This window comes from Psittacula echo (genome assembly GCF_963264785.1).
Source record: "Psittacula echo genome assembly, chromosome: 2".
In the NCBI taxonomy this organism is placed as follows: domain Eukaryota; kingdom Metazoa; phylum Chordata; class Aves; order Psittaciformes; family Psittacidae; genus Psittacula; species Psittacula echo.
Window position 1 is genome coordinate 28,995,036 of NC_137737.1, and position 68,969 is coordinate 29,064,004.

At 39.4% G+C, this 68,969-nt stretch overlaps 1 protein-coding gene across 1 annotated transcript; it reads right to left on the reverse strand.

Moving 5' to 3' along the window:
- Positions 1-15,165: 15,165 nt before the first annotated feature.
- Positions 15,166-53,314, reverse strand: BZW2 (basic leucine zipper and W2 domains 2). Its single transcript, XM_080610284.1, has 11 exons — positions 53,008-53,314; positions 46,384-46,560; positions 45,173-45,276; positions 41,799-41,864; positions 35,437-35,572; positions 31,718-31,827; positions 29,738-29,908; positions 29,107-29,253; positions 24,242-24,380; positions 17,138-17,260; positions 15,166-15,474 (listed from the first exon to the last, which is right to left on the reverse strand). Exons 1-11 carry the CDS (start codon positions 53,063-53,065, stop codon positions 15,446-15,448), a joined length of 1,260 nt encoding a protein of 419 aa, XP_080466410.1. The 5' UTR covers positions 53,066-53,314; the 3' UTR covers positions 15,166-15,445.
- Between the last annotated feature and the right edge of the window lie 15,655 nt (positions 53,315-68,969).

Here is a 68,969-nt window from a genome sequence, read left to right on the forward strand (position 1 = left end):
AATGTTTTTGTTGGATTTTGTTGCAAATGCTCACATCTAAAGTTACTGTGCCATTGTTCCTTTGGTTATAGTGCTGAATTATTCAATATTATTGTCTGCTGCCCTTCTTAGATCTCCTTCACTATTAATTATTAAAATATGTACCTCCGCTTTCTTAATTAATGCTGGTGTTACATATTAAGGGACACAGCTCCTACAGCCCTTTGTGGGTGGGAAGTACCTATTACAAGTTTACTTCTTCAGGCAGGCATCTAACCGTGTCTAATGCAACTTGGATTGTACCCATGACCCTAAACTCTGGGGCACAGTGTTCAGCTGGTATAAATAATCAGAGGCTCCAATTAAGTAAATAGAACTATGACAAATTCATCCAGTTGTTCTCTCCTGGCCTTTCCAACTTGTAACTGTTCACAAGTTATAGTACAAACTTAGAATAATGTAGTTTAGATTTAGGATAATACTTCTGCTGTTACAGCATTTGGCTGTGCTGACTGCCACAGTTTCAGATAGTGTTCAGGACTATGTCTGTGCTCCTATTCCACATCAGGCTGCAGAACTCAGCTTGTATTCTGTCTAGAACTAAATAGGCTTAATTCTTTTCAATGGATAATAACAAATTGTTAGTTATAAAAAGGCTCTCAACTGCAAGTTGGAGGGGGATCTTTCCTTCTCTGTAGGAAAAGCATAGATAGTGTTTATTTGTTTATTTTTTATTGAAGGTTATTGAAATAACTGGTCCAAGTGAGGATCCTCAGTATTAGTCTCCTCAGTCTTTGTTTCTGTAGGGGACAGGTTCTGCACTATCATCTGTTACATGAATCCAGAGCTGCCAGACATAACCAAGAGCAGAATATGCCTTTTCATTTTCTTCCATCACTTTTTTCTGATGTTCATTCTCTGCTTTCTTGCACAGTCTTTGTTCTCTTGCCCTTCTTTGGTGTCTTTCAATGGAATTGCTGGCAACAGGGGGAGCTATGAACAGCATGAATTAGTTGTTCTTTCATGGGAAATGGCAATGGAGGGAGTACACTGGGCACTTGTGATGCTGCTTGACGGCACAGAAGTGTGCAAGGAAATGCTCCTGTGAGGAGAGAGGGGAGTGAAAACACAGTTATTGGGGCTTGATGCTATCACAGTTCTTACTAGTCAAAAGAGCATCAAATGGAGCTGTTTGGGTGATTTACTCTTTATTTCTCTGTAAAGCTCTCATCAGCTGGGTTGTTCTCAGGAGTTTTTCTGTATGGGGCTTTCTGCTGAAACACTGAATGCAAACTCTTCTGCTTTTGTAGGCTGTGATCTCACATCATTACTGCTGGTTTATGTTATTTATGTGCCTGAAATCCAAAGGTCTGTGTCATTCCTGAGGCACAAATTTGAAATGTGGAGACTCAAGTATATGAAGTTCTCTTAAACTGTATACTGTTGTCTTAACATTAAGACAGTGTGACCTTTTTTCTTACAGAGTATCTAAAGCATTGCTAGTGAAATGTTGTATGCGGAAATTGATTTTTATCACTTAATTTTTCCCAGGTTTACAATGAGCTGCTGACAGCACTTTGCGTATATCATTTCACTCTTTGTCTTGTAAAGTAATTTTTCTTTCCCTGTTTGTGTGAAGTTGCTCATGCACATCAAAACTGGGGAGAGGAAGAAACAGGGTTAAAAAAGCACCAGGTGTTTCCAGGAGCAGGAATGTCTCATGCAATCTCTATACTTGTAATTACTAAATTTAGACTTTAATTTGACTTTCTCTTTTTAAATGTATAAGCAAAATACTTGTGATAGTAGGAAAAATAAAAAATACTAGTCTAAATTTTATGCATTCTGTTGTAAGACAATCAGTTAAAATCAGTGCTAATTCCGTTACAATTTTAAAGAAGCTCGTAGTGCACCTTGCACAGTTTCTTTTGTGGCTAATTTGTCTTGGTATTTGTTTGTTTTGGTTATTTAAAGGCTGGCATCTGTCTTTTTGCTTCTTTTAAGACACTACAGGAAAACAGCAAACAATTGTTAAAATCAGTATTTTTGTGCTTGTTGCTATGAAGATGCAGCATCTAGGGAAATTCTCATTTTCCTTTTATATCTGAAAAAAGGTCCTGTAGCATTGTTTATAAAGCTTACTGCATCAGCCCTAAAAAACAAGCCAAGCATTTGCTGTTTGTCAAAATTGTTTTCAAGGCATTTATTGTGTACAGTTGACATTTTTAGTTGTTAGTGTTGAGGTGAACAGTGTATATAATAAAGAAGGGAACAGAGTTTCAGCTGGCTTAACTTGGAGTAAATAAAGGGCTTATCCTACCTTGGCAGTTGACCATAAAAGTATGTTACTGTGCTTGGACCAGTAAGCATGTCTGAAGTTTGATAATGGCTGTAGGATCTGTGTTAAGGTCAGTGAAGTCTGTGAAGTAAAATGCTGTTTATGACGAACCATGTCTCTCCACAGAAAGGGGGAGTTCCAACGTCCAGTCATTTCTTGTGTCACTGGGAAGGGAAATCTGAATCATCTTGGTCACCTGAACTGCCTCAGTTATTCAGTCATGTCAGTTAGTCAACTTTGTTATCAGTAATGCAGCAGGTAGAATATATGGAGTCAAGAAAACATGTACTTACAATGTTATCTGCAGTAACAATCAAGATTGTATTTTTTTTAAGCTTAATTCAGTGCAAATGAACTGTGGACATAACCCAGTTATTTACTGACTTTAGTAACAGTTTGGCTGTAACACGGTGTTTGCATGCAGATTAATTTCTCTTCACTTCCTGGAACAAAATCAGTTCCCTGGCAATGCTATTGCACCCCTGCCATTCTATCCCCAACCTTAAAGAAGCATTTGTTGTCACCAGGCAGTGGGGAGTAGCACAGGTAAGCGTAGCTGCTGCATGGATCTTTGATGGCTTATGGGTAGACATACAAGGTGATGTGCTGGTGTTTCATTTGATGATCACTATGAGCCAGACATGAGGGAGAGATGATTCTGGCATACAGAATAAGTTTGTCTATGGTGTTTGGATCAGAGGTTCTTCTCTGCAGAGAATAAAAAAATATGCACAACAGTTTGGCTTTTTTATTTATTTATTTTTTAGTGAAGTGGAGCACTGTAGATTTAGAAGGGGAAATTAGGACAGGAAAATAGGTCATTTCAGTACAGTGGCTAGAGCCATTTCAGTACAGTGGCTAGAGCAACCCTCAGCTAGGTCAGAAATTAGCTCCTCCAAAATCACAGTGACGTAGCATATGTTCATTTTAATAAATGTAACAAGTTACAAATGACAACTGAAGAAATAATGGTTTGTTCATCTCTGCTTTTGGAAAGATAAAATCCTTCATATATTTCTGACCAAATATAACTTTCCAACTTTTTTATATTCTGACCAATATAACTTTCTGACCAAAATCAAAATGTCATGAAGTTCCCAGATGAAGCCTAGAAAGTGAAATCACTATTAGAAAACTACCTAGAAGAGGGACTCTTTTCAAACAAAAGTAGCTGCAGGCAAGCATGTGTTCTGGATGGAGCAGCTTTTTAAGCCATTCTTTATGATTTCCACCACAGAAAGGGGTGAAAATAACACTGGAGTTTAACAATAGCGTATCTACTTGTGACCTGAGTTGATGCCTGTTTTGAATTGTCCCATGAATAGCACTTGCCAGACAAAAGATAGGCTTGGTGAAGTTTGTCCCTCTCATGTTTATAGGCAGGTAAGGGGGGGGAAAAACCAATAAAAAAATGAAATAGCACCAGGGCACTAATTATAAAGGGAAGTGTATTTCAGAATCAGCCTTCTAAAAAAAGTAAAACCAGCAAATACTCATTTTATAGGTTCAGAAGCTAGTTCCTGGGATTTTCTGAAGATCTTAATTGTAAGGATCCCCTTTTGGCACATTTAAAATCGGTTTTGAATTAAGCTGATAGAGGATTAAGGTAAGGAGAGTTTGTCACATCTAATGTATGAAAGAAACAACTGGAGTCTGAAAATAGCAGTCTAATGATATTTTGAATAGTAGCACATGAAAGGTTTTACCCAAAGCCCAGTCCTTCTGTTTGAGACCAGGATTTGGGGATGTCCTAGAATTGGGATGGTTTTAGTTAAGTTTAGAAGAGAAAAAGGCAGAATTCTAGATTTAGAAAGTGAAATGTTCTAATGCTTCCTGCAGCCAAATCCAAACTTACTTGTGCTGTTATGTGGAAGGCAATTGCGCCTAGCAATTAATCTTTCTTTAAAATACTCATTATTAGCATAACCTAGCTTCTTTGCTTGCAAAGAGAAGACCTACAGCCATGAGCTGCTAGAAATGTGAATGCAGTACTTTTGAGTGTGTGTGAGGAACATAGAGAAAAAGCTATGACTCTATCCTCTAGTTAGGAAAACAACCTGCCACTGCCAGCCAGTTCTGATGCATCACCACCATCATCTGCACACAAGATGGGAAGCAGTTTCACCATCTGATCTTCTCCCTTGAAAGCATGAAAGGAGTATCAGGCCCTCGCATAAAAATGTAAAGCAACAGTGCTCATGAGTATGTCCCTGTGTGAGCTCTTTATTTTCCAGTAGTCTTCTTGCAAGCAGATGACGCTAAGTGGAATAGGTACCTACTAACTATGAAATAGAAGAAACAAACCTTGTTTGTTACTTGGAGTGTCAGGTGATACCCAGAATTTGAGAGCAAAAGCCTAAAGTCTCATGCTTGTTCTGAACTTACTGCTTTGCTCTTGAGCTATACATCCAGCTCTAGCAGAGTAGCAGACATGTCACACTAAAAATCAGCCTGTTTGTCTTGGTGTGGAGTGCATTTCTGACTTGATGCAAGCTAAGCAATATATAGGCTTATAATTTATTTAAACTTGGCTTCATATTTTATCCCACAGGTTAGCTGCTTATGGAATCTACTGTCAGTGCTTTCTGCTGTCAGTGCCCAAAAATCTGCATTATGGACATTACATGGGCTGACAGTCAGATACTGGTATCTGCAATAACTAATTAATCCCTTAAGCACATAGGAATTTTGTTTCAGTTGAATTTCCCTAAAAGAAAGACAAAGGTGATATGGCATGGTGTCGTGGTTTAAGCCCCGGCTGTAAATTAGAACCACGCAGTCTACTAAGAAGGAGAAAAACTGACTGCTACTGCTGAACCCAGGACACATGGTTTATCTTTCACCGAAGTTTCTTCTCAGAGTCCCAAGACTTGCCTCTTTCTGTTGCCTGGCTTGCCAGCCTGCATTCCCAATTTAGGGTTAGCCCTTTTGAAGCTGTGGTTTTCCATGTTTCTAGTTGATGCTGGTAGAGGCAGCCATCAGTTGAAAATAGGTTGATATGAATCAGCCTGCTATTAACCTTGGTTTGTTCCTTTTTTCTGTATAGTTTACATGGTCAAAGAAAAGAGTGTTCTGCCAGAATGCTGATGCAGTTTCCATTTAGTTATGTACTTTCACATGGGTCAAGAACCCTTGTGCAAGACAGTAAGAGAAGCAAACAATGAGGGCTGAAGGAAGGACACAGCGGAGTTTATGCTGTTCTAGTCTCTCTCTTTTTTTTTTTTTTTTTTTTTTTTTGTTTAAATAAGTGAAGAATCCCAAAATGAGAGAAATTTGCGGTTACTGTGCTTTACAGAAAGTACACTGAATTCCAAGTAAACATAAAGGTAAATCTAAACTTAATTCTGCAGAGAATTTTTAATGTTGGTGGATTTTCAAGTTAAAAATAATTAATTTACTTCCCAGTATAAGCTTGAAAGTGTTTTTGACACTGTTTTGTGTTTCATTTCCACCTTCTATGTATGAGTGAGAGATGTCTGCTCTGGAAGCTGCCAGCCTGTCACTGCAGGAGTGGCTTTTCTTCTGCAAATGTACTGAAACTTGATAGCACAGTTTCCCTAAAGCAGCCCAAGCTATGACAGCTCACAGTATACTTGGTGCTGTGTGCCTTATTGATGCCACTGAAACACAGCATCTGACAAAGGAGTAACTGGGATGCCGTTGAAAAACAAGGCTGCTTCAGCAGTAGCAAACCATTTTAAACAGGAACCTACTTTTTAAAGGCTTCAGTCTTAAATGAATGTGACATAACTCCAAATAAAGTGCTTGTGAAGGCTGCCTTTCCCCAGGAAATATTTCTTCATGCAGTTTGGGTAGAGCAAGAAATCAGTTGTGTTAGGAGCAGACAGATCTGGAGCACTGGTCACCCGTGAGTTAACTGTTTTTCTTTTTTGTAGCCATTCAGTGGGAATGCTGGTGTGGGTGATAATAGATATGAGTGCTATCAGGTATTACAAGCGAAATTATGATAGAAGCAGGCCAGCAGAAGCCACATAGACTTTATGGCACTCTCCTTGTCACCAGCAGGTGAGTTGGTTTCCAGCCTCTATTTGGACAGTAGTGCTAAGAAGCTTTTCTCTGACGTGATTGGCAGAAGTGGGCTTCACATCTCTTTCATCTTACTGCTATATTTGTGCTGGGGCCAAGACTCCACTGCTCATCCCCAGAAGTCTCTGCTGTCTGAATTCATGCAGTATTTCTAAGCATCTTGATGTCTGCCTGGAATGTCATCTCCATCTCTGAACCAAAGGACAGGAAGGTCACAGGTCTGATGGAACAAGGCAGAAGATCGCTCAAAAGTACAGCGTATACTTGAAACACTGAATAAATCCTTAACTGCAGAAGCTGCTAAACCACGTCTTCCTTTAAATTGCATGCTTGTTTTATTTGACATTCCTTCACAGGTTTGTGCCCTGCACTACCCAAATGCTGTACTCACCTCTGGCTTTGGGGAGTAGAGCACATTGATATTTTTATTCAGGAGTCAGGTTTTTCTCACAGTGCTTCACATCAGGTCTGTTTAATATTATTTTACTGAGCTGGGTGATTTCTGTTATCTTGTTTGCCTTTGAAGAAGATATATTTCTGCATGTTATAGGCGAGCACAGCACTGAAAGGTGTCTGGTGAGAGAGTAGGTCAGTAACATAATTATACTTTCTGCAGATACCTTCTCCAGAACTGGAAGGAGTTTCTGGTTCTGATGCCAGCACCTTGGGGGAATGTCTGGATTTCCAGGATTCCCATTTTATGGGGTGGAGTAAGAACCCTTGGGAATTCCAGAAAATCTCTGGGTTCCTGATGTTTTACGTGACTTTTTGAGAGAAGAGTTATTGTGAATTTCATTATGGAAACAAAATTCCAGTTTAAATGTCACCTACTGCGTGATTCGGACCCTCCCACTGTTGCAGGACTTCAACTGGCAGGTTGTTGCTCTGCTGTCACTCTCTTGTTTAGGTTTGTAGAAAGGCAGTGCTTTTGTACTTTTCCTCTAGTTTATTTTAACTTCTCATCTATACTATTACAGTTACAGTTGTCCCTAGTGGATTTTTCTCTTAATATGGGAATAAGTTGTCCTTTTTTTGTTTTTCCTCTCTGAGGATTAGTATTCCCAAGAAGACCACACTTCTCCTCTGTGCTTCCTCTGTACTTGTTTCATGTTAAAAAACAGGGTTGCTTTGCAGCATCAGCACCACTGTGTGTGCCTGTTCAGTCGGTTGTCCGTATCTGCTCACCGCTTTCAGACGTCTCCCAGACCCTGTAGAAACCATTTTGAGTTTAGGGTCATGAGAAGCAGTTGCTTTAGCACTTCTTTAGTAAATGTTTTTATATGTATTTGATGTATCCGTGCTGATTCTTCTTGCTTGCATCTGATTCTTGAATCTCATCTAAGCTACTCAGCTTTAGTAACGTATAAAAGTGAGTTTGCACACAGGCAGAGCATAAACAAGTGGCTAATTGCTTTTGTAGTCCTTGAAGGGAGGATTGTGTTATTCAGGTTTAAATAAATCATTCAGATGGGTGCCTGCATCATTTGAGCTGCATTTTGCCCTGAGAATTCTTCAGTTAAAGGAGCACCATCAGCTGCTGTTTCAGGAAGGTTTCTTTAAAAAACAAGTCATTTCAGTTGCTGTAACAGCCACTAAATTGTAACATAAATATTATAATTTATATTATATAATTACATAATTTATATTATATTAAATAAACAGATGGTACATAAATCACTTAAATATATTTATAAAAATATTAAAACTCACACAAACAAAACCAAGAAAACCTTGACAAAAACTGTGAATGTGATTATGCACAAAATGCAGTTGAAAGCTGAAATAAATGGGAAGAAAATGAGATAAAGTTATCTGCTCACTGGTAAGAAGGACCAGGGTGCTCCTGTGAGAGAAGCAGCACAAGGGAGAGTAGTCCATACATGCTGTTTGGTGCAGAAGTGGCAGCACATAACCTTGATTTTTATGCATTTGTTCTGTACTATGTTCCTGTCCTGTTTTTTTGTATCCTGTACTTCTCTCATGACTACTAGTTCTCTCTCTGTCTTTGCAGTGTTGCCGGGTGCTGCCATTTCCCCTGACAAGCTACTGGCCTATTTGGGGTCTCTGGAGACTGCATCCCTACGAATCTGGCTGCTATGATTATTTTAGTGCTCGGCACAGATTTCCTGAGAAACAGCGGAATTGTGCCAGCGGATGTGGTTCGTGTGCTGTGCCTCCTCTGGGCCCAGCAGGGAGGCTGGAAGGGCATCAGGGGGCGTCAAAACCAGCAATGCTTGGACCCTGCCCCAGCCCCTAAGTAAGAAAGATCTCCCTTCCTTCATTCCTTCCCCTGATGAGGGGCTGCAGGAGGTGCTGCAGCCCGCAGGGGGGCACGTGGTGCTCATTGCAGGCATAGAAGCTGAGCTGGGGATGACACAACGTTTCCCCAGTCTTTTTGGAAACCTGGGCCAGCCTGGGAGGGAGAGGAGAGTGAGACATCACATTGAGTGAGGAGGATCCGTCTGTGAGTTGAAGGTTTCTCCATGTTGGATTTACTGAATTACATGTTTTGTGAGGGGAGAGAGAATTCAGTATGTTCTCAGCTGGGTAGAGGGTAAGAAACCCTTTGATTACAAATCAGCCCTAATGATTTCTTCTGGAACAGCTCTACAGGTTCAGGGGTTTTTGGATTCGCTAATGTCTTAAGATGAAAGCAAAATGCAGATGTGAAGTGTGTGATATCAAGAAAAAAATACAGTGTCATCTCTGTTAACCCCAGAATCCCACTGTCTTGATAAAACCAAGAAAAACGTTTTTATTGTTAAAATGCAGGTCTGTCCATGCAATGCTCCTGTCTCTTGACACCAGAGAAATTTCTGGTTGTGGAAGTATAGTCTCATCACCAGGCTCTTTCAGAACATCTCTTTGCACCAGTGTTATCCCAAGGGCCTAGATTGTAGGGGCGGAAAGGGACAGATCTAATGCAGGGAGGGCACCCAGCCACTTGCTAAATACCAGACTTTCCCAGTTGGTGCAGTGCTATCTATGACCCTTAAGCAAAGATGGATAAGTCTGAGTCTCCTGTATTTGAACTTCTTTTGGTCATCAACAGAGTAAAAGAGAGATTCTGTGACTTCTTTTAACCTTTTCTTCCACTGACGTGTCTTCTTTATTCCACAACCTATAAATTATCTGCCTGCACATTTCCCTGTAGAGTATCCTTCAGTGTCACAGATCCCATCTATTTTTTCTCAGGTGGTCTTGTTGATGCAAATCTAACTGAATTTAACAGCAGTTGTTCTCAATTGGTTTTTGTTTCAAGGCTGCTACTTCTATTTTGGACCTGCAGAAGGACTGATGTACTTGAAAGCTTATTGATTTTTCTCAGCTAGACTAGTGGGTCTAATAACATAGGTCTGGCTGCAGACCTTATTTTGGTCATATCCTTGGATACATCAACAATACCGTTTTGTTATTTCTTCTGGCGTAACTTATGGCTGTCAGTGTTATGCAAATATCCGAGCAATAACAGTAATGATATGGAGAAAGTTATGTTGGCCTGTCAGCAATGTTCCTAAACCTCATCGGGGGAAAAGAAACAGAAAAATCTCAGGCAGCTGATGCACTGGAAGAGACTGCAATGCAAATGCATCTTAATCATCACTCTGAAGTTGCCATGATATGGTCATTTGTTAATTCTGGGTTGAATCTTTACTTTTTTTATCCCTATGTGTTACTAAATCAGAGAAATTTGACGTTCACAGGGGTGTTTTTCCCTGCTAGTGGAGTTTCAGAGTAGTTTGCAGTTTCCCTGGAGTCCCATAGGGTGAAGGGTGCTGGACAGTACAGAAGCAGACACTTGAGTCTTGTAACACCAACAGTAGCAGTACTGGTGACGAGTGCAGGACATAGACGCAGTCATTAACGTTGAACTGCTAAATGCGACACTTGGACTGAGCTAATTGAGTCTCTGGCAGCCAGCAGCTGTGTGACAGATCCAAGTACCAAAACGTTACCTGTCAGTCTGTATCTGTGTCCCATCAGCAGTTCCAGTACTGGCCTCTTGCTGACTGGGAGAAGATGGTGGATTGTGGCACATGCAGTCCATCAATGCCTCTCCTGCAAATAGGGGATGCATCCTGTGTATGTCTGAAAACAGATGGTCCTGCTCGGTGATGGCTAAGGCTGACAAGTACATTGTTCTCTTGCATCCCTCATGGGAGGGGCAGCAGGGAAGCAAGCATATACTCTTCACTCCCCTTCTTCTCTGGATACTAAGGACACTTTTCTGCAGAAAGCCCTGCTCCTGTGTGGGGTGACATGATTCCTGCCAGGAAAAAATAGCAAGTGGGTAGGTCATCGGGGACACCAGCACAGCTAATTCCGTCCCACAGACCAAATACAGGTTACACACACAGCCTGGGTGTGCTTGCCTGCCTGAATCACATGTTCTGCAGACATTGTCATAACTTCCCCTCTCCAGATCTGTTTAAAGCTCTAAAGTCCCATGAGGCTGGTAAGGACCAGGAATTAACTTTTCCTTAAATATCATAGCACAAACCAAAAGAATGGTGGAAACGTGGAAGCAGCCAACCCTCAGGATTTGCCTTTTTCCCCTCCAAAATCAAAAGATGTGGCTTTTTTTGGAAAAGATGCACTGACAGAATTTGTCCTCATTTTGAACCAGCACAGCTCAGCCAGCACTGAATGGTTCTCTGCAGTTAATCCATGTAATATTATTTGTGGCTCTTTTTGAGAAAGGGCTGGTTTGTCTTAGCTCACAAGCCTTATTTTAGATAATTGGAAGTCCCATTTTTAAGTGCAAATGTGATTTAAAGGTAGTTATTCTTGTCCATGAACATGTTGGGAACTTAAAGCCTTTGAGGTGGCAAAGGAGACCCATTACTGGGCCATTTACCAGTGCCTCAGTAAAGGCATGTTTGAGAGCAACAGGTTCTGGTCTTCTCCATGTGCTGTTCAGACAGGCTCTGTGGGGCTGGATCATCACATGCCCTACATCTGTCACCACTCCAGGGCTGAGCCCACTGGATCCCAAAGCTCACAGTTTGAGGAAGGTATTCCAAACAGAAGCCAGAGTTCAGCAACCCCACTGAACCCCTGCTAAAGGGATTTTTTATTTAAAAAAGAAAGTTAAAGAGGTGAAATAATGCATAGCTAAGACATACTAAAAGGAAACTGAAAGCAAGTCTAATACCTAGATTTTCAATTGTGTGTTTTCTTAAACAATCTTAGTTGCCCAACTATTTCTTACAGCACAGGAAGGGAGAAGGCTGAATCACTTGTTTCTCCGGTTGTCACCTCAGTTACTCGTACAGAGCAGGGTAAATTCCAAGCAGCAAGTGATTGTGTTCAGGCTAAAAGTATTATATTATTTATATTATATATAAACAAAGCTTCCAAGTACTGGTGTTGTGAATTTTCTCCACCACTCCTTTTGGCACAGGTTCTGACCACTGGGTTTGGGATGTGCTGGCCAAGCAGGTAGGGGGGATGCTGGCACGAAAGGTCATTACCACATGTCCTGGGGGTAAATATCTATCAGCCAAAACATGGTATGGGTTAAAGCAGGATTGCTGCTGAAAATGCTGAAGGGAGTGTCAACTCAGTAACCATTTGTGATCTGTGGGATTACAAACTGCTGTGGGTTAGGAGCCCCCTTTGTACAGGGCCTGACACAGTCAGACAAGCCTGCAATGCAGTTAAGTAGTTGAAGCAGTAAAATGGGAACCATATCAACATCTTTCAGACTTCTAGCCAGGGCATTGACCAAGGAGACCATAAAACCCAACTCACTATTGCATCCCAAGGAAGATGCAGTCTCTTCTAGAGAGCATCTGCATGCTAGAAGAATGTTTTAAAATTATATAAATGGTCTCTTAGTTAAAACCTCTGCATGATTTCAGAAGGCAGAGTCCCAAAGGGAAGAATCACCTTCAAATTGAATAATCCCCATTTTAAACGGCATCCTATTGCAATCTATTGTTGAGTAAGAGAGAGAGATAATTCCAACATGTAGAGTCCACTGATGTTTCAAAATTAAATCCAATATATTATGTGAAACACATTTTCTATGAAGTATCTTTATATTTTTATAAGACAACTGATTCCATATTTGAAGACTATATTTGGTCTTGACTGCATCTTTCATTTCTTTAGCAGAGAAACACTAATTCAAGGGTTGCGTTAAAGAAATGCTTTGGGTTGGGGATATTTTTAACTGAAATGCAGACTCTGTGAAGGCTTCCAGGGAAGGGTGCTTTGCCTGAAGAGTGGCACATCAGAAGCCCTGCACAGCTTAAAAACCATGTTTCTTGAAAAGCTTGATCATTACATGAGTTTGTGCCGAATTTCAGTCTGGTGCAACCCAGGTCTGTTTTGTGCCCCTACCTAGTTCAGTTACCAGCATATATGTGAAATGGGTGAAAACATATGTGTGAAAAATCCCCACCTGAACTAATCTCAAAGATTAAGTGGGGAAATTTCCTGAAAACTAGGAACACTTGGTGTCTAAGCAAAATAACAGCATTTTGCTGCATGAGGGCAAGCTGAGAGGGACTCCTGGGAGCTAAACATTAGACATAGTATGAACACAGAGTTGGGCTTTGGGAATTGTGGAACTGAAAACTGGACAAATACCATCAGTCCAGAGTGCAACTCCTCACTCTGCTCTAAATCACAGGTTACAACTTGGCCAGTGGGGCCCTGTCCTACATCACCTGTTTCTCTCCAACACAATTTCAAATGGAGCCTGGGAGACTGTGCCAGCAAGCATAGACTTATCTCAAGCTGGAAGGGACCCCTAAGGATTGAGTTGAACCCAATGGGTGCCTGGCCTTTAGATACCTGAACTTCAGTGAAGTGGATCCCACTGAGCATGAGAGCAAGCTTTGCTTATAGCCACTGCAAGCTGAGGGCACAAACACAAGCAGGCATCCCATACCTGCTGCCTTTTGCCAAGTGCCTCCCGCAGACAATGATGTCACTCTCCAGCAGATGGGCCAGCCAGCCCACAGCCAGCCTTGGTGTCCTCTGCACCTCCTTCCAGATGCGCACCTTGGGAATAAGGCTGAGTTTTAGAGTATACTGAGAAACAGTTTTACATTACACCCAAGTGAATACTCGTAAGTACCTCAGAAAACTGCAGTTCTGAATTTGAAATGGCTTTAGCAGTAGTGGTTCTGTATCAGTAACGACTCACCAGGTCAGGAGTGCTTGGCAGGTTTATTTTCTATAATAACAAAGACTGAAATGGAAAGCGTGCAGCCACAGCATCAATTCTGCTTTTTAATATGACTGTCTTACTGTCTCCTCTAAGTTACTGGAAATACCCACATGACATATTTCCTCTTCCAAAGATCAATACCTGCTACGAAAATAAATGCTGTTCTAGAGAAAGCTGGCATTCAACAGCACTGGATTTCCACTTGCTATTTGCTATTTCCAGTAAAGCGAGATACGTACTGAGACATTTACAACCCCATTACAACTGTGGTTCATATGAAACGTTTACTTCTTTATAGAAAAATCTGTACTATCTGTTAGGTTATTGGTTTCTAATGACAAAATACAGCATTTCATTAGTTAATAATGCTCTTTCATAAGAATACAAGGGTGTCTTTTCTAAACCTTACTAATCCTCCAATCACTCATACTTCATGTGGATTTAACTCTATGTTTAAAGGGAAGGATACACAGTGTTTTAAGTAACATTCTTAAAGAGAAGATGAACTGGAGTGGTGCAATGTGCTGCCCCAGTCATTCTGTGCCATCAGCATGGTTAGAGGCATGGACAGCAAAGTAGGCCATGGGGCAGGAGGAGACTACTTCCAATGAAACTGGACTGGTGAGAAACAAAAAGTTAGCAACTGTTACCTGATCAACTGCTGTGTGGAAAACAGTGCAAGTCAGGAGATGGTGCTGCACTGTACCTTTGCTGTCGAGTTCACATCCACAAGGCATAACACAGGATTCCAGGGACTCTAATCCTGAGTGCTGTACCCACAGTGTCAGACCTCTAGCTCTGGGCTTGGGTTTTGAGGCTTTCATGCATGTACAAACCTGTTCATTTGCTCTGTTTATGCAAAATCCTTGCCAGGTCCCAGGCACTGGAATTGTAAGTGGCATCACACAAGGCACAAGGCGAATATTAAGGTAAGTAGGATGGATCTTGAGAAGCTTACACATTCATTTATGTATTTCAGTCATATGCCTGATTGTAACATCATGCTATGTAAACAAATTTCAGATTTCATATGTAATCATTTCTAGATGTTTTGAAGAAAATACTTCTAAAATGAGATGTTTTCTTGCAAAATTTAGCTATCACCAATAACTGAGAAAAACATTTTATTCTAGCTATCATTTGCATAAATTCTGTACATGCAAAATTGGGACTCCACAGATTTGTTCCTGTATATTTTCTTTGAATTAATTAATGGAATGAATCAACATTTGCTATAGAATTTGGTTAATCTGCCCAAAGTTATATGGTAATATAATCATATTATGGAAATGTATTAAACATAATATGGGAATAAAGATTAGCTAATGATCCAAATTAACTACAGATGCGATTTTTGGGGCAAGAAATATGCAAACAGTCTCTTGCCATTCTTGTGTAATTTTCACTTGAAGAATCATAAGAACTTTGGTAAGACACATTTAGAAAGCACACACATTAACATCACAAAACTAAGATATAAAAGCCATTTATTCAAAAAAATGTGGTGGTGTCAAATCACATACACAAGCCAATATTGAGCTACAAACACAGACCAAACAGTTCTATAAACAAAAATTGGAGTGTTCATATACCATAGTACCTGAAAAAGACCGTTAATAAAAAGGAGTCCATAAGTATTTCATTTCCACTTTTTCTATATGTCTCCTTGCTGAATGTCTTTGCCTAAGTTAGTGTACAATGAGCCAGAGGTAGAGTCCCAAGTAAAGCATCTAATGCCTCAGGGCTCCATTAAAAACCTTTATTCTTCTAAACAAAAGGAAAGCCTAGCCTATAGTTTTCTGTATGACACTGAAGTAAAGCCTCTTTGCTTGAACATATGGCATTTCCAAGCACATTTGGCATTAACCTAGATTGAGACTGTGCTTCGTTGAACCGTCTCAGTTCTCCTCCCCTTCAGATTCCGACTCTAGAAGAGAAGAAAGTAAAACACTTCATGTAGGTTGCACAAGGTCAGTGATGTTACTGATTCTATAAAAATAACAAGATACCCTTCCAAAATCTTCATCACACCTAGTACTTCCTAGTACTAGTACACACCTAGTACTAGTGACAATAGGAAATATTGTCAGACCAAGTAAGCCAGAAAGGAACGCAGTTTCAGAAGACCAAGATCTACTCTGCTAACCCTCTACGGTGGACCTCTTCATTCATAGATCTAACACTAAATTTTAACCAGATCACTCGCATTATTCTAGTCCTCATCTGCAGAGTCATGCAACGTGTATCTGAGCTGAGTTTAATAAGGGATCAGCCTATTTTCTTGCTCTTCTAATCTCTGAGCAGGCTGTATTGCTATCATCCAGGAAGCAGTCTTTAAACTGTTTGCTCTGCAAATATCAATCATCATCATACAGCTTATCTAGAAAGGAATACATGGTGTTACGCTACAGCAGGTAGGAAATCTGTACAAACAAAACTTATGATTTCTATAGCATAAAAGTAATTTAAAGGTAGAAACAGGAATAGAATTTAGAAATCAGAACATATATGGTGTTTTTGTCACCTAAAGCTACTCTGCATCATATTGTATTTCTGTCTGTGTTCACCTGGCAGGAAGGGGCTTCCTGCCAACAAATATTACACATTGGATCAGATTGCTCAGAGCAAACATGGTCTGCATGTTCTCACAGCAGCATTTTGTCTTCATGTGTACTGGACTTTGTAATTCAGGACATCTGGCACAGGGGACATGCAGGAAAGGATAAAAATAAAGAGCAGCATTAAGGCATACAAGAAGACAACTAAAAGGGGAAAAAAATGCTCAATTAGCCCAAGATTTGTAGTCCAAAGTCTTGAGTGTGAAAGGAGCTACCATTTTCATACTGCTACCTGCACATGTGAATTGCTGCAAAGTTTTATCTGCTCCTTGGCATTGCAACATATTCCAGCCAAGTTTCTAAAACTAATTACATTAAATAGTTGCAAAGAACACTATTAATTATATCCTTATCTATTACACATGGATTGATCTTCCCAATTAATGTGGAATTCCTTTTCCATGCAAAAAAAGGTAACTTACTTAATTCAGTACAAACCAACGTATTTTCCTATGCAAAACATGAGAAAAGCAGTGTTAGAGACTAAAGAAACTAGTTTCCATCCCCAGTAACCACTGTAAAGCACCAAAACCAGCCTACATAATCTTAGCCTGACCATTCAGCTAAAAGTAATTTCAACTGCAGTGGCACAGGCTTGTGATATGTTCACATTGCCAGTGCAGATGATAATAGCAGAAAAGGCACTGATGCAGAAAGCTGTTCGGTTACATGTGCTAACATCAAGGTGCTTTATGCTGTCATCAGTGCAGTGCTCCTCCCTGCAAGAAGCTTCAAGAATTTATCTACAGACAAGTGGTACCAGATGACTTAAGGACTTCACAAGGTCACCATAAACATTAAAAATCAAGAAGTGTTGTTAGGCTCAGGCATGATTGGAAACAATTTGGAGCATTGGTGCCTGCTGTTTCCTATTCTAAGTCTTTATACTTCATAGGCCTGGTACAACCAAAACCTGAAAAAATACATTTAATCTGTGAACAGACTACCACCGTTCTGTAAATGAACCTGTACCTTCTTCAGCGTTTTGCAGCCACTCCACAAATTTCTTCATCTGGTCAAGAAAAACACTTTTGCCTTTAGCAACATGGGCTTCTTTATACCACTTTAGGATAGCTTCTTCACTCAGGACATCAGCTGAAACACAGAGCAGTGTTTGTAAAAAAAACAATGTAATTTTTTAGAGGTTAGAAGATTTTGAACACAAGAGAAGAAAGATTTATTTTAAAGGCAGCATAACAGAAGTTAGTATGATCCCAGTGGCACAAACTGTATGCGAACTGTATTGGGCTACAACCACAGAATATGATACATATAAGGGATTCCAGATGTGATAAAATGTGCAATATATTAGGCTTGAAATAAAGTCCCAAATATTGTGCTTCTGTAAAAGAGAGTTTATTCATCTGATTTAAATACACCATGTGAGATGGTTGGATTAAAAAATAAACAAATAAATAGACCAGTCTGCACATCTTAGAAGTTATCACAATAAGAAATCCCATGGTTTTTTCTGGCTGCTGGAACACGTAACTGTGCACGGTTGTAGAAATCTGAAGTGACAAATATCTCCTGATTGAACAGTTAAAATCAGCCAGTAGGGGATTTTTGTAATCATTTTACCCTAAAAGTTTTCAGTTGTTTTTAGCTAATAAGTTCTAAGGTCACTATTCAGACCACCCATTTTAAGGGACCAGCTCAGATGAACTGCACAGCTGACATTATTATGTCAAGCACCAAGAACAAAATAGCTGTCAGTGAGGGAATGTGAGGCTGAGTATAATAAACAGCAAGGACACTTTACTGTTTTCAACAGATGCAAATTTAGGTCTAGCAACAGACCTCTAGCCCCAGGAGCAAAGCTCCTGTGATCCAGCCAAACCACATATCTCAGTAACTGATGGCTGTGGAGGCAAAATCTGGATCCACAATGGCATTTTGGCAGTTATGTAATGCAAGAGGCAAGAACAAACAAAAAATGAAATAAAATTTAAAAAATGAAACTATTTGTTCTATAAAAAGACTAAAGACAGCTTTCTACATCTTATCTTCTTTTTGTCTTTGAACAAACTACCCCTCATGCTGTGCAAAATCAGCACACTGATGTCGAGTCCTTCACTGCTTCCTTGAGCTCTTTGGTGCCACCCCACCACCCACTGGGTGTTCACTTGCAGAGGCACCTACCCTGACCATCACCTCCTGCTTCAGCCTAAAGGTTAGAGCAGCTGTGGCAGGGAAGGGAAGGAGGCAAACTGAAATAAATGACACCAAAACTCCAAAGCATCTGATCAAATGAGACAGAGGAGACACATTTCACATATGCTGTTGAATAACTAACACATGGAAGCAGCCAGGGATACGTTTGAACTTAATCAAAACTATCCCAAGACATTTAACAGTAATGGAAAGTCTCCCTGAAAATCTGGAATTTATGTGTTTGACTGGAAATTACCTTGTCTGTAAGGCACTTTTCCAAAATAAAACCTCTTCTGCAGTTTGCTGCAACTAACAGTAAGCTAAAAATGCAGAGAATACAGGACTGCACTGGCTTTAGGCTTGTCCTGGGTTCAGCAGGAGCAGTCAGTTTTTCTCCTTCTTAGTAGCTGGTGCAGCGCTGTGGTTTTGACTTTCAGCCTGGGAATAATACTGATAAAGCTGATGTTTTCAGTTGCTGGTCAGAATGTTTACCCTGACCAAGGACTTTGTGAGTCTCATGCTCTGCCAGGGAGGAGGGAAGCCGGGATGAAGCAGGGACAGGACACCTGACCCAAACTAGCCAAAGAGGTATTCCATACCACAGCACGTCATGCCTGGGGATGTAACAGGGAGTTACCTGGAAGGGCACTCTCTGCTGCTCGGTCGGGCTCGTTTTCGGCGGGTGGTATCATATTCTCTTCCCTTGTTATTTCCCTTATCATTTTTATTGGTGGTAGCAGCAGTGATTTGTGTTATACCTTAGTTACTGGACTGTTCTTATCTCAACCCGTGGGAGTTACATTCTTTCAATTCTCCTCCCCATCCCTCAGGGGGGTGGGATAGGGGGTGGGGGTAGTAGAAACTGTGTGGCTGACTTGCCGACTGGCTTAAACCACGACAAGCCTTTTTTCAGTATATATAAAGTTGCACTTCTGGAATTCTACAAGTGGCACATAAAGCTGTATCTTCCTGAAATCACAACTCACCACAAGGAACTTTTTCTCCAATTCAACAGAAACACTGGAGCTAAGAAAGAGGTTTCAAACACACTGCATTAAATACTTGCCAGTAGTCTTTAGCAGCAGCTCAAAGGCATTATTACAGCATTCAACAAATCAGGATTTTCATTTAGCAAACCTTAAAATAGTTCACATGGATGCTCATGAAACTGTAGTTTAATCCCTGCATGTAAAAAGCTTATGATCACCATAGCCCTGAAGTTCAGGCACATACATCTGCAGAATCATAGAATCAACTAGGCTGGAAAAGACCTTTAAGATCATCAAGTCCAAGCATTATGAATTACTTAGGTTGTGACACATATTATGATCCTTAGAGACAGGCAAAAAAGTCAGGAGAGATTTCAGGGAAACCCTGCAACCCCAGCTCAAGCTGGCTCTTGGGCATTGTGGGGATTTAAGAACACAAAGTTGCTGCTTAGAAGCAGCTGCAGAAGCCCATTGCTACATTACAGCCCATATTATGATGGTGTGCAAGGAATTGCCTCCAGGTAGGCTCATACCTCAGTCCAAGAGTACGAGGATTTCAGTTCAGTTTTTGATTGTGGACTGTGGATCTCAATGGGTTTGTTGCCAAAGAGAAAAGGTGAACTTTTCCCTCCCTCCCCAAACCTGATAATAACAGCATGCAATCTCACTGTGTGCCCGGAAGCTTAAGCCATTCCTAAGTCAGGTGGATGAAAAATTTGCCTGCATAACTCCATAGCAATAAGCCTCCTATGCTAACGGAGAAGAACAAAATGCATTCAAGCTACAAAAAGGACAACTGCAACTCTCCTTTCATTTCTGAGCAATATTATTTGTAATACATTCATGCCTCCAGTGCTTATAAGAGATGGTATTCTCCTGTCAGCAGAGATGCTCAATTAAACAATCATGCAGGACAGGGTGTAGTTAATCATAACTCCAGGTTGCTTTGAAGCAATGAGAACACTGAGGGGGACGGGAGGAGCGAGGAAATGATTCATTTTGTATATATATAGTTATTCCCCATTGAAGTTCATTATAGCTATATTTTACCAGCTGAATGCTGTGGCTGTGGGTGTGTGCACATCATTCTCACTGCAGCCCCAGGTGATATCAGCCCCAGAGAGCTGGTTTTCCTGCAGGTGCATCCAACTGCCATTCAAATCACCCACAGCCAGAGCCCCCAGGGGTGTCCCTCATGACAGGGAGAAGCTGAAAAGCACAAACTGCAGAGCCCAGAGTCTTTACTGCAGGGTTAACTGGAAACTTCCTTGAAGTTCAGGTCTCAGCTTTGTACTAAATCACCTAGTTTGAATGAATTTCTGCTTTCAACTCAAACCGCATAGCCATGGGCAGGAAAGGGAAAAAACACACCCCGTCAGCTGCCAACGCAGTCAATCTGCAGCATTCAACTCTACTGCAGCTAATCCAGTTGGGAGGGTACAGCCTTAAGGCAAAGGCTCTTACAATGCGAGGAATGTCACCCACAGTACAGCTATGGTCTTTATGGTCAGTTTTTGTTTTACTTTCTGGCAAACTTCTGCATCCAGTACCAAAACCAAGTACTTGAATAATGAAGATATTTAATTGTGTTCCATCAAAAACCAAAACCTGTGTATCAAGTTGAATGTGAAGACTCTGTTCTTGGGCAAGATTCCTGCAGTGTTTCAGAAGACAGTCTGCATCATTTGGTACAACATCTCCCTATTGCAGGACAGTATCTCTGAGGCCTAATTATGCTGCTGCAACCCAAAGAACTACTTCACATGTACTTGGGTTTTACTTATTTATTTTTCTTTTAACCCTTGGTATTTTGTAAACATTGTCTTGAATTCTAATGCAAAAGTGGTCAGAAGCTTTGTGCCTGCTAAGGGTGATTGCTCCTTCCTCATGAAAGGAATGGTTATTAATTTCAACAGCATCAAGATTTCACATTTGAAATCTCCAGGTTGGACACAAACTAAAAGAAAGGCGATTCTGCATGTGAATATGATAAATGTAATGCAATAACATCAACACTTACTTTACCTTATTAAGGGACACACTCCAACATGGAATAGACTAAAAACCAACATACATCTTACAATACAAGCATAACTAGCAAGGAGGCTGGCAAACATATTATGTGTCACTCAGGAGAATTCAGCAATTCTTATTCTGTACCAGGCTTTTAGATTATTGGTCACAATTGCACTGGCTTTAAGTGATGACCAGAGAAGCAACATTATAGCCAGAGATCAGTAAAGAACTGGACAGCTTATTTTTCTCTATACTGTACTGGGAACACAAAGATATAATATTATAATGTCAACAAGCTTTAGCTGACTAGAGAACTGCTTTTGCAAATAGTATTTACAAGCTGGTGAGAAGCTGCTACCACATAAGGGAAATCAGGGCTCGGGCTTTCATTGAGGGAAAAGTGGATATTCCTCCTTGTTTAGAGACAGGATTGTGAAAAACCCAGAACAACACCACAGGCTTTCAAAGACCTTCTAGGTGCTAATAAGCCCCATCATTCCTGTTAGTATGTTTAGCTATTTTCAGGTAATTCCCAGAGAAGTAAGGGCTATTTTATGATGGAAGCATGGGAAGGATTTAAATGCAAGATGTAGGACATGCTGATGACAGTAGTTATAAAATTAGATATGTCAAAACATGAGTGGCATTTGGTACCTATCATCATTGATGACTATCTTCATGACCAGGAAGCACTCCCTCATAATGAGTAATAAGCAATAAACTGACCATATTCATGCTGGTAGATAGCTGCATTTCTGTCTGCCCATCCACTGATACTTCGGATGCCTTTATTTCTCACTAAAAAAAAGTACATCAGGTACCCTGAAACCTTTCCAGATCCTGTGCCAGTTACACTTGAAGCACAACAGAAAGGGAAACACATGCGTTTGCTGTTCCCTCACCACTGACACAGCCAAACAACTGTTTGGGGGCTGTTTTCCTTGACTGTTAGGAAACAGAAGATATGCTGTTATCAGCAACTTATCTACAATGAAGTGTGTCTCTCTAAAGACTTCATGGCTTGTTTCAAGTGGATAGATATAAACTGGGGAGAAGGAGAGATCTACCAGTGCCGAAACAAAGAGGAGGCAGGCAGCATGGCTCTGGACAAGCCAAAGCCATGAGCTGTTAAAATTTGATAACATAATGTGGGAGAAACAGGAAATGGAGGACTGGTGCTCCCAGAATCTTCCCCGTTTAATGCCATAATGTGTCCCCACTTAATGGACACTGTTTAAATCTACAGCTGCCTTAGGCAGACAGAGCTGACAACTTCTTTACTGTGTCCAGAGCTCAGAAGGGTCCTACAGCTAGTGGCTGGAAAGCCAGGCAAGCAGTTGCCAAACAGGCAGCAGCAGATCTGCCAATCCAGCTTCAGCCTAAGCATGGCCAAGAAGGGCTGGCAGCTGTGCCACTGCATGACTGCATCAGATGGCAGAGGCAGGTGCTCTGGCATGCCTGCCCAAGATATTCCAGGCAAGAATAGGGGGACAGCAAGTACTGCACATGCTGGACATGCTAAACTCACAGCTTCCACCCACAGGCCATATGGTAGCTCCAAACACTCTTCTGGATATCACGCAAATCCTAAACAATATTGTGGCACCTGTAGCGCTGAGGCTAAAACCTTCTCACCCTAACAAGCTTGCTCGAGTACATTTCCAGAGTCAGAGCAAGAGTGCATGGGGTAAGTGGAGTACATGGGAACTGGGTTCTTAGAGCATGGTAAGTTAAACTTACAATTTAGTGATTTATTTTCTTTTTTTTAAAATACTTTGGAATGTCAGGGTTACTCCTGCAGCCTAAGGCAGTAATGAATTTACCAAAATTTTGATGGGAATCCTACAAAAGACTATTCCTGGTTTAACCATCACTTCTGTTCTGAGTGCACAGCAATTACGGTGCTCGTTCACCATGTCCACAGTGAATTTTCTTATCCAAAGAAAACTGAATAAAGTGCATGCTGCAGTTCTCAGTTTCAAGTTTGCCCTCGGTCATTAGCAGTGTTTATAAATTGTAGAATTCGAGGGCAGAGGGACAAAGTGTATTGCTTTTTCATTTGATCACTGAAGCCATGCTATATTGACACAAGGATGGAAATAAACCTACATAATTCACCTCTTTCTGAAACCATGCAATTATTTCAACAGTCTGAACTTGTTTGCCTTGAACACGTACCTGGACACAACACGGTGAGCAAAGATCAGTATTGGGTTTCTGCTCCTGCTGATTTTTCTCCTTCAACTATTTATAGCAAGGATGTCAGAATAAACTGTTTGGCACTTGTCACATGCAGTGCAAGACCATTAGTCTCTATGACAACTTGATCAGAATAAACTTGTGAAGAAGTCAACTTCACAATAAAAATTAAATCTGTCAAACTATGGCACCTGCAAGGAATGGGTAAGGAAAGGAAAGGGGAAAGAAGAATAACAAAAGCTTTTTCTGGCAGGGAGGGAGGAACAAAAAACTTCAACAAAACAACAAACAAACAAAAAACCAACCCACGACCCCAAACTGTAAAATCTTCCTGCCAAAAGGGTTTGCAGTTTCCAGGTTTCTTAAAGCAAAGCTGCAATCTACTACTAAATCTGCCAGGAATTTGCAGAAATATCTTCTTAGAACTGTTTTTCTACAAGGACTAAGCTGCACTTCAACAGACTGCACAGTGTGTGAGTCCTGCTTATGCTTCTTGACTATGGGAGAAGTGCAACAAAGAGAGAAGGGCTTGTTTTGCTTTTCCTGCTGCCACGCACTGATTTGAACTATCAAAGCATAAGGTTATTCCAGAGTTCAACTCCAACACAACCTTCTCATATGCAATACCCAGAGAACGCCAGTTGCCTATAATGTCATAGGTGAGTGGTTGGCATAGAGAATCTATGCACAGTATACAACAGGGGATACAGACTTTTACCTTTATAGAAGAGTACCACGATCTTCTGAAAGGCTTTCATGAAGTGGATGTTGTCGTAACAGTACTCTTGCACCTTCTGGAGAAGAATCAACTCTGACTGGCCTTGAGTGCTGAACACAGCAAGCAGAGGGGCATATTGCTAAAAGGAAGAGAAGGTAAAAGACAAAACGCACGTTAGTATAATGAAAAAGGAAATAAACTAATGCAAATTTTTAATGTATGCATCAATTTAATTCCTGAATCCCTAGGTTTACTTGCCAATTGCATTTACTTAAATGCATACAACACATATACATAAATATCCCTGAGCTTTTGTAAGATGTGCATGCTGTGAGCTAAAATTCAGTACCACTTACAGATACTGAATTCTGCAAAACTAATTTATAAAGACCACATCTTGGAGTCCTGCTGTTTGTACATTTCACAAGGTAGCATGCTGCTGATCCGAGAGTGATATTTATTGATGTTCACAATGCAAGACATCCAAGGATGAAGTGCATGAAAATATAAATCTCTCATTTCACAGGGTTTTCAGAAGTCCCAGGAAATTGACTTAAATTAAATTATTCCAGATTAACTGTGATCAAGTGTCATGATTTTTTTTTTCTCGTTACCACCATCAGGATATCATGACAAACTTTGCTTTGATAACCATTTTCACATGTTAACATTAGCAGTTAACACTTTTTTGTTAACTATATAGTTAACTACTATATATTATTTATATATATATATTATACTACTATAAATATATAGTAGTTAACACTGCTAATGTTATTCCGACAAGACAGCAGCAGTACATTTCTTGGAGTTTATTAAGATGAAAGATAAACCAAAAACTTTCTTGTTATGCAATTTTTCCCCCTCTTATTTCAGGTCTTAAAAATAAAAATTACACTAAAGGACCATATATTGTTCACTGTTTCCTTAAAAATGACAATATTTCTATCCATATCTCCCCAATTTCCTTTCCTCTTAGCCTGTGCCGATTCCAGCTAAGACCGCAGTCTTAAATTTAAGGTAATATTAAAAGCATTTTTCAGAACTGAAGGGAAGACAAATCACCTTTGGTCTGCAGAGCCCCTGGCTAAACATATATTAAAGTTAGTATTTAAATTGTTCTTGCACTGAGCAGCTCAGCCTTTTTTCAAGGCCAGGTTGGACAGGTCTAGGGTAAGGCACCCCTGCCCATGGCACAGGGTTGGAACTAGATGATCTTAAGGTCCTTTCCAACCCAAACCGTTCTATGATTCTGTGGTTTGTAGTAACACTCTCAATTTGATGTTTTTCTGGCCTGTGTGACCAGAGCTGCAGATGGATGTGGTGGTAACAAACCACTTGCCACCACAGCACTGATGGACACAGTCAAAAGTACATACACTTCAGGACTTCTCTACAAGAGGCTGAATCCCGAGAGTTTTACTAAACATGATCCATGGAAAAAAAAGTTAAAAAATCTGAAATTTGAAAGGTTGGTCCAGAACATCTTTCACAAAAAAAATTATCAGCTATTAATTTTATGACAGAGAGATCAAGGAATCACACTGCAACTGTAACAAGAGCAGCTAGGTAGGTGGATAATAGTACTTTTAGAAGAAACTCCCTTACAAAGTAACTATGAGAAACTAGATGTAGCTAACACCACAGATGAGTTTTCCACATCTGGCAGGTACAGCCACGTCTTTAGAAACAATGTTACTGTTTCAGTAAAAGCACTGCAAAACTTGCTCAGGCTTTGGGCAGCAGGACACCCTCTTTTTCCCATTTTTGCTCTTGGAGTCTCCAGCTGGTATCTAGACAAGCACCAGGGAGGCGGGGCAATACACACTGCAGTTTGTTTGTTTAATAGCCTCAGCAGAACCCACTCCATCCACAGGTTTGTGAAGTGCTGCTGTCTATAAGTGTTAAGGAATTAAAAATCAAAATCGTATGTTTTCAATTTAGAAGTAAGATACTTTCATTTTGCCACCTCCGACTGACTCCCTTCACATTCCTCTCACTCCACAACTGGTGCAGACTTACAACTGTAAGTTTCACAAGTGTTTAACTGACTAAGGAACCATAAAATTAGCTTTCTCCCACTGGTGGCTGAACTAAGTGGCATCATTTTCCATTGCCTCAGGTTAGGTAACAGCAGGTCAGCAGCTGCAGGGTCATGAATCTCACACCACAGCCTGGCTTGCAGTGCAAATTGTCTGGAGGATTCTCCGCACCCACGGGGAATATCCCTTCTCTGCTCTGGAGGCGGCCTAAGGGCTAAGCCCCAGTGTCACAGTGAGGTTACTGGGACAACAAACCCCGTAAGATTCAGGGTTTAACAGCTTGCTCCATTTCCTCTGGAGTTTTGCTCTTGCCAGCCCTGCCACGTGAATGGCACACATCACATTTACTGCACTGGGTATGCCGGTTCATGGCTGCTCACCACCTGCATGAGGAAGCCACCCATTCAGTGAGGTTTGTTAAGAACTGTGAACTAGGTCAATAGAGAAGGCTCAGGGGAGTACCTTACTGCTCTTGACAACTGCCTGAAAGGAAACGGAGCAAAGAGGTGGCTGGTCTCTTCTCCCAAGTAACAAGTGATAGCACAAGAGGTAATGGACCAGATATTAGGAAAAATTTCTTCACCACAAGGGTGATCAGGCATTGGAACAGGCTGCCCAAGGAAGTGGTGGAGTCACTGTCCCTGGAAGTGTTCAAAAATCGTGTAGTTGAGGCCCTCAGTGACATGGTTTAGTGGTGGAATTGGCAGTCGTGGGGTAATGGTTGGACTTGACCTTAAAGGTCTTTTCCAGTCTAGTTGATTGTGTGATTCTGTACCTTTACACATCTTTTCAGGGGTGCCTTGTATACAGCTTATTAAAAGAAATCTGATAAATTAAAGAGCCTGGTATCCAGATGTCAAAACTTTGGAAACTGTGCTTTGTGAAAGTTATCTGCCAGGTACAGCCACACAACAATAAATCCCACCACCTGGCATGTCCCATGTCAACCATGTATTTATATGCATCTTGATCCACACCACCAGGGTGAAACAATGCCATGCTTGTTTCGGGGCATGTCAACACACAAAGACATGGGAACTAAGCTCTGTGTCATGTTAACAGCGTTAAACTGATTTCTGAAGTTGGCTCACACACTGGGTCAGCTGAGAGCTCAAACTGAGGAATCCAAGATCTGTCTCCACCTATCCACAGAAGGATGTGAAAGAAATGCTGCTCATTTCTGAGCACTGAAATGTAAAACAGCAACTAGCAAAGCCTAAATTTCTATTTATACTGCTTCTGTTAAAATCTTTCCTCTAAGTGCAAATAAAAAAATACCCCATACAAACTCATCCTCTGTTTTCGGAAAGTGGCTGTAGCTGGAAAGATGCCTATCTGATATAGGCAAGATGCCTTACTTCATTTAGTGGGGTTATGTACATAGCTACATACACTGGGTTAGTGAGATGCACAGGACTAGTCATCCAGTCAACAATATTTGTACAAAGCCGGCTATGTTTCTTTTCCCAATTCTCAAATACTCCAAAAAGTGTTTGTTGATTTGCCCTGCAGTACTAGACAATAAATCTCAATGGATACTCTATTACAACTCAATAAGATATGATCAATTTTTACATCAAAAGAACAACAATGTCTCCCCCCCTTCTGGAAACTATCTCCTCTTTCTACTGCTATTTGGGTCACTTGAAAAGACTTCAAGGCATTCAATTTTATCATCAAAGACTGTACAAGATCCCAAGCCACTACATGTCTAGGATGATTGACTAGGAAACCAAATTCAGATGAAAGGACAGCAGTAGTAGGAGCTAAACCAACATGGGAAACCCAAGTGGAGAGGCATCCAATATGAAGAAGAAAGGAATTCAGATCAAGCTTAACATTCATTTAACCACAAAGTACAGCTTGCTTCTGTCCTAGGGCAAATCTTTATGGTCCTGACTATGAGGGAGTATTCTCTTGGTCATGGTTCAGCAGCTTAAAAAAGAGTAATTCTGCTGAAAAGCCTCTGTTTTCAGTTCAACTGTCTTGTACTGCACAATTCCTTCTGACTTAGATGAAGAATACCAACCACAGCAATGACTCTGATGCCTCTGCATTGTTTTTAGGTTTGGGATGGTGGTTTTTTTCCCACTTCCAGGTCATTAGAGTTTCTGTACCAAGATCCAACTGTGATACTGCAATCTTGTCATTTTAGCAAACTACAGCCTGTCTTTCTATGTATTCAGTTCTCTCTTCCTCAAGATCAGTACCTGGATCAGACAGTAACTACACTATACAGTGTACATGCTCTCAAGCCAGGTCCTGGCTTATTATTTGACAAATTGCTAAGTATCCAGCTCCCACAGTCAACATAGGCAACAATCATTTCACAGATTCTGAGCTCAGCAGTCCTGCCTGGATCTAACCAGCTCTGTGCAAAACAAGCACAGGTGTCACCGCACCATGCTCCCAAAACTTCTTTGCTTCTGGCAAAGGCATTACAAAGACAGTTCCTGCAGCCTTACCTTAGTAAGGTTTGAGCAGGGCTGAGTCTCAGCATTTGCTTAGCGCTGTCCCCAGTTCAAGGAGCTTCTCAGGATCTGACATACCGAGAAAGCACAACATAGATGTGCTCAGGCTGTGATCACTTCGGTTTTCTCTGGCTCTCTGCACTATATGCCTTGGGGTATTCAATAATCTGAAATACCTCTATTTTGCATTCATTTGAGTAAAGAAGAAGGGACCATACACAGTACTTGGTGTGCTCAGTGTCAGCCCTCAAAACACTCAACCTCCTGCATTTAAACAAGTAAAAACTTGGCAGCAGTGGAATGTTTTCTGTTACTTCATAGCAACCCTTCCCCTCTTCACCCACACACGCACCTTTAGATGTTTGAGGGCTTGCTCTGCAACCAGCTCTTCCTTCTTGTTCCATTCCACAGCATTCATGACACAGGTCCACAGGAGACCTATCACTGCTGGCTCTGGCAGCTCATTTCTTTTCATTTCCTCTTTAACATAAAGCACTATCTGGAGCAGGAAATAAACTGCTGTCTTAAACAACACTCCCGATCAATCAGAAACAATGCTGACTTATCAAATATTTGCAGTCACTTACAAATAACACCATGGTATAGAAGTAATAAGAAACAACACTGGAACAAGAATAATAAAAAGGAAGCATTTAGCATGCTATTTTTTAGCAACATTACTATTAACTTGACTATAAATTTTGTCCCTCCCCTCCAACCTAACAGTTAATGCAGTTAAATGAAATACATTCTTATCAAGCATAACTGAACCAAAAAACCCACAGTCAGCTGCACTTGGAAATCCTGAGGATGTCTTGTTGCTTTAATCATAAGCAGAGTGAACTGATGAATACATTAAAATAATTCAAAGAAAATCAGAGGAAATCTACGAGATGCTCATATCTGTTCCTCTCTACCTGGTGCTGATTTAAGGTTTTGACTATGATCATATAAACAGAAAGCTGGAAAACCCCGCTCTTTACCTCTTTAATTGGGCATTCCTGAGAGAGACGTTCTTGTAGCTCTTTTTGAAGTTCTTTACGAGTCCCCAGTGACTGCTGAACTCTAAGGAAGTCTGAGAGCTCTTTTAGACCTGCTTCAGTAAAGTACTTGGCAAAATGGTCCACATTCTGCCGGTTGGCTGGAAATAGTTCCTAGGAAGAAAAGAATGCTTTCTGTTAAACAAATAAGCAATGACAACTCTTGACAGAACAGAAGGAACATTTTTTAAGAATTAACAGTGGGAATCACCTAGTACTGCACTTAAAAAAATTCAATGCTTCAACACTGCAAAAGTCAACACTTCATTCATATTGTTGTGTTTCATTATAATGGAGGGAAAAAACCATGGCCAGTTACACAAAAAAGATAACACCCAGTCCGCATGAAGTGAGTGTACTTACGATGTTGCTCAAAACAGTCCTCAGAGAAAGTATACCTTTTCCAGATAGATTCCAAGAGTGTTGTAGGGAAAGTACAAAGAAATACATGGTAAAGCCATTATACACGAAGAACACTTACCATGCCTTCCCAGTGCATCCACTTCATTGGAAAAATATGCTTAGCCACACACACGTAAGTGGCTCGGGCACTCTGGCCTGATGCTGCTACCCTGTTTAGCAATGATCACCACTAATGCATCATTTAACAAAGACCACAAAATCCGCTATGTACTGTTACAATTAATTCCTGTAGGCATTGCTAATTCAAAGACATGTCAATCTATGATTTATGAAAGTCCAGCTACTTAGAAAAGTTAAAACTACTCTTAAAAACTGCTACAGCAAATGTCCCATCTTGGCAAGGATTCAATCGCATTTGCTTACCATCCAGTTCTTAGTGTCTAACAATGATCTGTGGGATAGAGTTGTTTTTTTTTTTAACAAACAAGCTAAAGACCCTTAATCCGTTTACTTACTGACAATGAGATTAAGAGAAAACTTTCGTCAAGGCATCTATGCTAGGCAACATCATCTGATGCTTTATAATTGCTTAATATAGCAGCATGAGAGCCAACAGCTGAAAGTTTAAGTCAATCAAGTTCAAAATAGAAGATGCAGTTTGCTTTTCTCCCCCTCTCTAATAAACAGTGTAATTAGCCCATTTCCTAGCTTTATGGCAAATTATTTATGACTTGGACTCTTAAAATCAAATACAATTTGAAGAGATGAAGGGGTGTGTGAGGCTGCTTCACTTGTGAAAGATTCTTGCTTAGTCATAAATTATTGAGGTAGAAACAGGAAATACTGCTGAAATTCTCCAGGCAGTGCTACACAGGATGCAGCGCATTGATTGGATTACCACAGCAGCAATCTTTTTTGAGGACTAGAAAAAAAAACTACTTATCTTCAGAAAGACACAGGGAGAGAAAAGCACATGACTGATGAATATTCATATATACTCTAAATACCTCAAGGCATTGCTACAAACTCAGAACACAGGTTTTGAGTCCAAAGGCTGAAAACCTTCCTGCATTGCTCCTGCTAGATCTTCCTGTGACCACTGCAGGACCATTTATGCTACCCAGATGGCTGTGCTTTCACTGTACTATTTAAACACTGTCACTTTGGAAACTTATTTATAATCCTTTATACTTTGTTATTTGCAAAAGTAAAACATATTTCAACAAAATACAAGTCCTCACGCACAGTTGCTGGTGGTGTGTGTTTTGTTAGCAGTGCTTAGAAAAAAACTCATTTAATTCCCAAGCCCCATATATATACAGTATTTCAGAAGGCATTTGACTATAGGAAAAACAGACAGAACGTAAAATCATGTGACATTTAATATTCCTGAACCTGTATCAATGCTACAGCCATAACAATATTGCTGTGATTCAAAATATTTAAAAAATTATGAGTCTGAGGGGGAGTTAACATGCTTACAGCAAACTCCCATCTGCATTGTATTTCCTTCTCTTTCCCAAGGAGAAAAAAGGATTATTGAAAATATATGGTACTTACTAGCAATCTTTTATCAAGGTTGGCTTTTCTTAAAGCAGAGGTAACAGAATTGGCATCTTTCTCTGCCATCCATGCTTTAAAAAGCTTTACAGCAAAAGAGGCTGCAATCCCTGTTCAAGGAAAAAACACAAAACACGTTTCAGCAATTTTCAACACAATTTAGAGATGGCTATAAGAATTACAAGGTTAGAAAGTGGTTATGAGAATGTAGAATGAAAATACTTCTTTATGACACTGGAACCAAACACATAGAGGTGAAATGCTCACTTTTTTCTTTAATGAAGTATTAACTTCCTGACATACGCTAGATTGCTTGAAAATCTTTTCATTCTGTACCACCCATCTCCAGTCAATTTTTCAAAGATCTACTTTGCAATTATTTTTCCTACTCCTCAATTTACAGATAAAGTCCAATGCAAAAGGAAAAAATATGCATTAAATCAGTTATGAAATGAAGGCACAAAATAATAAAGGATAGTCAGGAATAAGAATGAAACCCCTGTATTTTTAAAGGACTTTTTAGCAAGTCCTGGAATAGAGTTAAATAACTTTGCAACTTCAAGGTAACTGATGGTACCGCATCCCTGTAGAAGGCATATTAGTAGCTGGTAGGATGAGGCAGAAATATGATTTTAAGTGGAAAAATTCCTTCCCCAAGGCATGACTTAGTATTTTGAGCATTAAATGAAATGAACTCTACCTCTATTAGCTTTGGGTTTCCCAAGGGAGCTAACAAACCGTTAGCCCCACACGCCCTTTTCCCCTTCTCCTATTTTCTAGCGCAGCATCACCAATGGCTCTGCTCCAGCTTCTTGGCTGTGAGCAGCAAGTGCAAGGAGCTGAAGAAAGCTGAAAGGTCTCAGGGATGGAGAACCAGCTTATCCTTGTGGAAGGCCTCCTGTAGGCCAGTTATGCTTCTCCATACTACACTCATATCAATATTTACAGTGCTGTTCAGGGTGGTGATAATGACAATTTTAGACTATGCTACAGCCAGTGGTCGTAATTGTCTGTTTCACCTCCCAAACAGTCCTGAATCTCTGAGAGCTAGATGGGGCCTACAGGTAGGAAGTTGCTTCGTCATTCTTAGCACTTTATAGATAGATACCCATTCTTTGTATTGATAGGATACATTGACCAAATGAAGTCATCAAACAAGAACATAAGAGATTATTCCCATAGCAATGTAAACTTCAGTAACACTGTTACGACAGTTTTGGTGACCTTATTTCAAGAGCATAGCTGTAAGGCATGACCATTAGGAACTGATATACAGAACCATGGATGCACCATGCCATGACAAGAAAGGCCCACAACAACTACTTTGGACTTGGTTTACATGTTGTACAGCAGGCTCCAAATGAAATCAGCATAATGCAGCAATCTTAAGTATAGTAGGCTGACTAGTCAAGACTCACAAAGCCTGGTCAACAAACGAGGACCTAGGCATAAATTCCTATGTAATTTCTGTACCTGCAAACACAGTGCAGCATATCCAAAAAGTGCCTATGTGTTCAATACCAAAAACACTGTCACCAAGCATTGTCCCAGTACTCATGTCCTAAAGCCTTTTTCTAGTTTTGGCTTAAAATAATCCAAGTATTATGCCAGTACCAATGTTAGAAGGAAGCCGTTCCAGGGCTTCACTACCCACATGTTTTCAAACTTAAATTCTAATGTACGTTCCAAATTTACATTGGCAATTTCTGTACTCTATTCATGTGCTGCCACTGCCTCTTCCTTTACATAGCTCATCCCTTTTTCTGTTTTTCCTCCATTTGTAGAAAGTAACTTCAGCCATTATTTTATTGATTAAGCCTGTTACCTGCTTTTTGCATTTACACTGTTTTTCCAGCATGGGTGACAATGAAGGGCACACCTAACCCTGATGAGGGTCCACCACTACCCAGACCCTTCTCTGTTTCTGCTAGAAATATGTCAGCCATCCCTAAAAGACATTTTTTTTCCCATCTATACTTCACAGCGAAAGTAATGACAACACTGAAAAAGAGTAATCCTATAATGAATTAGGTATTTGCCCTCAAATTTGACAGATCCCCTGTCTGTACAATCTACCCTTATCTCACTAACAGCCAGTTCTTTGCCAGTGTCACAATACTCATGCTGATCAACAACTCCCTCAGCTCGTCTAATTGTTTCCTCATGTATTTTAACCTCACTTGCCCACAGCATTGTTTTTTTTGTAAATCAAAGAAAGTATCAAGTTTATTCTTATATTATCCACCTGTTTTAAACCTTGCTCTTTTTACCGTTTTGTTTTCTCCTAATTATCTTAGCATCCCTAATTATTCTTCAATAAAAGACCTATTCCAGAATGCCGACTGAACAACCCTTTCCTCACATGCAGACACAGGTACATTTTTAGTATGTATAAACCAAGAACCAAAAGTATATGTAAGCTCCTGACAAAAGTTTAGGGCTTCTACAAATGTAAGTTCATAACGCAAATTGAATTTGTTCTACGACTCGTACATAAAAAATAGTATTTCTAAGATGTTACGTCTGAAATATAACAAATTACTTCAATTTTAAAAAATTAAGCTTTCAGATGCCTCTTGTCTTCCCATAACTAGGAACAGACTTTGATTTAAAAATATTGTAGGCAATCACCCTAAGACACGGATTAGTGCTTTTGTTTGAATTTTCTCCTAGTTTAATTCTGATTCCAAAATCTGTGGTGATGACAGAGCAAAGCTGCAGCTGTGGCTTTTCTCCCTGCAGCGTGTAGAAAACAAATGTAATGGTTAGCATGCTGCAAATGAGAACATGAAGTTAGAATACATTTTAGCTAATATACAGCTCTTTAACAAATCAAAAATCTTTTATGAAAACTGTTCAACACTGAACAATTGCATTTGCAATCATTCCAGGTAGTCAGTAACCGCAAAGACACTGTTGAGCAAGCATTTGGGAAATCAGGACCCCAAGGTGGATTCCTAAAAAAAAGCTAAATAAAACCCCTCAAAAAAAAAAAAAAAAAAAAGAACAAACCACAAACCAAAAAAACAAGGGGAAAAAAAAAAGTAATTTCAAAAAGTCATTGAAGTCATTGTACCCTAAGACCTTGAGCAACCTGGTTTAGCAGGAGGTGTCTCTGACCATGGCAGGGGAGTTGGAACTAGATGACCTTAAGGTCCTTTCCAACCCAAACCATTCTGTGATTCTAGGATTGAAAGAATAGTTACTCATCATATGGCAAATACAAGTCCACGAGAAAGTGCATCAATCACTGATCGCTACTGGTTTGAAGGCAAAATAAGGGGTTTAATTTTGTTTTTTTCCTTCTGCAATAGCCACCTGGCCTGCATGTGTTCTCTGTTCCACTTCACGCTCACATGCACAAAATACTGGCAATACTTGAAAAAATGCTAGTACATCTACTATTACATTATCTCAGGAATAGATGCTATACTTTATAGTATCACAATAATACATACATTCTACATTTTTTCACACATGTGTGTAACTTCCAGAAAACATCAATCCTTTGGGGTTTGTTTGTGCTTTTTTCCTGTGTTTGACTACCTTCACATTAGATTTCACGAAGTATGTTGGCTGTTGCTGTCTGTATACACTTCTGCTTTAAAATACCCATTTCCATTGTATAGTTACAGCCTTTCAACATACAAAGCATGTTGCAATAAAATGCTTCCCGTATTAAAGCTAATGGAATAAAAAAAGATCATACAGAAAATTACCTTCTTTGACTATATTGTCAGTGAAGAGGCTTGTTAAAATTGTAGCAGGAAGAGTCCCGTTGGCTAACAGGATGCCAGAAAGCATTGCCAGCTTTGTCTGTTCCGTCTCAGTAAAGGCTTTAAGAAACAGCAGAAGCTGTGGGCCAGACAAGAAAAAAAAATTTAAATATTTGAGCCACAGGCAATGATAACAAGTAGAGATGAATATTAGCGGGCAGTTTCTTATTTCTCAAGAAGTCTCACTATAATTAATGGCGCTCATGTCAAAAGTCTGCGCGAAGCATGGCAGCGCCATTTCACTGATTCTTATAACTTCATTTTCTGTAAGGACGTAAGCATGTGGAATATGGCCTTACTCAGGAAGACAAAGCCTGTCTTCTTCAAATATACGCATATACGTGTAAAACTAAAAGTGCTTGTTACAGGCTTGAGACCCACAGGAATTACAGGACCACAGACTTGCTGACTTCAGCACACTGACAGGAGCCTACCCATTCACATGTTCAGACTTTGGACTAAACCCCACACAGCTGCAGTTCAATTTTTAGCTTACAAAAACCCTTACTCATGAAAACAATAAAAGGATGAGAAAGTTTCCTGTTTTGCTTTTGGGGAAGGGAACACAGAACAATTGCAACCAATTTTCTATTAGCTAAAATGAGAAATATATTTCAAGTTCAGACATTCTTGATAATGCTGACGAAGGACAGACAGGAACAAAAGCTGCTTTAGGACCTCACCATTCCCACTACTAATTACAAGAGGAAACAAATAGCTTGAGAAAAAAATCACAAATCTCACTATCTTAATTAAGTGCTAGAGAACTATGTATTCACCTCTTAGAAGTCTAAAAATGGCAATTAGGTCTCTTTCAAATATCTTAACTTTCTATGTTAAAACAAATGACTTTAAAGCACAGTTATGAAGTAGATTACACCTCTTTGACTTTACATAAGGAAAAGGTTGCGCAAAATGAGATTCTGCCAGTAACATTACTGTTAAATAATAAAAGGAGGCTAGACAGCAAAGGGCAGCTCCATCCATTGCAAAAAGCTGCTGACGCCACCAGAAGCTCGCTTACAAATTTACTGTCACCACAAGAAAAAAGAAAAAAAAAAAATGAAAGACTGCATACATCCATTTCTGGCGTTTAAAAGGAATTTTCATTTCCTTCTTCAGCTACTAGTGCTTTATTCATCTACCTGCTGCTGTCATGACACCATTCTTCCTTCTCCAAAGGAGAAATAGATGCAAGCAAAGCAGAACAACTCATTCTAATGGAAAATTTCCACCCAGTTTCCACATTAACAGTATTTCTCAATTACCAAATCTCACCCATACAAACAGATAGAATAGCACACACATTCCTGTGTGTGTTTGTTACCATGGACAGTGAGAGCTCTTCAAGAGCTTACCATAAACTGTAAAGCTTTCTGAATGTAGTGACATTTTATAAATCCAGATAACTAGCAAAGTAAGTTAATAAAACTCTTGCAGTGTTTTATGAATAGCTCTGCATCAGTGAACAGAACTGAAAAAAACCCCTCTCATTCATACAGTAGCACTTACATAATAAACTCAGCTTTAAATTACAGCTTACACAGGCCTGAATGATTCAGCCATAGACAAATCATTTGGGTTTGTTTTTTAACTGGCTTCAGGCAAATGACTGCAACATGCAGTTTTAGCTTAAAAGAAAAATTATTAAACTATAAAATCTCAAGGTGTAATTTTATTTAAAAAAAGTGCAACTCGCAACCAAAAAAACCCTGCAGATGAATGGAATTATTATTTCTAAATATATGGATGAAAAGCAAGTGGTGTGCTGTATTTCCAAATGCAGCAATTAACTGGTATATATAATGGAGCAGGTAAAGGAACTTCAGGGCCACATTTAATGGGAAGACTGAAAACATTTTTACAGGATTTCAGTAGAAGCCTAAAGTAAAATGGAGTTTGGGGATTTAAAGCTGTCATTATACAAGCTTCATCAACAATACTGTACCATAATGAGATCTGCACAAGAAAAGAAATGGGAATTGGACCTTTTTACGTAAGTACAGAGACCATTAAAGAGCAAACAGCGTTAGCCTTCTGTATAGCCTACTTGACTCTTATTCCTCCTGCTCCCATATAAGCAACAGATGATGATTTTGTTTAGAAAGTGGTCAGCCTGACTACTTTAACATGGAAGACCAGGTTTTGCCCTACTTCTGAGCTGTAACCTCCATTGGGTTTTGTCAGCAATGAGTTATGAAGGGTTATACCCATTCATTTCAGATCCGAGTCACAAAAGCAACAACGGCAGGAAATGCAGCTGCAAAGCCAGTTACACAGTCCAAGGTGGAGAAGGATTCTAAGAGAAGGACTTCCAAATATTTACCAACTCTACTTTTGAGAAGTCTGAAATTATTAAATGTTTTGGAATGTCTGAAATAATGTATCTATGAAGTTCACAGTCTCGTCCTCTTCCTTTTCTTTTGAAACATGCTTCTTGCAAGTCTCTCAGCATCAATCTGAAAGTGTTCTCGAACTAGATGCCACTGCAGTATGTTTTGAGCAGAAACCTCATCTTCTGCATGTCTCTCATTACTTAAAGTATTGTTGATGATACTAGCATAATTTTTGTTTTACTAATACTTCTGAAAAGCAGCTCAAATATACGTCATTTTCTGCTGTTCAAGGATATTATTCTGTACTTTCAAGCAATTGTGAAACAGTCTAATTTAGGTGGAGACTGGGTGATAGAAAGAATAAAAGCTTTTAATAAACCCACTTAAAAACCATCAGAAAAAACAAAATGTTCAGTCCAAAGCTGCTGTTTCAGTTTTTTTATTGCTGATTACTTTAAGAGCTCTTCTTTCACCATCACAATCACAAACCTCAGCAGGGAAGTCAGAAAATGTCCAAGTCATTTCAGAACAGTATCAAACCACCCACAGAAAGTTCTCCAAGCTGATACTTCCCTGCTGTTAGCTGAGCACTGGCATTACTGCTTTTGTTACAGATGCAGACTGCTTCCAGGCATAAAATGCGCAGTTCTGGTTCACAATTTTGTATTTCTATTATAGCTATAAGAACTCCCACCTATTTAAGTGGGAGTTCAGAATTCCTAATAAGCACAAGACCAGACCTAATGTGCCATTCTGTGCTATTTTTGCCTTTAAAGAAGTTGTCTTTTAGGTGCAAGTTCTGGGCATAAAAGGTATGCACAAGTAAAGACATGAACACAACATTAAAAAGCACATAAGCGAAGCAAGTGCTTCTGCTCTCCTCATGCAATTTAGAAACCTTATTAGTGAAAATTAAGGCATTTTATCCACACAGGGAGTATGGTGTCTTTTTATATCTTCATTATGTGAACTGGTCTATTGCTTTAGCATTGGACATCTGTACACAGAACTGAAATGTCAGCAATGGATAAGGCAGCTAACATAACAGATACCCACTGACTGATTCTTGTCTTTCATTTAACTGACTTAAAGCATCTCTGTTTACTCCTCATTTGATCTTGGAATGTTATTCTCCTCTGATTTCATCATTCCCAGCTTGACTTAGGGGTCTTTCATTAGGAAAATGGGAACATGAACAAAGGTCTTCATAAAATTTCCCAGTACTTCAGACTGTCCTCGTATGACTCAGTAATATTTACCACTGTTAAGACAAAGCATACTTAACTGTGTTTTTTCCCAACTTTGATAATAAAAGCAACTATATAGGATGCTACTTAAACATGCAAATACCCTATGCATACAGCTAATATTGCATTCTTCATCCACTGACCTGAACAGAAACACGTATGTAAGAAAGATGGACACAAATTTGGAACTGAGAATTTGGAACTGAAATTACTGCAAAATGTTGTCAAAGGTCTATGCCATGGGCACTGCCCAGTGTACTATGGACTAAAGTTGCCTATATCAAAAACCAGCAGGTGAGCAATGCACTTAAACGTCTTTGTCTTCTTTGAAATTGCTTGCACAATATAATCTACATGTAAAACTTTAGATGTAAGGTTTGTTTATGTCACTAGGCAAAAGAATAACTGGCAATATTTTGAGGAAAGATTTAAAAAATAAAACATTTGAAGGATAGAAACAGACAATAAAGGGAAAGGTTCTGGGAAATAACAATGTCCTAATGACAAAATTATGAATTAGAAGAGATAAAGCAAATACTTGAACAAATACTGCCATTTAAAACAATCTCTCTTGAAAGAGAAATCTCACTGATACCATCTGCTTCTTTAGAGTGAAACTGCTCTGGTATTGCCTTGGGTTTTTTAGCATGACTTTTTCTGTGAGAAGAGCTAATTTTCCCTCAGCACCCTAGCTGCCTAATGAATCTGCCAGAAGAACTGCATTCCTGGGACAGTGACCAATGAAACAACATCAAGGAGTCACCCTCTTGCTTTTCTAACCATCGACTTCCTGCAGTAGTCTTTGAACGACTAAATTTTGCAGATACCATCTAGAAATACTAATGTATCTATCTTTTGATACGCCATGAGCAGCTACTCAAGTTATTGCACATAGGGATTAAAGCATTAAATAGTTAAAACCCAACAACCTCATCGGTGAGAAGCCAGTCACTTGGTGTGGAGGGAGAAGGTAAGCAAGAGGCATCTACAAACAGTCATCAAGGGTTTTAAGGCAATACCAGTGCAGATGAGATACACAGGCCCAAACTCCTTCACAGCCACCTTCCTAGTTTTTAATTCTCAGATAAACTGCATTAATTGAGTAAGGGAATGCAACCAGCACCCATGCAGAAAGGCGAGGTCCCCAGGAGCCACACCAAGATTCATGCCAGCAATAAGAGTGGAAGGGCAGGTGGAAAAATTCCCCTCAGCTTAGGACCACCATGCAAACCTGATCTTGTTATTTGCCATACCAGATGTGATCTGACACTCAAAACTATATAAAACCCATGTACATAAAACTGAGATTTGCAGTTTGCAAAGTGGATAAGCCCACTCTGACCCTGTTCTGCCATTGCTAGGATCCTTCTAATGGCTTTAAAGGAGCAGAACGGCTCCAGTCACACTGTACCTCAAGTTATTGCTTTCTCTCAAACTTGAGTATGGCTAAAAATCACATCAAAGGCACTTGTTCCTCAACTGAAGAGTTAACCACATATCATGTATTAACCACAGTCTCATCTTGTCGCTAAGTGTGCAAAGTAAATTCTCGGAAACTTCAAGGATTCCAAACCAAGCAAGTTACAGGAGAGAGAGGAGGCGGCTTGAATTGACACGGCATTTGCTTAATATGCTGAACACTCTCTGAAACTTGAATACTATGAGTCAGTGCTTCTCATGTCAATGATTATAGTAATTAACAGCAAGAACATTAGATTTGTGTGGGGATAGAGGTAAATTTAGGTCTTTAGAATGATGTATTGAGCAATCAGCATCAGTTGAGAGGCGTACTGGCCACGAGTGCAAAAATAATTTCCTATATAAGCAAGAATGTATAAATCAGAGCAAAATTTACTCAGCCACAAGAGGGGTGGTGAGGCATCATGCTCCAGACTTACCCTCACTTGACCCTTGCAGAAATCTTCCTAATGTTTAAATAATATGGAAAAACACTATTTCTTCTAAGAAACATTGTATTTTAATCACAGAACAGGCTTTGCCATTATCAGAATGCCTGTCACAGCACAGAAGGTGTTTATTACTAACTCAGGCCATTAGAGAAAGATATTTACATTGTTATCAGGAACTCAAAATAGGCAAAATAAATCTGTATTTTGTTTTTCAAAAATTTCTACCCAGGTTTTTCCTGCCTCCTTCGAATCCAGTATCACAGAACAGTATCCACAAATACCCGCTACAGCTTAACAGGCAAACCCTGAGCACTCTGCCAGCAGTGATGACTTTCTCTTGCACATATCTATGGCCCCAAATACAAAAACCTATGGTTAGGATTCATTCTACAATGCAGGAGTTATTTAATAGTCATAGATCAACTGCCATTCTGCCCAGCAGATTCGCATTTATTCTGTGGAAACCCCCCAGAGAGCTGTTCCATTAGCAGGATAGTAACACCACCTCCCATTAACAGCTACACCCCAAAGCATATTGAAGTTCTGCATACAAAAGCCTCAGATAAGAAAGTGAGCTTGGTCAAAGCAACTAAAGGAAGCATTAATTCAGAATTACTCTACACCAAGTGCAGCCAGCAATAATCCCACAGAGCTAATTTTGCAGACTAAAGCTGTCACCTGTAGATTCCATCCTCTTTCCCAGTAGAGCTAAATAAAATACGTAGAAGTGCCACATTTGTATGAATACACATTATACATTTACATCGGGTAAAAAAAATACTAATGCTCAAGGAGACTACCACCAACATTACCTTTTTGATTTCATCTTCAAATGCTTTCTCCAGGTATTTGTATCTCCTGATAAGTTTATTGAAGACCTAAAGATAAACACAGATTAACTGTAAAAATGTAACAGTTGCAGCCACTCTTCTTAATAAAAAATGCAAAGGGCCACTACTGAATCCATAAAGAATATCATTAAATAATCCATGAAAAGAATTATTTTTATTATTTCCACAGCAGGAAAGAAAAAGTAGGAAGCACTGCTGACCTCTCACACTCTAATATTCCACTTCAGTTTTCCTTTAGAGACACTGCTTCCAGGAAATAAAAAGCCAGCAGAATGGTATTTCTGCAGCTATCTGCTGGGTTGCCTTCTCTATTAGTTTGTTCACCAGTGGAAAAATACCAGTTTTGCAATTCTTGCTTCATAGAGCAATGTTTGCATCAGAGAATTTACTGCAGTTTCAGAATCTTATTTTCTCGCATTTCTCAAAATTCTATTCCTACTCTACTCTTCACCCTACCCATAGTTTAAAAGCAGGGGAAAGGAGGAGGAGGTTAACTCTGCACCCTTCCCCTGGTAACACAGCCCTTTGGGGAAGTTGTCAGGTGTAAGCCAATGAAGTGAGTAGCACTGCTGGGCATCCTCAGTAGATGCAGGATCTTTGTCAAATCCACTAACAAGAATGCTTACAACAAAACACACTGCTGCCACGGGGAGAAAATTTGACAAAGCTTCTACAAGTACGTTGTTGGAAACACTTACTCTCCAGTTTTCACCACTTGTTTCCCATCATATCACCACAGATTATGAAAGCAGAAGCAGCATAGGTGCAGGGTGCACTCAGATAGAAGGGAGAGATAAAATATTAAATAAATGAGTCACTGCTCTCACTCCTGTATTGAGAGCACAAAATACATGACTTACTGTCACAGGTGAGAAGGTTTAGATGGGAAACAAATCACATTATTGTCAGGCTGTATGGTAGTGGTGGGAGAAATTAAGTTTAGAAAGTTTTCATAGAACAGGAAATACATCCAAATATCCTAAATGGTAATATTTTGGCTCAGAACAAGTGAAAATCAAGTTGTGGCCATGCTGAGAGGCAGAGACACACAGAATTCTTATAAAAAAGGTGTAAGATGAAAACACAAACTAGCATCTTGTTCATATTTCCAAACAAAATCTCATAATTTTTCTAAGTCCCTGTAAATGATAAAAATATATTTGACAAGGAAATAATCTGCTAAAATATCAACATCTGCTTTAGTCTTTTTTCTTGAAGACCTTTCACTGTCTGAATTGTTTCCATGACTAAACCCACAAAAAATGGCCACACTAATGATTCACTTTGGAGCCAGAAGAATAAATTACCTAGAAGTTAAGGAAGCTCTAAATACTCTTTTAGCCTAGCTCCACTTTTTCATAATTCAGTAAGAGCTCTATTTCCCATTAAGTATGAAAAAAAAAAATGGCAAGGTCTATAAAAGGATACATCTCTTCAGGCATTAACTACAACATGTTGACTTGTTTTGGTGGCTTTTGGTTTGAAACGCAGAGAATACGTTGAAAATTCCACTGCTCCAAATCCTGAAGCCTTCCTTTCCATTTTCCAACATGAAAGCTTTTATTTTAAAGTTCACTTTCTCCTTGGAAGACTGGTACTACCAATTTTTATTATCAAACTATTAAAATATTAAAATTTAAGAAGATAGAATCAATGCTTTTACCAATAACAAAGATTTTCCTGAAGTAGAATACCCTGGTTTTAAGAGATGATAAAGCTGATACACAAGAATATTGACTCCCTTTCTAGAAATAAGTATATTTCACTTCTTCAGATTATCAAAGATGTACTTTTAAAGCAGCTTTCTACCATTTAGCAAATATGTGTTGTCCTTCAAATCAGTCACACACCAGCAGCTTACCACCCTCAACACCTGAGGAGGGCCAGTGGCTTTTATGTTTTCACTTACTCTCTCCAGCATCCCAATAATTAGTTATTTAAAAAGATAAATATGTTACTGCAATTAACAAATGACTTTTGACATAAAGGAGTTTCAATGGGATTGCATTTTTATGCAATCCTACTTGCATCCAAACTGCATGGTGACTTTGAACTTTCAACAGAATTCTTACTATATTTTCTCATATAATTATTATCTTCCATTAAGGAATTACCCAACACTAGCTTCTCTTCAATAATGTTTTAGGCTTCACTGTTGGTTTTTTTTTTTGTGTTAATTGCACATACGCCTATCTGTGCAAGCCTTACCCTTGCAAAAAGAAATTATATATCACATCCATAGAAGAAATTTAAGCTCTTGGAATATATGCTCAATTCCTAACTAGCTATACGACTAAAGGTTGAAAGCATCAGCTTTGCACTTTCTGTCATTCATATACTTGATAGAATTGTTTAGGTTGAAAAAGACCTTCAAGATCATCAAGTCCAATCATTAACCAAACACTGTAAAGTCCACCACTAAACCTTGTCCCTTAGTACCACATCTACAGGTCTTTTATTCACTTCCCTGGGGTGTTCCAGTGCTTGATAACACTTTCAGTGAAGAAATTTTTCCTAATATCCAATCTAAACCTCCCCTGGCACAGCTTGAGGACATTACCTCTTGTCCTATCATTTGTTACTTTGGAGAAGAAACCAACCCCCACTTCACTACAACTTCCTTTCAGGTAATTGCAGAGAGCAGTAAGGTCTTCCCTGAGCCTCCTTTATTCAAGACTGAGCAACCTCAGTTCCCTCAGCTGTTCCTCGTACGACTTTTGCTTTAGGCTTTTCACCAGCTTCATTGCTCTTCTTTGGACATCCACCAGCACCTCAATGTCTTTCTTGTAGTGAAGAGCCCAGAACCGAACACAGCATTCAAGGTGCAGCCTCACCAGTGTCAAGTACAGGAGGACATTCACTGCCCTAGTCCTGTTAGCCACACTATTTCTGATATACGCTGTAGTTTTAATACAATTAATTTGTTTCTAAAAATATATTCATACAAAGCTTTCAGACTGCATACACAAAAATAATGATGGTGAAAATGCAAAGGATATCATTTAAATTATATATATAATATATAAATTACATAAAATATATATAATAATGCAAAAAAGTAATAAGGATGGTGTCTAAAACTATGCTGAATCAGCAGCAGACTAAGTAAGTAAGACTGCTTTTTGTAAAATAAAGCACTGCTAGCTAAGATCAGATTATTTTAGACATACTATTTTCTTACCCAAAACGTATAGGTTAGGGCAGACTACTGGTTAACTGGATTTTCAGTTCCCCTGTAACTAGCTTATTGCAGCCTAGACAGTCTGCAGATGTTCTGCTGTAATTCCTTTGATACAGAAATGGAAATCAGTAATCAATCAAACGCCTTTACTGACCTGAGCATAATTTCGGATGGCATCATGATCTTCATCTGCAAAAAATACACAGTGGTTGGTCATCTTGGTCTTGTCATTGTCATCTATGCGTGTGCCTCCAGGAGCTAAAATAGGTGAAATAAAAAAAAAAAAATCACAAGGAACAATTTCTCACTTTAGAGAATGATCTGTAATTACATGTCTTTTAAATGTTATGTAAGTGTCATTAAAGCAAAAGGCAAAGGTAAGAGCTAGCAGGGGAAATGGTGGAACAGAGAGAGACTGAGTTTTGCAAGGCTGTGGTGGCATCTGACAGAAGGGACAGGCTGGCCAATATGCTGCACCTTAGATCACACAAACCTCACAGGACAGAGATTCAGTTCATACTAAGGAACCTCAGCTAGTTTTGAGAGTCCTGAATGTGATCAAATAAGAATGGGTTAGAGCATAACCCTTGAGTGTATTTTAACTACTACTTTAAACACCACAATAATGTAAATCCTTTCCAAAGAGAAAACTATTAGCAGTCTGTTACTAATTTGAGGACTTGGAACATCCTCCTAACCCCTCTAATGCTTACCAGGTGCATGTAAATATTTAAAACATGTCTTCAAAAGTTTTCTCCTGGCTTATTTTTTTGAGAGGCTTTTTCCTAGATATTTGCACTGTCTTTTGCTTCCTGCATTACCTTAAGTGTCTTACAAAACCATCTTTTCTTCTTACATACCAAACAGCAGGAAGCAGGAATCAAACCAATGTGACCAGTAAAAAGAGCCAACATATTCAAAATACAGAGAAAGATGAACAGGATGTTTTTGCCAAGCTGCTACCAATACGTGGGAGAAATGCCCCATGAACATCCACAAAGTACTCCTCATGATCCTTAACTTCTTCTCTTAGCTATCCTTTGCTGCAACATCTACAAAGAAAGCTTTGCAACAGCTAATAACCTGGGGTGCTATATTACACAATTTTATGCTAATGAAGTCCTCTCAGCTCAGGCCAAAGGCTTCTCAGCAGTATCCATTTTTGTGATATTTGCAGAATGCCTCACACCATCAAGTCCCTAGGTATTCCTGCACTACAAACAATGCTATGATACAAGATGAAGAGGTATCTAGATAAGCGAAACTGTAATACAGTTTATAATATCCACTTTGTAAAGGAAGACAGCAGCTTAAAAGAAGCAGGGCTGATCATCAAAATTCTGTATCAAGTACACTGCAGGTTACCTAGCATGCTGCCAGCTACCAAAATATCAAAGAGTGTGTCGGCATAGCGGCGGTAATCAAGTCGTGAGCCTGTTGCATCCAGAAACTTGGCTATAGCCTCCAGGTCATTCCCAGCTTCATTGAGGCCTTGGACAATCGTATCCCTGAAGACTGTGGGTTCAAACTTCTCCTTTTCATCTGGAACAGAAATAAAGGAGAAGAAAAGGACAGACAGTCATCATTTAATCTTTCTGCTAAAATCCCTTATCACTCAGGAACTGAAATGACCATGACACCCAAACATATTCTTCCCATTCTGGTCAACACACCAAAAGTTTGTGTTTGGCTTTTATTGCCTCTGGAAAGTCTTCAGTGTTTACCTTCATTTCCCTCTCCTCCTCATTCACTCAACACCAATACACATACAAACGTACAGGAATAAATAACTAAAGTGGAAAAAATGCAACTATTGAAATGGTTTTCAAATTTCATACTCTTCCTTTTCTTGTTGAAGATATTGAATGTGTGTATCATTATGCTTTGCTAAGTCTGACAGCAGAGTAAAGGGAATGTCAGTTATGTGTACATAATCTGACTATAGGAACACTCCATTCTTCATTTCTTGATATTTTCCTTTAAATAACTACTGTCACACATCTAAAATACTTTCAAAAAGGTATTAATAAAAAGGGTTTGTGTAAACACTTAGCATCAGGCAACACAGAGTAACCAAGAATTTATCTTTAATATTTCCAGCCCTGAGCAGCACTAGGAACACAGACATGCACTGCTCACATTGCATTTTCTACAGCTGTCTCTTGTTGAACCTCAATTAGGGTACAGTCTGATACCCAGAGAGCATCCCTATGTTTAAATCATAGAATAGTTAGGATTGGAAAGGACCTCGAGGCTATTAGCCACAACAGATGTAACTACAACCTCCAGATAAAGCGAGGTAGATTTATCCATACCTCCTGCTGCTTTTTTTTGCAGGCTGCTAACAGATTACTACAGACACTAGAAGCTTCTTAACAAAACAAGTCCCAGCTTTATATAAAGGCACATATGAAATGCTTCATACTGTCCAAATAACTTCAGAAACAAAACTGCAATGTGTTCTGTGGCATTCAGCAAATCCAAAACTTATCACCTGCTGACACAAATGTTGATACAAGTTCTTAAAAAACCTGCACATATTATATGCAGAAGATAAATCCAGAGGTTTTTAGTTACTAAGATGAATGAGGATCAGTAAAATTCCTGCCTAAACACATGCTAATGCAGCCTGAAATATACCAGCTGTAATCCTCACAGACATTTTGGGGAAAGAGGTTCTGGACTTTACACATGCTCTTGCTGCAGGTTTCCTTTCCCTGCAACTCATACTGCAGCTTTTTATTCCTGTCATTAACCAAAAGACCTTGGTTTCTGACAGCCTTTCTTCCCCCAATCTCTTGCTTCCTACCACAATAGTCTTATGGCAATTAAGTAACTAACTTAGTGCCTACTTTTATTAGCTTTACTATTTCTAATAGAAAAAAGTTTCTTCTTGTTCTCTTGCATGCACCTGGGGTGCACTCATTCTACCATCTTCAGGACACCACTTGCATATTCTCCCTCTCTCCCAACACATCCCCCTCACCTGTCATAATCCTATCTGTAAGGTGGCACAAAGCACTCCCTTCCACTCAGTGTCCCAGGCTGCTGGGAAGCTAAGGTGACTACCTTCCTTTCAAGGAGTCAACGCATCCTTCCAAGGAGTCCAGCAGCCAACAGCAGCTCCACAGCTGTCTGTCAAGAGCTCAGAAGCACTGGAAATATGAAGCATCATCTTATTTTCCAGAAATCCCCTGCTACACCTAGCTTTTAGTGGCTTGTTGACTCTTTATTACCCATCTCCATGTGCGTTGCTGCCCCATCCCACAAATCTGACCTCCTCATACCAAAGCTGAGGATTACTCAACTACACAGATACTCATGCTCATGAAACCACCTGTGCCCAAGCCCAGATAGTCCTAAACTGATGCATGCAACCATAGTGCCAACTTAGTTTCTCTCAGCCTAGCTCTCATCATCCAATGAACTCGATATGCTCTTTCTCTGGACTGCAAGTGACTTCTTCCCAGGCTTTTACTTCACCCCACACCTTGGGACTCTCAGTTCTGTTACCTTGACTTTCGGCTGTGATGAAGATCTGGAGTCTGCTGTTTGAGAAACTCTCTTATATCTGCAGGGCATGCTCATGGTAGACAAACCAGACAAGATCGAGTGGGGAAACTGAAGAACATGTCTTTGATCTGAGAAAATACCTACAGAGAAGCATACTACTGCAATCTCATCTGAGCTATCAGACTGGTTTCTAAATACACTGTTGGAGCTCTTTTCCAACTTGAAGTACTAAAACAACCCAAAACAAGCAACAAAGCAACCAACCCGCAAACAAGCTAGCCTTTTAATGGAGTACTTCAGGCAGTTTTGTTCGTGTGCAAGAAACCCAGCTCCACCCATAAACAAGTCTCTGAGCACAATGATTCTCTTTCGCGTTACCAAATAAGTATGCATTATTTTCAGGGTAAAAAAAAAAAAAAAAAAAGTCATTAACCAGTAAGAAGACAGAGTTCTGTCTTATCAGAGGAGTTAAAAAAAATAATTCCTATTTTTCTTTCTCAAATCTATTTTTTCTAAAAATTTAAGATGTTAGCATCTAAACTGAAAGCTGCTATATGCTTGGTATCCTGGGTGAACAGTGCTCAGTGCAAACACACTACCATGATTAGTATTTCTTAGCTATTTTAAATCGATTCTTCTCCTGCCCTAGAAGTCCTCCTCTCATCTGGAGTACCCTACTATTTTCTTGTCTATCACAATCTAAAAATTCACACAGGAAGAGGAGGTGAACTCATTGCATGAAAAATTATTTATAAGTTTATTGAAGCATTTTCCTACCAAGCTCATGTACTGAAGAGGAATATGCTGATGTAGTACAACAAGGTGATTAAGAAGCCATCATCAAGAAGGGGTGACAGTGTGTTGAGCTGTCAAGTACGCAATTACTAAACAAGCACAGTTTCAATCAGGAGCTAGCAAACGCAGGCGTAGCTTGCAGATGTGATGCATACAATATCCAACGCAGCATGGCTATACAGAGCTTCTCATTTTCATCATGTTCTCAGAACATTTCCTGTCCTCTGCTATATGAAAATAACATTTATACCCCTATTCTTAAGAATTAATCTTACCCTCTCAATAGCAGGCCCACAACTGCATTTCTGTGGAAGAAAAATGAGATGCCCTGTTTGGCCCCTCTTCTGACTTCATGTTAACACAAAGGTATTAATATTGACTTTTTACTAAATTATTTTCTTCCTGAAAGCAATATGCATTGCTTTGCTTAGCTTCTTCTTATGCTGCCATTTACCTTTCCGCCGTATTTTTTAACAGATATTAACCCTATGTTATGTGTACCATGGGAACAACTTGGGTCTCAGGTAATGCCTGTCAACTTACTTTAAACAATACACACTTACAGTTAATGCTTCAGAAAGCTTTTTGTCCTAGGGATTTGTCAACTGTCTGGATATATAAATTTTCTTTACTACCTACTGGCATTTTCACTACTCCCATTTCTTCTTCTTCCATTTCAGAACACACACAGCCATCAGTTCACATGCATGTGGTTCAGTACAACCCACACCTCACATAACTACACCATAAGCACAAATACTGGCCAGATGCCATTTACTTCAACTCTCACCAAAAAGAAGCAGTATTCATCAGGTACAGAGATTTTACTAAGAACTGGTTAGCCGCCCAGATTGCTACAAACTTCATATGGAACTGTGAGATGCCTCCTTTCCCTCGGGAAGTTCTTCCCTTTACAATGTAATTTCCTTCCTTCAAGTCTTTTTAAAGTGATTTTAATGGCTGCCACTATGTATCCTGGAGGCAGGTTTTACACCTCTTACTAGGTCAAACAATAGAACTGGAAAGAGTGAGATTTACAAGCTCCTTCTTCTTAGAATCATAGAATGGTTTGGGTTGGTAGGGACCCTGGGTTGGAAGATCACCTACTTCCAACCCCCCTGCCCAAGGATTTCATAGTCCTATCTCAAAAATATTTTAGACATTAAGCACAGTTTCAAACTTAAAAGAAAAAAAAAAAAATCTTCTTCATTTTTAGCTCTCTGAAAGCTCAGAAATTGTTCACATTCAGAGATTAATTGCATGTAGCTGACCAGTGCTAACAGTCCATATGGACATCTGTAAGATGCCTGCCATGTCACGCCTCACTGTTTCCTCCAAAGGCAGTGCTTCTGGGAGCAGAAGAGTAATCATGGGACACAAGTCACACACCTTCTGCCTGTTACACACAACAGAATAGCCTCTGACCAAAATGCCATGGTCAAACCACAGCCACTGTACTGTGTCCTACCTGAGGGACTCCCTGATCTACTGAAAGTCAGCATAAAAAACCCTGATAGTTTTAAGCCCAAGATACAACAGCCTGTGACACTTCAAAGATACAAAAAGTATATACAAACAGAAGGGAATAAATATGCTAGAAAGACATTTCTTTTCCTCAAGCCCCCTCCCTCTAGAAAGAAAACAGGTATCTACAATTTTCTAAGCAGGATCCTCAAATGTTAAGGAAACCAGTATCCCATCATATTTGAAGAAGAGGTATTATGCTTCAAGCACACAAAGAAGTGCCTGCATGCTAAAATTTCTATAGTAAAGACATTTAATATTCCAATCCCATTTAAGCAATCTTTCAAACCTCCCACCCCCCCCAAAAAAAAACCCAAACACTCCACTTAATCTTCCAGACCTCCTCCAAGTCTTTTCCTTCTTTTATGTAGTTAATGAGTTATCTAGTGTCACTTCCAATCACTGTAACAAAAATTCAAGAGATAGGCACAGAATTACAAGTAAAATCTATTTATTCCAATTATTACTTGGATTAAATAGAAGTCAAAGACTAAATCTGTATTAGGACCCATTGTGCCAAACACAGTGCAAAATCTGGACCGAAGAGAAAGTTGTTTTGAGAGATAACATTTTCTAAGACAATTATATCAAATAACATATGTACCATAACTGACTTAGTGATTGATACACTGGATCAATCCAGCAGTATGCATATCTGATTGCTTTCAATAGTTGATCTAACTGAGGTATTTCTACAGGGATTGTTAATTCCACTCCTCTAGCTACATCTGTGCTTTTGCTAGTTAATGCAGTGTACAGCTCCTACTTCATAATGTTCTGATAGAACATTAATCCCACTACTACTGGAGCATCATGACAGTTGGCCATAAACAATATAGATTTATTTTTCAATTAGTTATACCTACAAACATTTTATGCGCATCACAGTAAGGACATTTTCCATTTGAGAGACCGCACCAGTTGAACTGAAGAAGTGATGTGTGCAAAGAAGGAAAGACAAGAGAAAGCTGGCACTGCTTTTTAACATGACTGAAATCAAACTGTTTCTGCAATTTTCATCCAAGCTTTGTGATCATTCTAGACCTTAAGACATTCACTCAGCTCTTCAGACTTATGTCAGAATTTGTAACTTTCTAAGAACTCTTCTTGTTTCTCTCATTCACACTGAGAGAATGTTCTTATTCACATTTTCTGTCAAAAGATGTTAAGACTAGGTGTTAGCTTTTGATCAGAAACAGAAAAGTCAAGATGGAAAAAGTCTGTTACGTGACAGACAGGAACCTCACCTTTGTGTGCTATTGCAACAGCAAAAAAATCTAAGCCTCTTTTCACAGACTTTTTTTTCCCCTGAAAAAAATTTATTGCCTCTGGTTTTGCTCTCTGCCTCAAAGTGTTGGGCATTCACCTCACACAAACGAACTCCGAGTACAGTGTGAGCAAGCATGTTAAGATGACACTCATTGTAGAAAATACCTGGATGATCAGTATAATTAGTACCTCTTCGTTTTCTTTAAAAATTGATGAAATATTGTACAGAAAGAGAGAGATGCTCATTTTTACAGAAAATCGGTATCACAATGAGAAAAATGAGACTTATGCAATGGTAACTGCATTATTTTAACAACAAGAAAACCAAACTACACTAACAGCAAATCCAATATTTGTGAAACAGGAGCTTTCTGATCTCTATTGTTACAGAAAGCAGGGCCAATCTCTTGGAGAAGGAAGGTGGTAGAACTCATTTTCAGATGCGAAAGTTCATTTATAGAGATTGTGCTGATTTGGAAAAAAAGTCAGACAATTTTCCGTACATAACCTTTAAATAAAAGTTCATATTTTGCTTTCTTAGTTGAAAATGACACTTTAACAAAGTGTCAAAAAACACCTGAAAAACATAAATTAAGTTTTCTTCCTTGTATGCAAATATGCCATAAATTTAGTTAGTAGCTAATTTTTTAACTGAGGTTTAGAGAAGACTTAATAGCCAATAAATACAAATTTTACAGGAAGTCCTAAAATATACAGCAAAAATACTAGAATTCGTAGAGCTTAGTTTAAAACATCATCTGCACTCTTAACGTGGCTGAAGAAGAGGAAAACCTTAATCCTATTGAGCTTTCAGTTATTCCACCTGCCCTGTTTCTAATAATTTTAACAAAGAGGAAAATGAAATAAAACAATGTAACAATAACCTACCCCTCTTCCTAGTTTTGAACCGCTGGCCTGTTAGCACCGGCTTCTGATTCTTATTCATAAAATTTCTGGAGGAAAAAAAAAAAAAAAGGAGAGAAAAAACTTTTACTATGGCATTTAGAGACAAGGCAAAATAAACATTTAGTGTAGTAAAATCCTGACATGTGAAATAGATATAAAGTTCTTAATGTATACTCAAAGAATATAAGAATATTTCACATTATCTTAAAGATGAAGAGCACTAAAATCCAAGAATAACTGACAAGATGCTTCTCTCAAAGCCTTGTTCTTCGCATCCCTATAAAAAACCCTGAAGGTTCAAACCCAAGCAGGAAGGTGATGGAGCTTCTGCCCTTACTGCTGGGGCAAGAGCTCAGCAGCGTTGCCCATATAGCTCACGGGGATGCTCGGGGGCACAAAAGCCACCAGGACTGGGAACCATCCTGGGATGGCTTGGCAGGGCACATGGTGATGTTCACCAGACAGGTGGATTCCCAGGGCTACATTCCATCCTGCTAAAGACATGACTACGGTTTAACCACAAAGACAATGTTTTAACCATCAAATCCTGCTCAAACGCTTCTTCCAAGCATCACTATATTTTAGTAACTTATAGTTCATAAAAACAGGCGTTGTAAAAATGATAAAAGATAACCAAATGTTTCTCATCAACTCAGTGTATAAATAGACAGTTAAGGACCTACATGGCATATCATACAACAACAGTAAAAAATATTTGGCTTATATAACTTCAAAACTTCACAGCAAATCTCAATATTCAACGTTTAAAAAAACTGGGAAGTAATCATATATTAATGCCATTTTATCTAAAGAAAACAAAACTATTTTTCAGCTTTGGATATAATTCATTTAATCACATGAGATGCAGATCGCAAAATGAGCAGCTACACTGACAGCTGCATGCAAACAGCAGTGAATGCAAAGATGCTTTGCAGCATGTGGCAATCATCAGGGGTCATCCCCTGTCCTGCCAACAGCAATTGCCAGCACTGAGACTTAAAAGCCACCTGTTCCACACCCTGCACGTCATTAGGTCACTGCAACGTATGATTTGCTCATCCAGAATTAAGCTTTACTGTGCAAGAAGTGTTGTCCTTCGGGCATGCTCTTCTAATTACTTTAGTTTTACAAAAATTTGAATTATTTATATTTTGGCATTGTGGACTCTGCAGATCTAGTTTAAAAGTACATACATTTACCAACACGTCTTCCTACTATGAATTAAAAAAAACTCAAGCTCCATGGCTAGAAAGATGCGATTAATCACACATTACTATCCGAGTAATACTCTCTCTACCCCTGACAGTTCATTTAACAACTGTTAATAATGCTCCAGCTATGCAATATGTTCCCTTTCACCAGACTACCTCTTCCAGTCACAGCATCACTAGCTGGCCACTTCTGCAGCATTTCAAACGTTTCACTTGGCAAACCACGGCTTCCTAGTCTATGTCTACCATTTATCCACAGTCAAAAACTGCCCACATGCACTGGAAATAGCCAGTAAAGTTCAGAGTAAAGACTGGTTTTGCTTCGTACAAGTCATAAAAACAGAGATCAATAAGCAGGTAAAGTGAAAGGCTCCCATTCATCACCAAGATTTAAAGCTACTATTTTAACAGACCAAGGAACATTTTGGAATGACTGCAACACTGGAAAACCTATTTGCACATCTGCAAAGAGAGTTTAAAATGTCAAACCATTCATATTACAGGATCTCTTAAAGTGCTGTAGGATCCAAGCCTGCCTTCACAGCAGAGCTTGAAAGCCTTTTTCCTCTACTTAGCCATCTCAGTGGCAGAGGAACAGGAGATGCTTTATACGTTGAATGACACCTGACCTTCAACCAAGCCATACTGGTACACTTTTCCAGCTGCTGTCAAAGATATAAATGCATATGCTAAATTTCTAGCACTAGACTTCTCTTTTCCTTTGAAGCAGTGTCTTTTTAAACTGTGAGAAGAGCTGCTCGCACCTGAAGCTTGACTATTGGATTTTAAAACTACTCCTTGCGAATATAAAATACATCCTTTTAGACGGCTGGGAATGAAATTTTCTTTTAAAAAGCAGTTAAAGTAAGACTCACCACTTGTGGCAGTTTTAATGGTGAAGAGTTCAGTGCAACAGAAAAGACTCTTGAATAGTTAATTACTAGGAACACAAGATATGCCTTCTTCTATATTTAGCTTTAAACACACTGCAGTCTAAACTGCTGGAGTGAGGGTCAGGCATTATAAGGCACTCCTGTAAGTACCGGCCCAGGGAGAGTATAGGCTGCGCTTAAACCATGACAGCCCTTTCAAGAAACTGCAGCATAAGCCTGAGCAAAACCAATCCACTGATCTATACGATAGCCCAGGATATATCTACACTACAAGTGACACTGGCTACTGCAAATAAGATTGTGAAGCACTGCTGTCACCACAGCAGGTGCTGGACGATAGCTGAAAATTTACAAAAGTGAACACAATGCAAAAACTATTTTTTTTTTTTTTTTTTTTACTCAAGAACACACCAACAACAGCACAACAGTGATGGCTGAAGGCTGCAAATTCAGAGTGGTAGCATATAAACTGACACAGTATGCTTGATTGCATTGCAGTACAGCCTGTCTCTCGTGTGATGCAGCTATAAAGCCTTGAAATCATAAAGGACCTTAAACTACTACATATATTCTCTATTTTGAAAGGCATAGGATCTAGGTAGGTCAAAGCCAAAGGCAAATTTTAAAATACCAGCTAGAGAAGTCATAACGGTTTAAAAGAAGTAAAGATCTTAAGGATGGATATGGGTAGAAAGGAAATAGCCTCAAAAAGAAAACCCAAACCACCAGTCAAACTTGTATCTTGCAGCCCAACATCCTCCAGGATTCGTACGAACTGCCAGCAGGAAACAGAGAAAAAGATGTGGAAGTGATAGCTCCTTATCACGCTCCTTTCACAGACTCAGTCTTCTACAGAAGATGGGAGAAGCTCAGCAACAGATGCTTTACTCTTGATTCTCCATTTAAGATCAAGAAAACCTCTCGTAGAAAACTCGTGTGTTCAAATTCCAGTACACCCAGATACTTTATAAGCAGGTAAGTCAGAAGCTGGGCAGACTGAAGCCAAACATGTCAGAGAACAGTATATAACCTGGCACCACACTCCAGAATGGGCTTATTTTCTACACAAACCTCAAAATATCTAAGCCTGCTGCTAACTAACTTGCAGCTACAGCATTCATCAGAAAAATTAAAAAATGAATGACTTAAAACAGTTTGCCAAATTCCACTCCCACTCTTGTTCACAGGCTTCAATAAAACAGATTCATACTTAAAACATACTTCGGCTGTTGGTTTGGTAAATTCTTCTGGAACTGCTTGAAGTCCACAAGTTCAGCTTTTCTTTACAGCTGCTTCTCATTTACATGCTAAAAGCCCTAAGCAGGTAAAACAAAAGTGAAGGACATCTCCAGTTGTAGGTATCCAGACATATACCATATAGCAGCTTCTGTAATCAATCAACCTTTCTCACCCTATTAATAAAAACTGTAACAGAATTAATAAATACAGCATTAATTAATACAATTGGTTTATAAAAAAAAGCAACAGATAAAGTAAGAGTTACTTCAGGGCTTCATCAAGTTTGAACTTGCTTATTAACAAGTTAGAAAACCATGGTCTTTTATCTATACCACAAAGAAATTCTTAGGATGATTAATACCTAAATTATTTAAAGCCTTGATAAATCTGAAGTTCCTACCAAGCTAAAATATTGAAAACATTTGTTCTTGGAAACGTATCACTCAAATTGAAAAATAAAATACCAAAATCCTGTAGTCAAACCAATACTATTTTTCTAAGCATCATTTTAACACTTCTTTTAACTGAAATCTCAGAATCATCTGAGATTCCTCAAACATTAACATGCTCATGACGAATTCAAGAACAGTTGCCTCACAGCCGCAAAACTCAGCTGCCCTAGTTATAGAGTCAGAGAAATCCATGCCAGACAACATCAAAAAAAACCAACCATTTAGTAAAACTCCCTACTGAGATTTTATAGTTTTAGGTACGCAGGGCACTGTTAACAATGGTGAGGGGCAGGAGGCGAGCCATTGGGCAGGGTATTGGAGGGCTCCAGCAGCATGATTCCATAGGATGCTGCTACTGCTGCTGTGGGGATGGTATCTGATTGACAGGGTGCTGGAGAGAGCTGCCAAAACACCACCAACACAGCACCACCAGCTTTCACAGGAACAGATGCTTGGCAGGCATGACTTCCATCTCCTTCTCTTGCTCAGACATCATGTAAGACAGGAGTACTCATCGCAGAGTCAAATAAAATAAAAGCATAGAAAGGGAGAGTTTCTACAAAGGAAAAACCTTAATGCACATATCAAGGTAGATCTTTCCCCCCTCCCCCCAAGAAGTGGAATATCCAAGGACATTAAAAGGCTTTATTGAGTCTTTTTCATCCAGCAATGTTACTAGTATTTTCATCCTCTCACTGCTGCAGTTCCAGGCTTTGGATGAAAACATAAAGAGGGTTTTCCTCTTCTTTCAGCAGCAAGCCAAGGAATTCTGTTAAAAGCAAACTACCGAACCCGAGCATCATGGAGGAAAAGCTGCCCTAGCACTTCTGCTGGAGAGGAAACATGTCAGCACAGAGCCAGCAGCTGCCTCTGCTCCCCGAGAAGGCAGCAGGCAGTTAGATTACGAGCTAACAAAACCTGTAAGTGGAAAACTCGTAAATCATTGCCAGTACAGAGGAACTGAGCAATGTAGAGGGATGACAGGACAGAGCGGATGCAAGGCAGCCACTGTTCTTGCCAAATCCTAGTCAGACTTCCCACTTTCTAAGTGGACATTGAGCCCCTGCAGACACTCTCACAGCTCCTCCTTTTCTGCAGGCACTTCCCAACAGCCAGGTGCAGCGAGGGTTGAGTGACCACGATGCACATCAGTCACACAGCCTGCACAGTTGCTGCAGCATTCACCGACACAACAGCTATGAAGTATTTTTTGCTTTAACACAGGTTACGTAGCCTTGTAAGTCTAAGAAATCACCTCAGTTGCCAACACCTCCCAGGTCTGGTCAGTGCAAAGGAAAAGCGCTTTATTTATACACCTGAGGCAGGACAACGGCTAGCCTGCAATGTGAAGAGCAGTGGTGACATCCCCTACCCCCTGCTAAAGCTTGCTTTGATACTGTTGAAAAATAAGGAAATAAGCAGCTCTATTTTGCTACCACTCAGGATCCCATGTGCTGAAAAAGGGACCAGAGAGGCACTAAGAAGCCACCTCTCCTCTCTCCCTTATTGCACACCTGGGCAGCTGGCAGACCAAACCCTAATGCTTAGTGCAACACAGTGGATTTTCTTCACACAAGTTGACTTGTGCTATTTCACCAACATTTCTCAACTCTTGCCTTCTGCTCCAACAACACAGGGTTTCGTTTTGTTTTTGTTTTTTGAAGAAGTGATTAATAACATGGAGGTCTGTAACTTCAGCCATGGTACAAATCAGCAGGAAGGGCAGTACCAGCAGCCAGAAGGTTTATCTTGCTATTTTGCCCACAGAGGCCAACAGCAGTGTTATAATATTTATGAAACCTTTGTCCCAAAGGTGCAATTCATTTCAAACAGTAAAGCCAGAGCCAGGCTCTTGCCACGTTAAAATCCCTCCACTGATTTTATTGCACAAACGACCTTAATGGCAACTTCCAGTGACTAAGCAGTCACGTAACAATGTACAGGGTGAATATAATCAACCTTATGCTTTAATATTTACATGACAAAAAGGATACTGCTAATCCACATGTTTACCGCTGAAAAATACACCTTCTGTTATGGATTAATTTTGCTTATGACATTACAGTACATGAAGCAACCACATACTAACCTTTGATTTCATACTTGGAAGCATGCCCTTGTCACCAGTGGCCATCATGTGTAGTACCTTAAGAGAGTGTTGTAGCTGGTTTTCGACACACACTGAACACCCTGTCTTTCCCCAGAGAGCTTCTGGAGCTCCTAAGGCACTTAATCTCTCTCCCTCCACCCATCCCTCAATTTCTTTTTTAATCACAGGACAGTGTTTCTCCACAATAGAGTGTCCACTCCAATAAAGTACTTGTCCTTTATTAGTATGCCTAGTCGGAGAGAGAAATGAGATGAAACAAGTGGAATTGGTCTCATCCTGCAGTAAGTACAAACAAGTACCAAAAGAGACTGAAGCTTACCACAAATTACATAAAAAATAAAACTATGCTCATGCACAATCCTCCAGGCAGCTCTCCAGCTGGGCATGCAACCCATGAGTAGTTATCCATCTGAGAAACAAGTAATCCCAGAAAAAACAAGACTTAACTCTCCAAAATTTGCATCATAAATCTCATCACTTAACTGCTCAACAGGGATGCACAGGAAGATGTTTCTTGAAAAGCAGTCAAAAAAAAAACCACTGCCGCCAATTAATGTACAATCACACACATTGTATTAAGAGATCCAACTCACTGCATGTGTTTCAGGAGAGCGAGTGTTTCTCAGGTCAGCAACTAAGAGTTTCTACGGAAGCAGCTCAACCGAATAACAAAATAAAAGCAAGACAAATACCTCCCATGACCAAAGCACTCCAGATGCACTTTACAAGGTCAAGAGAACTGTAAGTCAAATCATGGAGGCAATGGAGTTTTCTGTCTCATAATCAGCAACCATATGAAAAATGCATCAGTCATGACACAGTCAGTGGAAAAAAAAAAAAAAAAAAGAAGGAAAAATCCTTAATCATTGACAGATGAAAGTACAAGTAAAGAATATTAAATTATTCACTTGGGTTGAGACATACAAAGAGTTATCTTTCAGTAATAGGGATTCTTTCAGCAACTAAGAGGAGGAATTAGATATAATTCTTCAAGGACAAGGTATTAGTAGGAACTTTTCTCTGCTTGTCCAGAGCTCTCTTAGGCTGCTGTGCTCCTCACTGGAGTACCCCAAGATAATGGAGATGATGTATTGCTACAGGTCAGTTTGTACCCAATTAACATTCGCTTTAAGGTAATGGCTAGTCATCCAACTCCAAGGTTGCATGCCTTTCCAGCAGGAAAACCTCTTTAGAAAAAGAAGAGGACAAAAAAGATCAGCAGAAATCAGCATCAGGTGAACTCAGAAAACAAGCAGAAGATGGTACTCTTCCAAAGCTAATGATGTTTTGTTCTTATACAAGACACCACTTTCAATGGACTGTGCAGATGTCAGAATAGGATTAGAAGAAAATGTGTTAAAAAGATACCAGATAGGTTTCAATCCTAGCAAGACGTGTCAGACACAAGACAAGACAACACAACAGCTCAGTAATGAAGGCCACTGGAGGGAGAGCAGCTTTCTCGAGTAGAGTATTACTCCTCTGCTAAAGTCCACCCTGCTTCTCTTTTTTTAAAGTATCAGCCCACTGAAAGTTTTTACAGTGTTGACCCTAGTCATATAATTCAAATATCACAGCAATAAAATCAGATGATGTCTTGCTTCCATTTTTATTGCTACTTTAAGGCTCTGAGCAGCAGCAAACACACTGATCATGATCACCAGTGCCTCCAGGATACAGTGCTGTAGCATTTGAAAACCCATCAATTGCCTTCAGAATTACAAAGGGCTAAGCTTAAAAAGAAAGAAATACAAAGCGTGCATTCCCCAGAAAGCAATGCCTTCCAGTTGCTAACAGTTTATTATTTCATGAACTAAATACAGAATTGGAGGAGGGATGTATTAATAGCCAGCACCTCCTACACACTTGCAAGCAGTGAAGGCTTTGGCTTTAAGAAATGACAACTGCTGTAAGCAGTAGAGCACGTTTTACCTTAGAATTCCCTAATTATTTCTTCAAAGCATGTTTAAGGGAAAGGCGTTCACCAAGTTAACACATGGCTTTTTATCTGCAGGACAATGAATCAGCTTCCAGATATCTGAATTCTGATTATTTCTGACTAAAAAGGGATGGCACAAAGAGCCAGCAGTGGAAACACACAATGCTTTGCACCATGTCAACTATTCTAAACATACCAGCTAACGCTGATTATGCTGTTAGCAGCATTCACTTGGACAGAAAAGGAGTCCATTACTGACTTGTACCATTCTGCATTCCAAAAGCAGTCTCATGTTCCCTGCAGCTGCTTCCTCCTCCTCAAGAGTGGGTTGAACATTTTGACAGAACACACCAGGTTTGGTAAACAAATTCCTGGAGCGGGGAATAAAAGTAGACAAAGCTCAGATTGCTTCAACCTGCGAATAGCTATTTTTGAGGCAGTGATGGACACAATTCCTCTCAGACCAAGCCAAGTTAATTCTACGGCAATAGATACTGATTCATATCCACAAATTTGGCATTGAAAAAAAACCAAAAACAAAACCTAAAACCCACTGAAGAGCGTATGGTGTGAGGTGCCTAAACTATCACCTGTGGTCCTAGGTGAATCAGAAAAATAGCTATCACAGACTGAACATGCAGAGACGGGTCACACTCTTGCTCTCCTACCCACAGCTTGGCAGCTCACATGCTGGCACACTCAGCCTTACTTCAGAAAGGCATTTCTCCACCTTTGTGCAGAAGCCTGAAAGCTCTTAGAGGAATTCATGGAAGAGTCTACCAAGGGCTATTAAACATATGGATGATACAACCTTATAAGCTGAAATTTGCTGTACATATGCCAAGCACGAAAGGAATGTAGCACTCCCATCTATCTATATTTTTATACCACTACATCTCCCCTTTTTTACACCTACCTAACTCTACAGGCTGCTTTCAGACATCAGACTCTGGACCAAAGGCCAGTTTCTCCCAGTAAGTCAAGCTTTGGTATGAGGTCAGGTAACTTAGAGGAATCATGTACCCCACAAAGCTCTTTTTCACTCTGTACTTCAAATAAGGCTGTCTCTTAAATCCACAAATGCACAAGACAAGTATTAATCCCCCATGACGTCATACTCCACTTGAGAGTACTACAACAGCTGGGTGGCAAATTCAGTAAGGCCAGGTGAAAAGAAGTAAGCAAAAAACCCAAGAGGACTGACCTGGGTCAGCATGTTATATTACTAGTTTTGTACAAGGGCTTTAAGGTGAGGGAAAACAAACTGTCATCAGTGATGAAAACAAAAAGCTTTGAGGCAGTCTGTACAGAATATTGTGATTCAACCCATGTATTTCTTCCCAGTGACTGGGGATGCCCAACATCATGATGGTGAGCATGTTGTAGAGACTGGCAATAGGAATCACATTGGTACTGAGACTGAACTGAGTATTGAGATTGTTTTACTTTGTTATGCGTAACTTACACTTGTATTGCGTTTTCATTATATTTTGTATCACTCTGCCAAACCAGAAATCCCACGTAACATCAACTACCTTCAGTTACGGAAATTAGATATTAAACATCACACCCTCCATAGAATATCTAAAAGAAGCTGGTCAGAGAGTATTGGACTCAAACACTATCCACACATCAGAATAAACTGGGAGATCGGTCTCTGTAAACCAAAAAGCTCAAATGCTAAGCAGTCACATATGGCAAATTTTCCTCTATTTTAATATATCATGCACAGTCAGTCACAGAAAGTGCTCAAAACACCACATCCTCACCCAGTTTCAACAGTTCAGCTTCCCTTTACTTCATCTTCTTCCATGCTGTATCTGGACATAAACAACATTAAATGCAACACTTACCTGAAAACATAAATGCATAAAACCAAGAATATGTCTTTGTTGGTAATCCAAATTCAGGAGATTTTGAAGTCCACGAAACTAACCCACAGAATTCACAGTCTATCTATAAATGCACCACTGCAAGCAATGGCTATTATGAATGCTATAAATGCATCTTGAGAGTTTTGCTCCTCAAAAAAGCTATATTTATAAACAATGTTGATAGTGATTGCAATTAGATGAAAATGCCATTCTCGAAAATACATTTATATATAAACAGGTGGCCAGAATCTCAGAATTAAGAAACATTGCCATGAAAGGAAGTCAAATAAAAAGCAATATAAATCATCCGAGCTAGAAAAAAATAACTAGCCTGTTGCTTCACTAACTTTTATCTATTTTTGGGCTTTAACATCATGTGCTAACAGCATAATCACATTACAAATAGCTAGTCAAAGCTATTGAGAGACATCTGTTTCACCCACATGTAGACCAGAGCAGGTATCTAATGTTTTACCCCACTCCAACACAGAGGGAGCAAACCCCACCTGTGGGCAGTACCATTTACATTGCAGCAGCTCCTGAAGCGCTGCATGCCCACACACTGGAAATGGGAGCAAGACAGCTGTCAGTCAGTTCAGTTCAATGCAAAACCTGACAGTTTAATTGGTACTATTGGTTGTGAGGAGCACTACCTAATTCACTGCTGATCATTTTAGGAGAGAACTGACTAAGACAAAACCTATATCATCCACTTTTCTTGCCTAAACAGCCAAATGTCAGAATCCAAAAATGGAGTGCATTTAACCTAACATTAAAAATGAATAACAACAGACGCCTAAGCCTGACCCTGTGATTCTTGCTTCTTTCCACCATCAAAGGAGAAATGCAAACATTTCCAGAAAACAGCTTATCTAAAATATTGTGTTTGCCCATCTTAGGGTGAGATCTTAAGGGAGTCTCTTGTAAGCAGTTTCACAGCTTCAGCTTAAGGCACTTCTTAGATATTTGAACTAGATCAAACTTCATCCATCAGTTTCTAAATTCACATCTGCAGATTGGCAATCTGTGTGAAAATCTATAGTTCAGTGATACATAAAAACATCTCAGGCAGTGGCAAGAGTTTAGTTACACACCTAAAATTAACACTAGGACAATTACTAATGGTGTATTACTCAGTTCTATAGTTAATTCAGTAGACCTTCTTGTTTATCTTCCTGAAATGATTCACAGAATTTCCACTATTGGCTGAGAAGTTTCAAAATCCAGTGTACCACAAACATGCTGAGAGAATAGGCTCAGCGTCAGACCATAACTTCCCACCCACACCCAACCCATTTTCTGAAGCCAAGCATAACTGCAGGAATTATGGATTTCTAACTGGAATAAGTTTAATATAATTTTAAATGGGCACAAAACATCACCGCAGCAGCCAGCCTTCCTTTGGCAGAAAAAGCACACATTTGCAGGTGTTTGGGCTGTATCAACGTCAGCTCAATACAATATCTGACATTATTAATAGGGAAATCTATTTTCTTGTTTACAGCATCATTGTTCATACACTGGAAAGACCAGAATCAGCAACCTCCTTCTACAGATAACCTAAGAAATGTTCAACAGGGTGTGTATCTGCAGGTGTATGCGCACATATGTACATACGAGAGAGTAAGAATGACAATAAAGCTACATTAGATTTCTACAACCCACTTCTTACGAGGATGCAAGATATGAAGAATTTTAAAGATTTACTAATGAGACAGCTAAACGATTGTGGGTTGGTTGGTTTGTTGTTTTTTTTTTGGACTGAGAAAACACAATGACAGGCTTGGCAGGTTTCTCTGAGGACATCAGAAAGCCATGCCAGTTAACCTAGTGCTCTTCAATGTGAATCCAGAAAAGGATTGTACAAAATGCATTAACTTCCAGTGAAAAGGGGCATGACCTTTTACTGCTACACCTCCTGTCCTTTCAAAAGAAACAAACCCTTCAATAGCTAAAAGACTGTCAACAGCTACTGCATCTATCACACAACGAGGAGAAAAAAAATGAATTATTTCTAATTTTAAGAAGTGAACTGATGCCAAATCCCAAAATATACATCTGTTCAGTATCATAATCTGTTCATCAGCCAAACTCACAGAGTCAATGAACTGACTGTTAAAGCCCATGCAAACCAATGCAATTGTACTCACCTCAATGTTTCTCTGCCTAGTTTGCTATGCTCTGTAGAGATGAAGAACTAGAAAATCTGGCATGCGTTCTTTGCTAATGGAAGATAAAAGGCAAAGGTAGCAGAGGTGCCAATCTTTTGGGTTTTTTTTTAAATCTACAATAAAAGAAAGCAGAAATTCAACATGACTCTCAATCAGAGGCTTTGCAAAAGGTGGTATTTTACCTCTATCCTTGACAATGCTGCAAAACAGTTGATATTTCAGATTATGTTGATATTAATCTTTATTAACCAGTTAATTATTGACAGCACCAAGTAAAGTTAACTCGAGTAATCTAGTAACCTCATTATTAACAGTAACTGAGTCATTTATACTGGAATTACAACAAAAAAGTAACAGGGATGTTAAAAATAATAACTAGGGAACACCTCAGTCCACACTAAGACAACAGTGCCCTTTTCCCCAACACTGACATCTTGTTCTCCCTTGGCTTCAAAAGATTTTTGTGTTACCTCCTCACACTGTAACATTGCTTTTACAGTGCTGATACCTACTAGATCAGCTTGAAAAGGTCAACAACTGTTTAAACTGACAAGACAAAGGAAAATGAAGAAAGAATCAGGTCTTCCTGTATCCAGGAAACAAAAACAACTCAGAGAGAGCATTAAGCTATTAAACTGAACCAAGTATCAAACAGGCTACCCATGAAATGCTTTGGCTTGACACATTTGGCTTCAGGGAGCTGTGGACCAAAGCTTAGAGCTGAAAGTTCAAGAATTGCACAACTACATCACAGGAGAGATCTGATAGTCTGAAACCTTGATGATTTAGCAGTGTGGGTCACTAAACAACCAGTGCACTATCATAATGAAGGATCTTGAAGGCTCAGCAATGCAAACAAATTGACACACCAACAGCAGGGCATACTGGGAGGAAGGCACTTTTCAGCATAAACCAATAAACATTTTAACAGTATAAAGCTAATGAAAATATAAAGCCCCTTCCTTGGCTCCTCTGGAAAAGTAAATTATGAGTATACTTTTCTTTCTCTAATTCAAGGAAAAGTCTTCAAATAAAGCTCCATAAAACAAGATAGCCAAATTCAAGATCTGGCAAAAGACCTCATCCACATACTTGAGCACAGGAAAAGCAGGTGTTGAGAAGGGAGTCGAGACTGATGTGCAGGACAATGACTCTCAAAGGCAGAGCCAAGGACTCAGGCAACCCTGGGGACATGCTGACTGAGGCCTCTTTGCCACAAAATGTAGGAAGAAAAACATCTTGGACAGACTATAGGATCCAACAGCTCAATATTGGGCTTCCATAGCACTGGCTGAGGGTTTGGGGATCCTTAGGTCTGAGTCACAGGAAATCATGCATAAAGATAATATAGTCAAAGCAGACCTAAGAGACTTAACAGTGCAGGTTTCAGGAGCAACCTTAGGAGGTGCAGAGTCCTAGGACAAAACTAGCAACAAGACTCTAAACAAACTCATATCCATTCTGGCACGTATAGAGAAGGTTGTAGATTGGAAAGAAACTCACCATCCCCTCTTCTTTCTAAAGGCTCCACTTCACCGTGAGTATTTAAAATTACATACTTTGGTTTTCTAATTTTCCATCACTTGAGGCATGAAATAGCACTGAAAATAAATTACAAGTCCTGTATCTGCTAATGCTCAGTAACACGCTCCTAAGATTTCACCCCGTGCCTTATCAGAAGAAAAATTACTAATGTGTAACTTCAATATATTGAATGAATTTTCCCTCTTAAAAACACTAGTAGAGAAGTAGAGGATTTTATTTATGGAAACAAAACCTAAAAGGAAAGGGTTAGTTCCCTCCTCCCATCCTTGAAACACCTGCATTATGGACTTACCAAGTTAGGACTTTTGAAACCATCTTCTTCCTAGATCTCTTGCCTGCTTTTCAAGAAACAGCGGTCACTGTCAGATGATGTATGTACTGAAAAATGACTACCTGCCTGTTGGCTTCTTACCAGTACCCTGAATTACATAGTATCAAACCTGGGAGCATTTGAGGAAAGGAGGAAGGAGCTACATACTATGCATATGCTAGCTATTAAGTGCCAGATAAAATAATTCCACCTTTCTGGAAATGGCAAAGAAGCGCTACATCTACAGACTGACCAGTGATACTTATTCATAATGTTACCTAGATATTAAGTAACAAGCTGAAGTATTATTTAAGGACTGTAGTGACAGGACGAGGGATAACTGGTTAAAACTTAAACAAAGGAAGTTTATATTGGATATAAGGAGGAAGTTCTTTACTGTAAGGGTGGTGAAGCACTGGAATGGGCTGCCCAGGAAAGTTGTGAATGCTCCATCCCTGGCAGTGTTCAAGGCCAGGTTAGAGAAAGCCTTGGGTGACATGTTTTAGTGTGAGGTGTCCCTGCCCATGGTAGGGAGGTTGGAACTAGATGATCTTAAGGTCCTTTCCAACCCTAACTATTCTGTGATTCTATGATTACTTAAGCTTGCAAATTACAAACTGTTGAACTGCTTAAACTTCTTTTTCTGCATTAAAACCCTCCACATTTAAGGAAAACACAAGAAATTAGTTATTACAATGAAGTATAACCGCAAAAGCCATATTCAATTGCTCTGCCTAAAGTAGCTGAGGAGTTGTAGAAAGGTGTAACTTGCTAGGATTCAAGACATCACAGGAGATACTTTCTTTCTGTGTCTCTGACATACCTCCCTGTCCCAGACTATGTCTAGCATTTTCCTTGCCTAACCTGTCTGTCCTCAATTCTAATCCTCACCAGAAGTAATCCATCCTTCTCATAGGCTGACTAAAAGCAATAATCTTTATCCACTAACATGAGTCTGCAATAACTGCAAGCAACTGTTGTACAAAACTTCTATGACCTAAGAACAACTCAGATTTTACAGAGCAAACACTTACAAAGGACTCCAAAACATGCCTTTATATCAAGTACTCAATGAATTTTAAAATCCCTGCAGAAACTATAGTTTCTGTACTAGCAAGAAAAAAGAATTTCTCATTTCAAAAGCTCTTAGATGAAGAGCAACTAACAGCTTTTATAGACAAAGTCCTTTTACAGTAGGAATTACTACTGATTCACTGCCTAGAAATATTTGCCTGACTTGTAGACATTTAAAATCCAAAATACATAACAAAAAAGTAACGTATGCCCATGTGAGGAAGATTTATTTACTATATTAATATGTACTTAGTGATAAAAGCATATCTAAAGATGGAGTGGGAACACGATTGAACAGGAAAAGCTCTTAACTGCATGTATCAGCCATTACCCAGGTTTCAGTTTCTGTACCAACTCATGACCAGCAAACCTCTTAACTACTTTCCCCTTACCTACAGAGTAGTAATCGAGCACCTCCTAGTCCTGCAATCTGATCTACATGAGTAGCAATTTGCACCTATCCAACGTCATCACAAAACTGATTCAAGTTAGAAGGTTTCCGAGCAATGTTACAAATACATGATTTGCCTTTGTTGTGCTTGCACTATACACTTTACAGAAAGCCAAAGCTGTTAAAACTCTGAAACTCAAGCGTTTCGTTCTGCTCTCAGCTTTACAGCATGTAAGAATCTTAAGAAGCACTATGTTGCCATAAATATGGCCACCACATCACTGAACACATCCCTTTGGTCACTGGACTGTATTTTGCCTTTTATTTTGGAATAGCTTTTATTTTCACTTTTGCAGTCTCTTACAAAATCTACAGCTAGATTTAAGAACAGCAATTTCAAGCAGTTTTCAGGCATGGCAGGATATTATTGAACTCCACAACCTCTCTCTAGGAAGAAGCAATAGATTTTTTTCTGTCAATCTTCTCCTCACTCACCAGCATTACCTCTGAGTGATCTTAAGTATTTTAGTTATCTTTGAACAGATAATTACCATTTTAAATTAACAAGCAGGAACTGCTGCAATTGAGGTGATCAATCCTGTTTAATCAACAATGGATCATATAGAAAAAGAAACAGAATCAGAAATCAAATCCAAGCACTGCTTAATAGGTAACCATGGCAGTTCATAGGTGAAATTTATTGCACATAAGATATCAGAATGAACTTATTTTATC

Excerpts from the sequence above, each read along its gene's own strand:
- BZW2 (XM_080610284.1), bottom strand. The coding sequence starts at position 53,065 with ATGAATAAGAATCAGAAGCCGGTGCTAACAGGCCAGCGGTTCAAAACT. Across the intron at positions 29,254-29,737 it reads AGGAATGCCCAATTAAAGAG|ATAGTGCTTTATGTTAAAGA; the intron begins GTAAAGAGCGGG and ends TTCCTGCTCCAG. Across the intron at positions 17,261-24,241 it reads CGTGGTACTCTTCTATAAAG|CTGATGTCCTGAGTGAAGAA; the intron begins GTAAAAGTCTGT and ends TCTGTGTTTCAG.